The sequence below is a fragment of the Amblyomma maculatum genome, chromosome 3 (genome assembly GCF_055883805.1).
Source record: "Amblyomma maculatum isolate TAMU_Amacu chromosome 3, ASM5588380v1, whole genome shotgun sequence".
NCBI classification, from domain to species: Eukaryota; Metazoa; Arthropoda; class Arachnida; order Ixodida; family Ixodidae; genus Amblyomma; species Amblyomma maculatum.
In genome coordinates this window covers 222,407,690-222,479,778 of record NC_139346.1, presented here as the reverse complement: position 1 = coordinate 222,479,778, position 72,089 = coordinate 222,407,690, and the positions used below count along the sequence as shown (strand labels likewise).

Below are 72,089 nucleotides of genomic sequence, written 5' to 3'. Positions count from 1 at the left end.
CAGAATAGAGCCGCTCGCTTCATTTCAGGCAATTACAAACCATACTCCAGCATTACAGTAATTAAACAGGACATTTCGCTTCAGCCATTAGAACTTCGTCGACAACTCGCCCTTTTATGCCTCTTTCAGAAATATGTTCATAGCCCGAGACCATGCCCCTTTCCCCTTGAAGCTCCATTGCGCACATCATCGCGGCTACATAATAATCTCAGCTTTCGACGCATTTCTGGCAAAACGCTGGCGTTCAATTCATCTGCACTCCCACGAGCCATTTCACTGTGGAATAGTCTTCCCGACACAATCGCTTCTGAAGTTGACCGGGCGCTGTTTCGAAAAGCGCTGGAAAAGTATAGTAAATAAATAGAACATGTCATTGGGTGTTATTCGTGTTTTTCATTCTTTTTCATGACCTTGACGTATTTTGCTTTTGTATAATCTTGTATCTTGCCGTTGCCTGTAAGTAATTAATTTTGTGTTTCACTGTTCATGTGCCCCCCTTACCCAATGCTCCGCCTTAGGAGCCTGCAAGGTATATTGAATAAATAAATAAATAAATAAACACGTCAACGGTATACCATCAATGCACTCACCTTCTTTGACTTCGTAAGGTGAGTCCCGTCAAGGGACACGCCTTGTGAAGATTGCACCTGAACAATCAAAGTGAAGGATGCGACGCAGAAAAGAAGAAACACCATCGACTCATGTTAAATGATCTCGGCACAGGCCGAAAGCTGTTGGGCACCCCGCGAACAAAGTATTACAAATATCGCAGCACTGACTCACCATCTACCCTATTGCTTAAATATAACATACAGTCCCTTGAATCTCGGCGCAGAATACACAGGCAAAAATTCCTCTTTCTACTAAAAAATAATAAATTATCAATGGCTCCTGATTTGTATCTTAAACCAGCATTGTCTAGGGCAACAAGATATACGCACACCGAATCACTAACACCTTACTTTGCCAGAACTAACATTTTCAAATTTTCTTTTTTCCCGCGCACCATAACCGAATGGAATAACCTGCCATTATCATCCCTTCAGGACTTTGATTCCTTAGAAAAGGCCGTGCATTGATTTGCTGTCTTGCTTGTACTTGTGTAAATTTTATGTTGATGTTGTTGCACCTTATGCTTTTCTGTTTTCTTTTGAAATTGTTGCCCCTCCTGCCAGGACCCTTCACTGGGTCTGCAGTATGATCAAATAAATAATAAATAAATATAGGTAAACTACTACCTATCAGTGCCTCCAGTAGTTGCGATAAGAGAAAATGCTGATTAGGATAAAGCGAAGCGCTTGGGAAAATATGTTAAGAGCAAGAATAAAATAAAAACGCCTCTTTTTTATATGATATTTTAGAGTGACGTAAGCTTCTACCAAACCCCAGCTGATCATTTCCCTTAGTTGTTTTGTTAGTGCTTTGACAGGAGCTCTCATTTCGCGGTCACGGTATACGGACTGCATTGGCTACTGGCAGCCTGACCCTGTCAACTGGCAGCTGGGCCTTGAGAAAAGCCTTAGGCGACCAGTTGCTACTCTGGAGGACGCTTAAGATTCGCCTTCAAGAGTGGAACGCGATAGCGTTATTGCACCTCGTTCGCACCGCCCACTCATTCGCTCGGGATGCTCTTGAGTCGCACAGAGTTCGGCGCGGCAACGAAACGTGCGCCTGAGCAAGCGGAACGAACCAAAAACTCGGTGTCTCGGAGGGAGAAAGCCGGGCAGCGACGCGCCATGAAGGCGGACGCGATCATGGGGCTGACGCCTTGATGGGATCGTCCTCTATCTCGCTTGGGAGCACCACGCAGAAGCATGATTCCTCGGAAGCAGCTCGGCACACATCACAGGGGACGCTTTCCCAGCAGAAGCGCTACGGCGCAGCGATCACGTCACAGGCGTCCGACATCAGACGCTGCACCTAGCAATCGCGCTGTGAGCGGAAAGAGGAGCCGCGTCGCCTAAACACCACTGCTCGAGTGACGCACGCTGGACGTTGGAAGGGGAGCGAGCGAGAAAACTTATTAAACGCAAGGGTATTGGGGCATCCTCGCACCGGTACCCGCGCGGCCCGAAGGGGAGAAGCGGGTGAGTGAAGATAGTGATCTAAAGAAAGGAAAGACGCTAGATTTTACAACCCGTGAGGGTGCACGGCGAAACGTCAGGGGCGAGTGGCGCGCCACGTGTCGGGGCAGCGCCGCGCATTGCGAGGAGGGGTTCTTTTGTGTTTGCCGTTTATGAAGTGCATGCCGGGATTTATCGCTCACGGCCAACGCCGCCGACGACACCGGCTTTTCTGCGACACGAGCTCCTTAACGCTACCGCGTTAAAACATCCTGGCTGAGACCAAAGGGAATGCATTGAAAGCGGACACACGGTCAGTCACTGCGAGTGCCATGACACTCTATTGCCCAGTTGCTCGCATTACTGAGGTGAAGGACCATCCCGGTGTATTTATCTGACAAAATGGAGTAAGCGTGTCTTTCTTGATTCGTGTCGAGATGTTAGTTTACGACCACAAGATTGTTCCTTCTTGTGATAGGTCAAGCACGAGATATGGCTTGAGAGCAAGTAATTAGTGTAGGGTAGTGCAAGAGAAAAACAACAGAAGGGAATGAATGGTTAACCTATGCGTTTGATTCCGACTCGCTAATGACGAAAACATCAACTCTCAATGTCTCCAACACAGTAATGAGCGGTCATTATAATTCGTGTCGTTTATAGAGGTGTGCACGGGTTTGAGCCAGCCCGAAAGAACATACGCGGCCTGGCCATTTTTACCATTTATTTAACCATTTCATTCGTCCTCTCGAACGGAGAAAAAAAAAAGAAGGAGAGGGAGCCCGGACCAGCAAAAGCTTTGCCGGGCTTAAAACCAATTAAAAATAAATAAAAGGGAGCAGAAGCCCGAGATAAAAAAAAAAACTTTTTTCAAAGGCGAAAGAAGGTATTAAAAAAAAACGAGGTACATGTCGCAATGTGGTCCACGCTGGCTTAAGAAGAATAAAAAGAAAAACCCAGAAGGTAGCATCCAGACCTGCAAATGAAACAGAAACAGGAACCAGAACCAGAAAAGAAGGGAACAGCACCAAAACAATAGTCATACAAAATGACAAATAACATACGGAGAGAGAGGCCGACGTACAAAACCCAAACATAAAAAAGGGAGACTGAGGTAGAATAGTAAACAGGACAGGCCCTGCCCGCTGGCCCGAGCCTGGCCAACGGGCCGGGCTCGGGCCGCTTTGAAGCCCTCTGCCTCGGGCCGGGACGCGCCTTCGCCAAATGCAGCACGCACAGCGCGTCAGGGCGCTATTGGCTACGCGGTGCTATGACGCAGTTCAGGCGCAATTCTATTTTCACTTTTAAAGGCGCCCTTAGGGGTCAAGGTACATTTCAAATATGAAATTTAAAAATAATCAAAAGACCGAGGAGATACAACAAAGTGCTGTCAAAAATATTTAGAGCGTGGTGCAACGATGACAGCTAACAGCTGGGTTAAACAAAATGACGCTGCGCACTCGCGAGCGCAAACCTCCGCCGCGCTTGCTTGTGTTGTTTGCGCCGTTAGTATCGTTAAGTAATGAGATCCATAGTGCATGTTCCAGGCTGTTCGAACAGTGTAGGCCCGTGATTGTGTTGCGCCGTGCGTGTCTTAGCTGTTGTTCTTCCAACGCAGACCACTCTCAACAAGGCTGTCGATCGCTCACGCCTGTGCGCCGTTTGGTCTTGCATGATCAGTGTAAGCCCGTGATTGTGCTGCGCCGTGCTTGTGTTAGCTGCCGTTCTTCCAGCGCTGACCACTCTCAACAAAGCTGCCGATCGCTCGCGCCTGTGTGTGTGTCGTTCGGTCAGTACTGCCAGATTGTTTTTAGGTTGCGATTTACAAGATGCTGGCATGCTCCCTTGTCGATAATGGGCGCATCACTATATTGTTTATCCTGCATACCTACGACTGCAGCGTATTGCCACGGCTGTTGTAGCGGCGTACAGTGAAGACTTATGTCACTTTAACGTATTGAGCCCTAGGTAACATCTCGGCTAATTATGGTCATGGGTCACAGGCAGCGAGGCTCTTCATAGTAGATACTGTCACGTAGTGGTGACAAGGCCGTAGACACCAAAAGAAGACACAGGCCTGATGGTACTGAAATTAACTCTTTATTGGGCTGAACTGCGTCCGCAAAAGAACTAAGCAACTCGGCGGCGGCGATAGCAACAAACGTACTCGTCGATCGTCGAGCAAAGAATGCCCGCCACACTCGTCAACGCTCAATTCAAAGGCTGCTCAGAAGAATATAGATAACGTCGCAAACTGTTACTAGCACAACCTGGAACATTGTAGAAACATACGCAAGTGATCGAAATCTTCGAGACAGATCTCGGCGCATCGTTCGCGATAAAGAAAATGTCAACGCGTCGTATCGCTACAACGAGCATGAACAAACACGGGATACAGATACGCGTGCCAGAATCACAGTGATACAGCGGCATGTCGGTGGATATTAAAAAATAACAAATACAGTTCTGAAGGTTTCGCGGCATTATTCCCCCCTTAAAAAACATCGCCTCGATGTTCCAAAATAAACAAAGCAACTTAAATAGAACCATTACAAAGTTTAAACACCACGGATTCTTTAACGCGCGTCTTCAGACGAACAACATGTACGATTCCTGGGCGCGCACATCGCGTTGTGATGCTGTCGTACCGTCAGGAATGATTTCATAGTCCAGTTGTCCGACGCGGCGAAGGATTTTGTATGGCCCAAAGTATCGGCGCAGCAGCTCTTCGCTTAGTCCGCGGCGGCGAATTGGAGTTCAAACCCACACTTGGTCTCCTGGATTCTACTCTGCGTGTCGTCGTCGTAAATTGTATCGTCGCCTGTCGGTGCGCTGTTGGTCTTTAATACGCAGCCGTGCGAGTCGTCGGGCTTCCTCTGCACGCTACAGGTAGGCGGAGACATCAAAGTTGTCCTCGTTGGTTACGTGCGGCAGCATTGCGTCGAGTGTCGTCGTCGGCTCCCTGCCGTACACAAGCTTGAAAGGGGTCGCTCTGGTCGACTCCTGACTGCCGTGTTATACACGAAGATTCCGTACGGGAAGATGGCGTCCCAGGTCTTGTGTTCAGCGTCGACATACATGGCGATCATGTCCGCGATCGTTTTGTTGAGGCGCTCCGTAAGGCCATTGGTCTGGGGATGGTATGCAGTTGTTCGTCGATGGCCTGTATGACTGAATTCCAGGATGGCTTGCGTCAACTCTGCCGTAAACGCGATTCCCCTGACCGTGATGAGCACTTCTAGGGCGCTGTGTCGCAAGAAAATTTGCTCGACAAAAAATTTGGCAGCTTTTGCCGCGGTACCATTGGGCAGAGCTTTTGCTTCGGCTTACTGGGTAAAGTAGTCAGAGGCCACGATGATCCACATGTTACCCATAGACGAAGCTGGAAAGGAGCCGAGGAGATCCATCCCAATTTGTTGAAAGGGCAGGTCTGGGGGCGGAATCGGGTTTAGTAGTCCTGCTGGTCTGATCGGCGGTGTCTTGCGTCGTTGGCACTCACGACATGTCTTCACGTAGTGGGCAACTTCGGCAGGCAGTCGCGGCCATTAGTACTTCTCCTGGATTCGACACAATGTGCGTGCAAACCCGAGATGGCCTGCTGTGGGCTCGTGCTACGCCTACAGAATTTCATGCCGGAGGGTTTTAGGCACAACAAGAAGCTGCGCGGTCCTGTTAGGTGCGACGTTCTTCTTAACGAGGAGGCCATTGCTTAACGCGAACAATGATAAATGTCGCCTGAACACAGCAGGAGGGGAAGCGGACTTTTCTTCTAAGTAATCGGCTAGCGCTTTCAACTCAGGGTCAGCTCGCTGTTGTTATGCGAAACTGCTGGCGCTTACTGGTCCAAAAAGGCGTTTTCGCCGTCTTCTTTCGCCGGCGCATCAACGGGGGCTCGTGACAATTAGTCTGCATCGGAGTGTTTCGGCCTGGCTTGTAGACGACTGTAATGTCGAATTCTTGAAGACATAGGCTCCATCGGGCAAGGCGGCCGGAGGGGTCCTTCAAATTTGCCAGCCAGCAGAGCGCGTGGTGATCGCTTACCACCTTGAATGGTCGGCCGTATATTTACGGGGTGATCTTTGAAGGGACCCAGATGATCGCGAGGCACTCCTTCTCAGTGGTCGAGTAATTCGCTTCGGCTTTCGAGAGGGACCTGCTAGCGTAGGCAATTACTTTCTCCTTTCCGGCATTCTTCTGAATGACAACGGCGCAGAGGCCCTGACTGCTCGCGTCGGTATGTATCTGCTTCTGGGCGTTCTCATCGAAGTGGCCTAGCACAGGAGGAGACATTAGATGGTGCTTAAGTTCCTCGAAGACTTCCGCTTTCGGTGCTTCCCATTGAAATGGCACGTCTGCTTTTGTCATCATCATCATCAGCAGCAGCAGCCTGACTATACCCACTGCAGGGCGAGGGCCTCTCCCATATTTCTCCACTTAATCCGGTTCTGTGTTAGCTGCATCCACTTGACCCCCCCGAACTTCTTAACCTCATCCGCCCACCTAACTTTCTGCCGCCCCCTGCTACGCTTTCCTCATCTTGGTCCAGTTTGTTACCCTAAGCGACCATCGGTTAGCCTCTCTTCGCACTACATGTCCTGCCCATGCCCATTTCTTCTTCTTAATTTCCACAAGAGTGTTGGTAACTTGAGTTATTTCTCTGAACCACTCTTCACGCTTCCTATCTCTCAATGTTACCCCTACCATTTTTCGTTCCATAGCCCTCTGGGTTGTCCTCAACTTAAGTAGAACTCTCTTGGTTAGTCTCCATGTTCAGCCCCATAGGTGAGTACAGGTAAGATGCAACTGTTGTATACCTTCCTCTCGAGCGATACCGGTAAGCTGCTACTCATAATCTGCCAGTGCTTGCCAAATGCGCTCCATCCCAATCTTATTCTTCTTGTTATTTCCTTTTCATGGTCCGGATCTGTGGTTACTACCTTTCCTAAGTAGACATAATCGCCTGCTACTTCCATAACTTCGCTACCTAATGTAAATTGCTGTTCCTTCCCGAGGCGGTTGAACATTACCTTAGTCTTCTGCATATTGATTTTCAAGCCTACCTTTCTACCTTTCCTGTCTAGGTCATCAATCATTATTTGCAGTTCATCCCCCGAGTTGCTTAGCAAGGCAATGTCATCAGGAAATCGCAGATTACTGTGGTATTCTAAATCTACCCTTATCCCTAACTGCTCCCATTCCATTCTGTTTTTGTAAGCTGCGTCAAAGGTTCGGCGAGGCGTGAAAAGTTCTTGACGAATCGTCGGTAATATGGGAACATTCCGAGGAATCGGCGCACAGCTTCCTTGTCACCTGGCTGTGGAAACTGTGCGATCGCAGCTGTTTTCTGTGGGTCGGGGCGGACTCCTTCCTTGCTGACAATATGACCAAGAAACAACATTTTGTTGTCGGTGAAGTGACATTTCTCTGCTTTCAACATTAAACCTGAGGACTTGATTGTGTCAAGTACTGTTCGAAGCCTTCTCATATGGTCATCAAAGTTTGACGAGAACACAACGACGTCGTCCAAGTATACCAAACAAATCTGCCACTTTAGCTCGCCAGGACAGTGTCCATTACCCGTTGAAACGTGGCTGGTGCGGAAAACAAGACAAATGCCATTGCCTTGAATTCGAAGAGGCCGTCCGGTGTTATGAACGCCGTCTTCTCACGGTCTCTTTCGTCGACCTCAATTTGCCAGTACCTTTTCTGGCCCATCGACGAGAAGTGCGTAGCGTTACAGAGCCGGTCCAGAGTGTTGTCGATGCGGGAAGCGGGTAGACGTCCTTCTTAGTTATGCCATTCAAGCGGCGATAATCAAAGCAGAAGCGAAGTGTGCCGTTTTTCTTCTTCACCAAAACGACTGGTGCCGTCTAGGGGCTATTGGACGGCTGGATCACGTCATTCCGCAGCATTTCCTCAACTAGATCGCGTATGGCGTGGCGTTTTCGCGGTGATACACAGTAGGGGCTTTGACGTAGCGGTCGAGCGTTTTCGTCCGTGATGATGCGGTGCTTTGCCAATGGAGTTTGCCGTACCTTCGACGCTGACGAAAAGCACTCGCTGAAGGTTTCAAGAAGAGGGCAAATCTAGTCTTGTCTGCCTCGGGGGAGCGCTGGGTTAATGTCGAAATTGGGCTGCTTGGCTCGGTTGGATGCATCGGCTTCAAGTTGGCTGAAAAGGGCGAAGACTTCTCGGGTGTCCGCTAGCTCGTCAAGGAAAGCAATCGTCATGCCCTTGTTCAGGTGCCGGTATTCATCGGTGAAGTTCGTGACGAGCACATCAGCTTGTCCATGAAGGAAACGGACAATTCCTCTTGCGATGCCAAGTCCTCTATCCAGTAACAACTGAGTGTTTCCTTCGACAACCCCTCCTGTGATTTCGACTTCTGTTGTAACCACAGGGATGACAACGCTTGATAGGGGCGGTACGGTCAATTCTCTGTCGAGGATGTTGAGAGCGACGTAATGCGTCGAAGTTCTCGTAGCAGGTATGGCTTTGTCGGTCGAGAGCTTGATGAGTTTGATTGGAGGTCGATGATCGCCTGATATTCGTTCAGAAAATCCATGCCCAGAATCACATGGTGGGAACAGTGCTGTAGGACGACGAAGCTGGTAGGGTAGGTACGTCCATATACTGTAACCCTTGTGGTGCATCGCCCCGACGGCGTAGTAAGGTTACCGCCAGCGGTGCGGATTAGTGGGACGTCCCAAGTGGTCGTCATTTTCTTGAGCTGGGCGGCAAAATTTCCACTGATGACAGAGTAGACGGCACCGGTGTCCACTAGGGCGGTAACCGTGCGTCCGTCGACAGCTACCTCAAGGTCGCTTGTTCACGTCCTAGTATTGCACGTTGTCTTCGGTGTTCGCTCTCGGCTTCGTCTTGTGCTGAGGGCACACCGTCTAAGCGTCGCTTGGCGGCGATGTCAACTTGAAGTCTGGTCGTGATCTCGTCGACGTTGTCGTCTTGTGGATCGGTGATTTAATGGCTGCGTCGTCGTCACTCATCGTCGGCGATGGAGGATCTTCGTGTTTTCACTGTGAAGCAACCTGACCTCCAAAGGTTGCTGTGTTTAGTCTCCTCTGCGCGGGCTTGGGGACCTTCCGCGCACACTCTCATCATAGTTACGGCCTAGCGACGCAAAGCAGGCCCTGTACGGCGATGGAGACCTGAACTGACAGCTTGATGGCGCAATCTCACCGCTACGCAGATAGTTGTCGATTTCTTGCGGTCGTTCACCAGGGCGTGGTCGTGGAGCGTCGACTTCAAATCTGAAGAGACCGATTCGCCGGTACAGGCAGTGGCGCAGAATGGCTTGTTGTTCGCTGCCCTCCTGGCGTCGCACTTCCTGGGGCTTGGGGGTGGTTGGTAGGCTTGGCGGATGGGTGCTAAGGGGCGGCTTTCAGGAACAAGACGCCAGCGGCGAGGGCTTGGAAAGTCATCACGTCGAGGCGCAGGGTGACGTAGTGCAGCAGCGTAGTCCATCGCTGTTGCCTCTTGTGCTGGAACTGTCGCAGCCGTCGCTTTAGGAACACCCAGCGCCTGCTTGACTTCTTCACAGACGACGTCCGCAAAAATCGCCACCTGGGGTTGTTGCGATGATGGCAGCAATCGGCGGAGTTCCTCTCGCAAGATCTCCCGGATGAGGTCCCGAAGGTTCTCTCCGCTTGCAGATACGCTGGGGTAGTGGCTTGAGTAGCCCGGTTGAAGTGGTCGCTCGTAGAGGCACATCCGGGTGTCCAACGTCTTCTCAATGGTCGATGCTTCACTTTCAAATTCGCCCACAGGTTTCGGCGGGTTCCGGATAAGCCCTGCAATAAGCGACTCTTTAACGCCTCGCATTAAAAATTTCACTTTCTCACCTTCGGTAATGTTAGGGTCGGCGCGGCGAAACAGGTGCTTCATCTCCTCTACGTAGACCAGGACGGGCTCGTTTGGGAGTTGAAGTCTTGATTGTAGGAGGGCCGGAGCTCTTTGCTTTCGGCCAGAACTTGCAAAGGCCATCAAGAACTCGATATCTCTCAATCCTTTAAAGAAGTCTCGTGATTTTCGAACCAAACTCGGGCATGTCCTTGAAGAACAAAGTAGACTTGCCTGAGTTTCGCGTCGTCATTCCAGCCGTTGAATTCTGCCACGTGGTCGAAAAGCGCCATCCAGTCTTCCGCATGTTCACTGGGCAGTCCTTGGAAGATGAGGGGCTCTCGGGGCTGCACGAAGACGACTGGTGCTGTTGACTGGGCCATTTCCAAAGTTGATGCCTTCCGGAGTCGAAGAGATCAGGCAGCAGACCGTGTTCGGGTTGTAGGCCTTGGAGTCGGCGGCTGGTTCGGTGACCTGTAGGCTGGTCCCCCAGGGCGACAGGAACAAGGGTGGCACGAAGACGACTGGTGCTGTTGACTGGGCCATTTCCAAAGTTGATGCCTTCCGGAGTCGAAGAGGTCAGGCAGCAGACCGTGTTCGGGTTGTAGGCCTTGGAGTCGGCGGCTGGTTCGGTGACCTGTAGGCTGGTCCCCCAGGGCGACAGGAACAAGGGTGGCGTCTTCGCTTGAAGGATCAAAGGCAGCACCTCCACCAGATGTCACGTAGTGGTGACAATGCCATAGACACCAAAAGAAGACACAGGCTTGATGGTACTGAAATTAACTCTTTATTGGGCTGACTTGAGCTCGCAAAAGAACTAAGCAACTCGGCGGTGGCGATAGCAAAAAACGTACTCGTCGATCGTCGAACCAAGAGTGCCCGTCACCCTCGTCAACGCTCAATTTAAAGGCTGCTAAAACAATCTAGGTAACGTCGTAAACTGCTACTAGCTCAACCTGGAACATTGTAGAAACATACACAAGTGATCGGAATCTTCGAGACAGATCTCGGTGCATCGTTCGCGACAAAGAAAATGATAACGCGTCGTATCGCTACAACGAGCATGAACAAACACGGGATACAGAATTGATACGCATGCCTGAATCACAGTGATAAGGCCGCATGCCTGCGGCTGGTAAAAAACAACAAATACAGTTCTGAAGGTTTCGCGGCAATACATACAACTTACTCCAGCAAAGGGCATCACAAAGCAAGGGAAACAGGTGCTCGACTCTTTGCCTATTTTTGAGAGTGTGCCTGTCGAACATCAGTAGTAGATAAAAACCTCTAACAAACTTTAAATAACACGCAGGTACATCCGCTGCTTGTAGCAACATATGTCATCCTTAAAGTCAATAAAATTGCAGCATTTTTGTCAAGAAGAGAATAAGTAAGAATATGTTTTGCATTTGTACTGAAGATGAATTGATGTAAATGATTATATGCATCTGTTAGGTCAAATGGCAGTGTACGGAGTCGATCACACTTGTCTGGAGCGCTCGAGGGGTCTCCTGCAGGGCAAATTAAGTGAACTATTATGGAGGATTTTTTACATTTGTCCAGGAGCTTGTGTCTGTGCTGTTTTTTTCGGCTGCCTGCGAGCGCAAATATTATCAGTGAAAGCCAGCCAGTAGCCGGTGCCTGAAAACAGGCAAGCAGATATACGGTTGTCCAAGCTCTGGAAATAGGAATTGCTTAGATTTATCCTTCTTTTCATCATCAGTTTTTAGCGATTTTAAATGGGACGTCTGGAATAACCTGCATGTACGTAACCAGCTGCCTGTTATTATCAGCATTTTATCTTCTCCATCAATCATCCATAGTAAGCCATGTCATTGGAAGTTACAGTTAGCAGATTAGCCTCTGTTTAGTTCGGAAAGCAGTCTTGAGAAAATATATTCTGAGGACGTCAGTGTGGACCGAGTAAAGGAATCGTTTACGGATTGTATGCTTTTTGCAGCGCATCTTGACATCCCTCGCACTTCAGCAGTGATACGAAAAAATAAGAAAACATGACATAGGTACTAATGCAGAATGGCAAAAACAACAACAACAAAATAAAGCCTGGGTCTCTTTCGCAGATACTCGACACACGTGAACTTGTTAGTTTTTAAGAATGCAAGATCTAAAGCACGATATATCCACAGAAACGAAGAAAAAACGGCATGGAAAAGTCACATTGCATGGATAACGAGCTCTATGATGTTCAAAAAGATGCGGGAGCAGGTTCATAAAACAAATGACACATTTTCTTCTTTCCCTATTTCCCTTCTAACAACTCTGGGGATGCCAACGAGTATAGAGAACAAGGCGGACATACTGGGAGGACACTTCTGCAGAGTTTACAATTCATTTCACTACAAAGAATCATTTTTGAAATATAAGAAAATGCCTGAAAAGCAACGACTTCCAAGAAGTGGCAGCAACAATGAACATTTTAGCAGCTTAATTACATGACAAGAAATCTCCCTTATAAAAATGGGTTTTGAATTTCAGTTGACGAATCATTAAGGACTTGTTGAGATCACAGAAAGTAAATGGAAATTCAATGTGTTGTGCCCAAACAACACTCACTCAATGGAAATTTTGTGCACAAAAGTCAACATAATTTTTGTTGATGATTGCTCTTGAATTTCTGTTGTTTTCCAGTGAGCACCTAAGCGAGAAATGTGTAGCTATGAACTGTGTTGTTATGATCTGTGCCATTTTGTGTCTTCATGAACTATTCAGACAGGAGAAAAACTACGAGGGACTTTAGCGACTAAAGTAGTGAAAGGCGAAAGCCTGAGGGCCGCATTGTGCTATGCAACCGGCACTAATTGTTGATGAAACTTAATCAATAATCAGCTGATTAACTTATTAGTAATAAGTAATCTGAAATTAAAGTATATACCGTGTTGACCCTTTGCATCCTCGACCATTTACCGTGTTTTGGAGCTGATCGCCCACACGGCAGGGGCGGAGGCTTGCTAACATGGATTTCAACAAATCTAGTTCATCGTGCTAAAGTGGTTCATGATTTTATTGGGCCTGATTGTGAGATACTTGCCGTTGAGTTAATTGTCCCGCAGTGTGTCCCGGTCATAATTGCAACTATCTACTTTCCCACAGGCGTCCGTAGGACAGATTGTTTAGAAGCTTTGCTGACAATTAATTCAAATGTAGTTTTGGCTGGGGACATCAATTCCCATTATGTCATATGGGGTTTCAGAACAGACTATAGTGGGCAGTTACTTTGGTCTTGGTTGCCTAGATATGATATCCAATGTTATAATAGTCGCGCCTATACTTATATGAGAGCAAACTGATTCAGCTATTGATTTAACATTAGCTACAAATGGTATTGGAGTATCATCGTGGTCTACAATAGACTTCGGTACGTCAAGTGACTACTACCCTATCACTTTCAACATTGCATGTAATCCGATTAGGTCAACTGGTACATCGTGTAAACTTGTCAACATTACCCTGTTCAAAAAATGTCTAAGAGAGGCCTTTAGGTTATCTGCCCCTTCTGATAAATCGAATCGCGGTACCGAAGTATTGTCTTCAGTTTTAGACGCAACTCGGCGATCAGAGTTTACAGTTCCGTCTGCCATTAAAAACAACACTCCTTCGAGCTGGTGGAAGGAAGATTGCGAAAAAGCCTATCGCCAGAGGAAAGCCGCATGGAAACGCCTAGCCCATAATCAGTGCCCAAACAACTGGATTAATTACAAATTCTTTGCAGCTTCGTTTAAAAGAACAATGTCTAAGGCTAAGAAAGAATATAATGCGAATCTGAACACCTATTTGTCTAACCTAGTCAACCGGAAATCTCTCTATAGATACATGGAACGTACAAAAGTTTTGCCCTCCTTTCATACCAACCAGTCCACTGTTTTGTCTAAAAAAGTTGAACCAGATCAATTGGAATCAATTGCCCAAGGCCTTGCGGCGCGCTTTCAAGCTTGTACTACCTTTTCTTCAGCACGATTGCAGTTTGGTATAAACTTCACTGAGGTAACTATATCTGAATTAATGTCTGTTGTTAATTGAATGCAATCGGCTGCCCCTGGAGTTGACAGAATATCTATTGCTATGCTGAAAATACTATTCAAAGACTTTGCCTCAGACCTTTGTAGATTGTGAATTGGTCTTTGGAAAAAGCTTGGATTCCAAAATCTTGGCAAACATCGAAAATTATTTTACTACTTAAAGACCAGGGGAAAGGATGTGATCTCGACAACATTCGGCCGATTGCTATCACTTCAAATTTAGTTAAGCTTATAGAACGCATCGCTAATAGAATCAGGACAACCTTAGACTTCAATCAAGCAAAGGATCAAGCAGGGTTTCGGAAACGGTACTCTACTATCGATCATATCCATACCATCAATCAGGTGATAGAAAAATGCTCGGAATATAACAAGCCCTTATACATAGCATTCATTGATTACGAAAAAGCATTTGACTCAGTTGAAACCTCGGCGGTGATGCAGGCATTGCGAAATCAGGGTGTAGACGAGCCGTACGTGAAAGTGCTGGAAGATATATATACAGTGGCTGCACAGCAACCATAGTTCTGCATAAAGAAAGTAACAAAATTCCCATAAAGAAAGGTGTTAGGCAAGGAGACACAATCTTCCCAGTACTATTCACAGCTTGCTTAGAGGAAGTATTCAGAGACTTGGAATGGGAGCAGTTAGGGATAAGAGTAGATGGAGAATACCTCAGTAATCTGCGATTTGCTGATGACATTGCCTTGCTAAGCAACTCGGGAGATGAACTACAAATAATGATTGATGACCTAGACAGGAAAAGTAAAAAGGTAGGCTTGAAAATCAATATGCAGAAGACTAAGGTAATGTTCAACAGCCCCGGGAAGGAACAGCAGTTTACATTAGGTAGCGAAGTACTGGAAGTAGTAGGCGAATATGTCTACTTAGGACAGGTAGTAACCGCAGATCCGGACCATGAAAAGGAAATAACAAGAAGAATAAGATTGGGATGGAGCGCATTTGGTAAGCACTCGCAGATTTTGTCTAGCAGCTTACCGGCATCGCTAAAGAGGAAAGTATATAACAGTTGAATCTTACCTGTACTCACCTATGGCGCTCAAACGTGGAGGCTAACCAAGAGAGTTCTACTTAAGTTGAGGACAACCCAGAGGGCTATGGAACGAAAAATGGTAGGGGTAACATTAAGAGATAGGAAGCGTGCAGAGTGGGTCAGAGAAATAACTCAAGTTACCGACATTCTAGTGGAAATTAAGAAGAAGAAATGGACATGGGCAGGGCATGTATTGCGAAGAGAGGATAACCGATGGTCGCTTAGGGTAACAAACTGGATTCCAAGGGAAGGAAAGCGTAGCAGGGGGCGGCAGAAAGTTAGGTGGGCGGATGAGATTAAGAAGTTCGCAGGGGTCAAGTGGATGCAGCTAGCACAGAACCGGGTTAAGTGGAGAAATATGGGAGAGGCCTTCGCCCTGCAGTGGGTATAGTCAGGCTGATGATGATGATGATGATGATGATGATAAAACGCATAGTCTGCTCTCGTCTCACGGATCATGTTCTATCCTTTCAAGGCTTTAGCGAGGCTCAGATTGGATTCCGACAGGGATGCCCGATTTGGAATGCGCACGTAGATTTGGAGAGTCGTATTAGGGTTGCCATGAGGCAAAATGAGGTTTCAGCTCTAGTTACTTTAAATATTGCCAAGGCGTATGACAGCGTAGAATACAGGATTTTGCTTCATAAGCTAGTTGATCTACATCCTTCATTATACATTTTTGCATTGGTTAGGGAATTTTTAAAGGATAGATCATCCTTCTGCACACAGTATGCATTAAATTTCAACACTTACACCCAGTCAAGAGGTGTACCCCAAAGAGCAGTCCTGTCACCGCTATTGTTTAATATATTTATGCATGACATTCCTATTCACCAGGCCGTCAAAGTTTATGTGTATGCAGACGACATAGCTTTTTTTGCTTCTGCCACAAATATTCAAACCCTATATCAATTGTTGCAAGATTATCTAAATGCCCTGGAGGTCTGGCTGGACAGCCTAAGGCTAGCTTTAAATGTCAACAAATGTGCCGTCCTAGTATTCCCGCAGACATCCCCCGTTAACATTTCCTTGTCTTATCATTCTGTCCTTATCTCGCAGGTTGAATCTATAAAATATTTGGGTGTATTATACGACCCACAGTTAGACTGGAGGCCTCAAATTAGAAGCCTTGTGCTTAAAGGTGAACTTGCCCTTGGCCGGTTGATAAGAAACAGCAATAAGAAATATGATGTGCGTCGGGACACTCTGCTCTTGCTTTATAAGACCTCCGTACGACCAATACTTGAATTCGGCTCCATTCTCTTTTCTGGGGGCCCAAGGTACAAGCTTGAGCCCTTGTTTGTTTTGGAACGATGAGCTCTGCGCGTTTGTTTAGGTCTGCCCAAATCAGTGGCCAATACATTGCTATACTTGGAAGCTCGGATACTAATCTAAATTCGCGGTTTCAGCTTCTAACTGTGCGAACATATTTAAGGTCTTTGGAACCAGTCCCTGGAGTGGCTAACCCCATATTTTCATCGATTCCATCATACTTCTTTGATAATATTTGGCCTAGGTATAAGCTCCCTCAGGTTGTGTTTACTAATTCCTTTGCTGTCGAAACTTTCAGTATCAGTAACCTCTTTAGTACAAGTTGACCACCGGCGGCCTGATACTATAATTTCTTTTGATGACATCCTGCCAGGGAATGCTAAGCATTTGTTTGCCAATGTATTAAATGCCCTTATAGAGGATTACCTAGACAATTTTCCGAGGAGCCATATTGCCATTTTTACTGATGCGTCTCAGCAGGATGAAAATGCAGCTATTGGCATATATTCCCAAGATCTGGACTGGAGTTATTCATTTCGGGTCCCAGACTATACGCCAATTTTCGCTTCTGAGTTTCTGGCCATTGAGGTGGCCTTGACTAAAATCCTAGTAAAATTTCTAAGGTTATTTTTCTCTATGACAGCCTATCCGTGCTGTCATCGCTCGAAAATTCGAAGGACACTCTGCTTTGCCGTTCACTTTATTTTTTCCTTCCTCCTCACATTTCAGATTTTCGTTTTCAATGGGTTTCAGGCCACTGTGGTAGTACATATAATGAAAGCGCAGATTTTTTAGCAAAATCCGCTCTTAGTGGACCTCTTGTTCCATTCATACCTAATACCGTTTACTTAACTTTAGCACGATTTCAAAGTTTCCAACGTCTCCATCACCTCAGTAACGAGACTCTCCTTTCTGCACCAGATTACCAACACCTCAGATGGCCTTGGCGTGGCCGCATGTGTGTTTCAAGGCTATGTGAAGTGTCTATGACTCTCTTGCGCTGCAGATTACCGAAACTAAATCTGTATTTATGTCGTTCGGGGCTATCCGCTACTAACCTCTGTGAGTATTGCAGAGAAATTGAATCCATAGATCATTTTTTTCTCTTCTGCCGGAGGTTCGCATCTTTCCGCAAAATTTACTTAGCAACTCCCCTTTCGAGATTAGGCCTTCCAGTAACCATTCCAGTTCTCCTCTCCTTCGGGGCAAGCGTCAAGGGATATGCCTTAAAACCAGTTTGCGATTTTATTCATGATTACATAATTTCATAGGTAGATTCCTATGCTAGGTACGATTTCATTACCTTTTCTTTCCCTTTTTTATTTTTTCCAAATTCTAGTTAAAGATTCATATTTATCTGAATACTCCAGTCCTTGAACATAAATATTTACAATCTACAATGCACCCTGGCCAATCCCCCGCCGTGGGTATGTGCCATTTTGTCTCAGGTCATCATCATCATCATCACCTCAGAGAGCAGGATGCAGATACCCCGAAGCAGGAGCGAACAGTTGGGACAGAGAGAGAAAGAGAATGCCCTAGTGCTTATCGTAGGGGATTCCAACATGAGTAGGTGCAGTCGAGCTACTAGTCGGAACATTCCCAGTGAACACAATGAACGCAGTGGTGAAAGAGACCAAGAATAGGTTGTCGAAAACTTCCGCAGGTCGCAATATGGTGATAGTAGCAACGGGGCTGAACGATGTCCTCAATGATAAAGCTGCAATAGCGGTGGAAAGCTTAGCTCAGGGAGTTGACGATACCAGGGCGGTAGCTCAGCAAGCGCAGATCGCTGTGTGCATAGTATCGGAGGTGCTGTGAACAAACGGAAAGCTTGAAACAGACATGGTGAAGTTAATCATCACATAAGAAAGTTAAGCCTCGCGAAACATTTTGAAGTAGTTAAAGTAAACAGGGAAGTACATATACCAGGTTTTCGCTAAGCTTTTCAACGAGATGACATCCATTTTGACGGAAGGGTGAGAGCAAATATCGACTGGCGCCTGGCGGGTCGGGCTGTAGCTTTTTTAGGGGGTCCGCGAGGGCTCCGGGCGCAGGGGTCATCATCATCATCATCAGCCTGACTATACCCACTGCAGGGCGAAGGCCTCTCCAATATTTCTCCAATTAACCCGGTTCTGTGATAGCTGCGTCCACTTAACCCCTGCGAGCTTCTTAACCTCATCCGCCCACCTAACTTTCTGCCGCCCCCTGCTACGCTTTCCTTCTCTTAATTCAGTCTGTTACCCTAAGCGACCATCGTTTATCCTCTCTTCGCACTACATGTCCTGCCCATGCCATTACTTCTTCTTAATTTCCACTAGAGTGTCGGTAACTTGAGTTATTTCTCTGACCCACTCTTCACGCTTCCTATCTCTTAATGTTACCCCTACCATTTTTCGTTCGGTAGCCCGCTGCGTTGTCCTCAACTTAAGTAAGACCCTCTTGGTTAACCTCCACGTTTCAGCCCCATAGGTGAGTACAGGTAAGATGCAACTGTTGTATACCTTCCTCTTGAGCGGTACCGGTAAGCTGCCAGTCATAATCTGCGAGTGCTTGCCGAGTGCGCTCCATCCCAATCTTATTCTTCTTGTTATTTCCTTTTCATGGTCAGGATCTGCAGTTACTACCTTTCCTAAGCAGACATATTCGCTTACTACTTCCAGTGCTTCACTACCTAACGTAAACTGGTGTTCCTTCCCGAGGCTGTTGAACATTACCTTAGGCGCAGGGGTAGCTGGAAGTCAAGCAGAAGAAACCGTAATAATGGAGGCTGAGCTCACCAAATAGCAAAAAGGAGGCTCAGAACGAAAAGTACAAAGAAAGATATTTAACACTAGGATGAGCTACATAAAAATACCAAGGGATAGAAGGAGAGCGAAATCTCTAGAAGTAGAACAGCAGTTAAAGGACGACGAAATAGGTGTGTATGCTCTAAGCGAGACTCATCTCCGGGACATAAAAGATCCACCGTTTATTTAAGGCTACGTCTAGGTAGGGTGCAACAGAACGACAACGGAGAAAAAAGGAGGAGGAGTAGGTATGTTAATGCACCAAGGAAGAAATTGGCAAAGAATAAAATCATCTTGCGAAGAATTTATCTTGGTATCAGGAACAATTGACGGCACAAGAACATGAATATGAGTAGTTTATTTAGGGACAGGGGACCAATGCGAGCAGGAAAACAAGGATTTTGGTAATTGTCTCAGTAATAATATATGCCAGTTTGGAGAAAGATACTATAATATTCTATTGGGAAACATGAACGGCCACATCCTCGATCTCGATGGATACACGGATTGTAACGGGAAGATAATGCTAGAATTCTGTGAGCGACATAACCTAATTATTGTGAATAGAGAAACAAAATGTGAGGGAAAAATCACGTGGGAATTCCGGACTAGGCTGACGACCATTGACTAGTGCCTAATGTTGCAGGGAGTTTATTAGCTCGCAAGGATGGAAATAGACGAAGAAGGAGAGTAGTCTCTAGACTGGGAAGTGATCATAAACGTATTAGTCTGCAGATGGGGCCCTTGATGAAGGGAGAAATGGAACTTAGACAAAAACTAAACGTAAAATTAAACGACGATCATACAGCGCAAATCGCAGCAGGCATAGAGGAAGCAACAGAGAAACGTCCTATGGAAGATTGGGAATATGGTCAGGCAGAACTACTCACAAAGATACAAATTAAGGAGTTTAAAGTAGCAAACCGCCGGAACCAAAAGAGGAAGCCACGGAGCTGGTAGAATAAGGAAATCAGGAAAGCCATCGAACAACGACGGGCAGTTTCAAGATATCCTGAAGCTAAGAAAAAAAGCACAGGTATTTCGGGAGGACACAGACCAAAAATAGGAATCGTATCGACAATAGAAACTGAATGCAGGCCCTCGTCCAAAATAAAATAAAACAGTCGACCGATTGCTGGATGGCTGGAATCCTAGATGCCAGTAAAGGAGGGCATAAAACAAAATTCTTCAGCCATAAAAGCTAGCCAGGCACAACGAATCAAGGGAAGCAGGAATAAAGTCAAGCTGACGAGGGCAATTGTTTAAAGGGAGAAAACCTTGTGAACTATACATTAGTTATAGACACCCCGCCGGGGTGGCGCAGTGGTTACGACGCTCGACTACTGTTCCCAAGGACGCGGGATCGAATCCCGGCCTCGGCGGCAGCTTTTCGGTGGAGGCGAAAAGCAAGGCGTTCGTGTGCTGTGCGATGTCAGTGCACGTTAAAGAACCCCAGGTGGTCGAAATTTCCGGAGTCCTCCACTACGGCGTCTCTCATAGCCTGAGTTGCTTTGGGACGTTAAACCCCATAAACCAAACCAAACCATTAGTTATAGCCGAGTCATTTAAGAGCAACGATAGGATAATCTCCGCAGATCAGATAGCAACACAAGATAGCCGGATACAAAGCAGCTTAGAACTGACTACTTTAAACTGGAAGAAGGCGGAAAAAATATTCCTAAAAACAGGTCTACAGGAATAGATGAAATTCCGACCAAGCTGATTAATGAACTTTGTCCAAGAAGTAAGGAAACGTTTTAAGAGCTTTTGAAACAGTCATAACGAATAAGCGAATTCCGGACAGCTGGCGACTAAATAAATTGAATTTGAGTTATAATGGGAAAGAGATGGGATGCAAATAAGATCATACAGGCCGATTACGATAACATCTGTTATACACAGGTTGGTCATTCAGGTGGTAGAATTAAAAATTCAATCATGCATGGGTAGAAAGTAAGTTACTCGGAGCACTTTAGAATGGGTTTAAAAATGCTAGGCGCTTATATGATAGCATCTTCGTCCTTACACAATGCATCAAAATGGCGAGCGGAAAACAAACCTTTGTATTTAGCCTTTCTGAAAATAAACGGGGCGTACGACAACGTAAACAGAAAACTCCTCTAGAACATATTAAAAGAAGAAGGTGTGATGTTTAACTGCTTGTGCGGGAACTTGGCATTCGGGTTGTGCGGTGATCCGGGAGCCAGCGACCTCTCCATAATTCCATAATTTTACCTGCTCGTGTCGCCTTTGTCCGAAAACCGGATGCGAAGAACGGTCGCTGAACGATGCACCGGAATGCGGGGATGACGAGCTAATTACGGCTACACGGACGCTGTTGTGAGAATGGCGAGAGTTCTGAGAACGCGAAGAAAGCACCCGAGGTGACAACGAAAGCGGCAGAGGGACGGCGGGGCAGAAAGGAACAAAGGACGCGCTAGAACAGGTCGACCTATCCTCGTCTCCCGAGGGACGACTGCTTGAAAATACGAAGACGGCTTGCTATACTCCGTTTCATACATCAAGTGCAACACTGGCAAAGCTACAGCTCTTGTTTGCGCTCTCCGCATCCGCGATCAACAATAGTGCCTGCTATTGACGAGAGGAAATAATAGTTATTTTGTCTGCAAGCTTAATACATCTTATATTTGCCATCAGCTTCATAAAGAGCACCCTTTTTAGGGAGAAAGGATCGAATTCGGTGAATTTGTATGTTTTTATCTCGTTTTCGTTCGTGTCGCGTTTTCGCTGTCCCGCAACCTTGCCAGCTGTGCCACTAAATGGTGCTGGTTGTGCCCTCCACGCTGCGCATGTCTTTTTGAGAAAATGGTTCTTCGGATCGCATTTTTTCTATATGATCCGAACTGCAAAGATGTCTAGGCATGCGAAGCAAGTTATTGCAAACGTGTATGCTCGGAATAGAGCCAGTCTCCGCAGGAACCACTCAGCCACAAATCGAGCGCGTAGTGATACGCCTTCTTTATTTTTTCTTGCCGACTACTTGCGTAGCTTTCGCTGCGTTGCACCTGATGTATGAAACGGAGTATAGTCCTGCCGGCGCGTATGCTGAGCTCATCGTGTAAACCGTTATCATCAGCGCCGCCTGCAGCCATGGTCATCATTTCCCACCTCAAGCACCAGATCGCCGCAGTGGCGAACAGACGCAGACTTAAGACCATCGAGTGTGCGGGGACATCCAGCTCTGATTAAATAGGTTACTTGTCCTATTTCGTGGGTGATTACTGCTCTCCACCCCGAAAACAGCCCTATAACCGGGAAATCACGAAGGTATCGGTCGTGAGTTAACCGATTTCCTACAGGAAATGTACTTGGATAAGAAAGTAGAATTTACAGGGGAAGGGATTTAGACGTACGGACGCCGTCAAGGCACGCCAATTTATAAGACTAGGTTGTCGTCTATCACAGATGCTGTTCATACTTTATATAATAAATATTGTCACATGGCGGTGACAAGGTCAAATGCACAAATAAAGAGTCTGTGAGTGCACTCATGCGCCCACAAAAGAAATAGCGATTCGGCGGCGGCGATAGCAACAATCCTGCTCGGCGGTCGTCAAACAAAGAATGCCTGTCGCACACATCAACGCTCAAAATAAAGGCGGCTAAGAACCATCTAGATAACATCGCAAACTGTCACTAGCACACTACACTAGCACAGTTATACCAAGAACAACCTGGAACATCGTAGAATCATACGCGAGTGGCCGAAATCTTCGACAGAGATCTCGGTGCATCTTGCGCGACAAAGAAACTGATATAGGTGCCTCTCGCGACCATCGAGCATTAACCAACAAAGAATACAGAATTGATATGCGTGCCAGAATCACAGTGATAACGCCGCATGCCGGCGGCTGCTAAAAAGCAACAAATACAGTTTTTAAGGTTCTGCAACATTCCTCCACTCTTAAAAAAACAAAATCATCGCCTCGACGTTATTCGTTCTAAAATAAACAAAGCAAAACTTTACAAAGTTCAAACACCACGGATTCTTTAACGCGCGTAATAAGGCTTCAGACGAACAACGTGAACGATTTCTGGGGGCGCACGTCGCCGTTGTTATGCTGTCGTACCGTCGGGAATGACTTCATAGTCGAGTTGTCCGACGCGGCGAAGGATTTTGTATTGCCCAAAGTATCTGCGCAGTAACTTTTCACTTAGTCCACGGCGGTGAATTGGACTCTAAATCCACACTTGGTCTCCTGGATTGTACTCTGCGTGGCGTCGTCGTAAATTGTATCGTCGGCTGTCGGTGCGCTGTTGGTCTTTAATACGCAGCCGTGCGAGACGTCGGGCTTCCTCCGCACGCTGCAGGTAGGCGCCGACGTCAAGGTTGTCTTCGCTGGTTACGTGCGGCAGCATTGCGTCGAGCGTCGTCGTGGGCTCCCTGCCCTATACAAAATTGAACGCGGTCGCTCTGGTCGTCTCCTGGACTGCCGTGTTATACGCGAAAATCGCTTACGGCAAGACGGCGTCCCAGGTGTTTTGTTCGGCGTTCACGTACATAGCAATCATGTCGTCGATCGTTTTGTTGAGGCGCTCCGTAAGTCCTTTGGTCTGGGGATGGTAGGAAGTTGTCCAACGGTGGCTCGTTTGATGGTAGTGAAAGATGGCGTGCGTGAGCTCAGTCGTAAATGCAGTTCCTCCGTCCGTGATGAGCACCTCAAGAGCGCCGTGTCACAAGAGAATTCGTTCGACGAAAAACTTGGCAACCTCTGCTGCGGTACCATAGGGCAGGGCTTTCGCTTCGGCTTAGCGGGTCATGTTATCGGTTGCCACGATGATCCATTTGTTTCCTGCTGATGAAGTTGGGAAGGGGCCGAGGAGGTAAATCCCAATTTGTTGAAAGGGCTTAATAAGCGGCAGTATCAGGCTCAGCAGGCCAGCAGGTCTCGTCGGGGGTGTCTTGCGTCTTTGGCATTCACGGCACGTTCTCACATAATGAGTAACGTCGACAGATAACAGTGGCCAGTAAAATGTTTAGGGGGTCCTGTGCAACGTGCGCGCAAACCGGAGATGCCCTGCTGTCGGCTCATCGTGCAGCGCCCGCAGAATCTCGTTTCTGAGGTTTTTGGGTACAAGAAGAAGCTTCGCGTGTCTGTTGGTTGCGAAGTTCTTCACGACGATGTCATTGTGCAGGGCGAACGACGATAAAAGACGCCGGAACACAGCAGGAGAAGAAGCGATCTTTCCTTCGCGTATTCAGCCAGGTCTTTTAACTCAGGGTCCGAGCGCTGCTGTGGTTCGAAGCTGCTGACACTTGGCGGTCCCAAAAAGGCGTTTTCGTCTTCTTTCGGTAGCGCATCAACGGGGCCCGGGACAAGCAGTCTGCATCGGAGTGCTTGCGGCCGGACGTATAGACGATTTTGATGTCGAATTTTTGAAACGCAGCCTCCATCGAGCTTGGCGTCCGGAGGGATTCTTTAAGTTGGCGAGCTAGCACAGAGCATGGTGATCGCTCACAACCCTGAATGGTCGTCCGTACAAAAAGGGGCGAAATTTTGATGTGGCCCAAATGATGGCAAGACATTGCTTCTCCGTCGTCGAATAAGTGGCTTCAGCTTTCGACAGAGAGCGGCTAGCGTAGGCGATAACGTTTTCTTATACGGCACTCTTGCGAACGAGAACAGCGCCTAGGCCCAAACTGCTTGCGTCAGTGTGAATTTCTGTCTCGGCGTTTTCATCAAAGTGACCCAGTACAGGAGAGTACCGCAGGTGGCATTTCGGCGAAGGCTTCTTCTTGTTGCCCTTCCCATCGAAAAGCTACGTCAATCTTTGTAAGCTGCGTCAACTGTTCGGCGATGTGCGAAAAGTCCCTCAAAAATCGTCGATAGTAAGTGCACAGCCCAAGGAACCTGCGCACGGCTTTCTTCTCGGCGGGTGATGGAAACTGTGTGATCGCAGTGTTTTCTCCGGGTCTGGGCGAACACCATCCTTGCTAACAATGTGACCTAGAAACCGTAGTTCCTCATAGGCGAAATGGCATTTCTCTGCTTTAGGAGTTAGCCCTGGTGACTTGATAGTTTCTTGCACTGTTCGAAGCCTTTTCCAGAATAATTTGCCGCTTCAAGCCCACCAGCACCGTGTCATTATACTTGTTAAAACGTCACTGGCGCGGAGCAGGCCAAATGACATTACCTTGAACTCGAAAAGGTCGTCCGGTGTGATGAATGCGGTCTTCTCGCGATCTCTTTCGTCGACCTATATTTGCCAATAGCCGCTCTTCAGGTCCATCTATGAGAAATACCTCGAATTGCAGAGCCGATCGAGTGTGTCGTCGGTAATGCTGTTTAGGCGGCGGTAATCGACGCAAAAACGAAATGTCCCGTCTTTCTTCACCAGAACCACTGGCGCCACCCAGGAGCTCTTTGATGGTTGGATAACGCCGTCACGAAGCATTTCATCGCCTTGCTCGCGGATGGCTTGCCGTTCTCGAGGCGATACGCGGTAGGTGCTTTGGCGCAGACTGCTGACGTGTTCGTCAGTTATAAAGCGGTGCATGGCAAGTGGTGTTTGTCGCACTTTAGATGATGACGGGAAACACTCACTGTAGGTTCGAAGAAGACTGTGAATCTGGTCATTTCTTCTGTGGGGTAATTCCGGGTTGATGCCAAACGTAGGCTGACGCAATTTTTCAGGTATTGGTCGGCGTTGGCGAATACATTTCGGATGTCCGCTAATTCGTCGAGAAAAGCGATGCTCGTGCCTTTGTTATGGTGCCGATATACTCTAGTGAAGTTCGTGACCAGTACCTGAGCTTGTCCATGACAGAAATGGACGATGCCTCTTACGATTTCAAGTCCTCTATCCGGTAACAACTGAGTGTTTTCTTTGACCACACCTTCCGTGATTTCGACTTCTTTTGTACCCACAGAGACGATGACACTTGATCGGTGGCGGTACGGTCAATTCTCCGCAGAGGACGTTAAGAGCGACGTGATTTGTCGAAGTTCTCGTATCAGGGATGGCTTTGTCCGTCGAGAGCTTGATGAGCTTGGATCAGAGATCGATGATCGCCCGACGTTCGTTCAGAAAATCCGTGTCCAGAATCACGTCGCGGGAACGCTGCCGTAGGACGACGAAGCTGGTAGGATAGGTACGGCCATTTACTGTAACTCTTGCGGTGCATCGCCCCGACGGCGTAGCAAGGCTACCACCAGCGGTGTGGATTAGCGGGCCGTCCCAAGTGGTTGTCACTTTCTTTAGCTGGGCAGCGGAAGCTCCACTGATGAAAGAGTAGTCGGCTCCGGTGTCCACTAGGGTGGTAACCGTGCGACCGTCGACAGCAACAACGAGGTTACTTGTTCGTGCCATCGTATTGCATTATAGATTTGGTGTTCGATCTCTACTTCGCAGTTTGATGAGTTCGGGGCCAGAGCACACTGTTGCCACTTCACTGGGCGTCGGTGTTAGTTTAAATTTTGGTCGCGTGGCCATCGATGCCCTCGTCGTGCGTAGTGGCGGGGTGTTGGTTGATGCATCGTCACTCGTCGGCGGCGGTGGAGGATCTTCAATAATTCGCCCTTTAACAAACTCACCTCCGAAGATTTCTGCCTTTAGTTTCCCTACGCAGGAAGTCGTACATTTTCTGCGGTCGGTAACCAGGACGGGGTCGTGGGGCGTCGACTGCGAAACCACGGAGGCCTATCCACCTGTACAGGCAGTGACGGAGGATGTGTGCAGCCTCACCACAATAAAAAAAGAGTAGTCGGTTGTTGTATGTCCTCCTGGCATCGTATTTCCTGGGGCTTGGAGATCGTTGGTAGACTTGGCGGGCGGAGGTCGCATCGGGGTGCAGGACGACGTAATGCAGCAGCATAGTTCATCGCTGCTGCTTCTTGTCCTGGAGCCGTCGGAGCTGTCGCTTCAGGAACGCCTAGGGCCGGCTAGACTTCTTGACGAACGACATCCGCGAGCGTCGCCACCTGGGGTTGTTGGGATGATGGAAGCAATCGGCGGAGCTTCCCTCGCACGATCTCCAGGGTGAGGTCCTGAAGGTTCTCTCCGCTCGCAGATGCTCTGCTGTAGGGGCTTGCGTAGACCGGCTGGAGTGGTCGATAGTAGAGGTGCATTCTGATGTACATCGTGCTCTCGATGGTCGACGCTTCAGCTTCAAATTCCGCCATGGTTTCTGGCGGATTTATGGAAAGACCTGCAAAAAGAGACTCTTTAAAGCCTCGCATTAAACATTTCACTTCCTCACCTTCGGTCATGTTAGGGTCGGAGCGACGAAAGAGGCGCTTCATCTCCTCAAAGTAAGCCAGGACAGGTTCGTTATGGAGTTGAAGTCTTGATTGAAGGAGTGCCTTGGCTTTTTTCTTTCTGAAGACACTTGCAAAGGCCATCAAAAACTCCGCTTTGAACGTCTCCCAATCTTTCAAAGAAGTCTCGTGATTTTCGAATCAAACTTGGGCATGTGCTTTAAAGGCCCACTGTCCACCCTCCGGTCGAAAATATTTTCTTCCCCGGTGACTGTGGGACTTCGCCCCTAGAACGCAAGGCCGCAAAATGTTTTTGAAAAGAGTAACTAATAACGCAGTTACAGCCACCGCAATCACCCGATTCTGTCATGCCTCTCTCCTTCCGTTCCCTCGCAAAGGTTTTTCACTCTCCTGCCCGAGGTCGTCTAGCCTCCGCAATACAAATTCCCCTTCCTCCTCCGCGTTTGGCGGGAGGTGGGGCGTGGCTCTCCGCGAGCGCGAAAAAAAAAATAAAAACGGTTGAGGGAGCGCGCGCCGCTGGATTCAGTCTGGCCGTGGCGAGGGAAAAGCGCGCTGCGAGCGGTAGACACCCATCCTTCTCCCGTCAGTCAGCGAGACGGACCAATGGACATCGTTCCCGATACGTACGTCATTATCGTGGCCCGTCGGGCCAGCGCAGGAAGCGGGGAGACTGGCTTCCCAAAGGAGAGCATGAGAGAGCTTTGAATTGTATTTTCGATGCTTTGCGGCGCGCGTGTCACTGTAGCATTTTGCACAGACTATCTCCGGTACCTGATCGAAACACTGGGCTCCTTTGTTTAAAAGGGCCTTCCCTGGACAGTGGCCCTTTAAGAGCAACCTGCCCGAGTTTCGCAGCATCGTTCAAGCCGTTGATTTCTGCCACGCGGTCGAAAAGGTGCATTCAGTCTTCCGTATCGTCAGTAGGCAGTCCTTGAAAGGTGGGGGGCTACCTGGGGCTACAAGGAGACAACCGGTGCTGTTGACTAGAGCATTTCCAAAGTTGATGCCATCCGGGCTAGAACTGGGTCAGGCAGCAGATCGTCTTTGGGTTGGAGCCCTTGAAGTAGGCGCTGACTCGGTGACCTGTAGGCTGGTCCCCCAGGGCGACAGGAACAAGACTGAGGTCTTCGCTTGAAGGATCAATGGCAGCGCCTCCACCAGATGTCACGTATTGGTGACAAGGTCGATGACACAAATGAAGAGTCTGTGAGTGCACTAAAACTCTTTATTGGGCTGACTTGCGCCCACAAAATAACTAAGCGATTCAGCCATAGAGAAAGAATTAGGTAACAAAGCGGACACTCGGCGAAATCTGGCCCCAGGAAATGATGTATGACTGATAACGCTAGTAACAACACCACGAAATGGATGGCGCCACCAGCATTTGTCGCGCGGCTAGTGCGGCGGCGCGCGAGTGCCGCCGGCGCTAACCGAAGCCACGGCCGGTAGAGAAGCGCGCTCTCCCTCGAGACCGGCCGTGCCGAAGCAGACTCCGGAAGGGCAGGGCCCTCTACGCGGGCTGCTTGTTTGTTCGTGAGGACGGACTGCGTACTTTTACGTCTTTGTATGCCTTCGAAGTGGTATTACTGCAGTTTATTAGGAGTACAAGGTCAGGAACGTTATTTTGCCGAAAAACGCTGCATTCCAAGCAGTTTAACCTGACCGCGCCGGATGGTTTCTTGAATTGCGCAGATCGTGAACAGGCGCCGGTGAGTACGTCATGGGTCGGCCAGTTCGTGACACCCCGGCAGCGTCCTGCAAAGGTAAGGTGATAAATGTTTTCTGTTTGCAAACTACGCTGCATTTCCAGCAGTTTAGCTCAGCACTCTGACTGGCGCGGTTATGAAGGGAAGGCCTATATGTGCTCGGTTATGGTGCAACAAGGGCTTGCCGGTTGATAAGAGCGAACCCCTCGCCTTACGCTGTTTGCTGGGTTTGCCTTGTGGTTACGTTTGCGTGTTTTCTCGTTGCGTTTTACGTGTTGGGGCGTTTTTTGTGGCCTTCACCAGTGCACAATCTCTTTTCGGTGATATGAGTTGGCTGGGTAAAATCTGAACATCGAAAGAGTAGGCTAATGTGTTAAAGAGTAGTCAAGGCCCATCCCATGGTCGCGTTATTTGGTGCCAAACGGGGACAAAAACCCATTGCTAGTGACACCAATCGCTGGCAAGGACATTTTCAAATGGGGTTGTAAATATTGGAACTACTGAGTAAAAAACAAAAACAAAATAATATTTTACGTCAAAGCGAGCTCATGTCCATACTTCTTAACAAGTTATGATCCCCTTGGAATCCATGTTCGCTTTAGAAAGCAAGCGAGAAGCAAAACATGCAGCCTGCATGGTTACTTTTGCCAAAGACGGGGCCACAGCCACGCGCCCTGAGAACCTAACTGACCCCTTAATGTCCTATACGAAACACAGGGATAGGGTGTCCCGAGTGTCCACCCTCTTGAGATTATTACAAGCTATGGCAAGCGTTGGGAACGCTACTGTTGTGGCGCGTGGAGTGAGATGGATAGCGACGGAAATTGAATTCTGCAAGTTAAATTCCCTTTTGTATTGTTTAACGTCACAAAGCAACTCAGGCTATATGAGGGAAGGCTCCGGAAATTTAGACCACCTGGGGCCTTTAGCGTGCAGTATCATAGCACAGCACGCAAACACCTCGCTTTTCGCCTCCAGGATTAGCGGCTGCTACAAACAGGTGCAAGTGTAAGTTGGAAAAGAGAGGAGGAGGAGGCCAGGGGAGCAGGCACCGTGGGCGTTGTGAGGTGGTATATATTCAGTGTCCAGCTTCCAACTCAGCAGCTGTTAGGTGAAAGGTGACAAGGAAATCAAAACCGAGACCCTTGTATCCCGATTCAACACCGCAACATCTAGGCCCAGGGGCATTCGGATGGCTTGGTTGTTAAAGCGGGGATTTATAACTGTGTCGGGTGGTCTTGCACGTAATGTGGATGCCTACTAATAACTTTATGTAGTACGTTTGAGATCCCGAGTGATGTAAATAAGCAAAACTTAAGACATTATTGGTTAGGCGATTAGAAAAAAGGTGCATCAATGCGAGCGAAAATCAGATGGACAGCCGCAGACAGGAACAATTACAGCGTTCATATCATGCCCTTAAAAGCGTGGTGGAAAAATGAGCCATATATTCGCGGTTAAATATGTTTGCGCAGGAGAGTAACGGGCATGCCTTCCACGCACCGCTGGAAGCGTGGTTTTGCAATACGGCGACGGCGCCAGCAGGTTTCGTGGTTTTGTTAAATGACAGTAAAGGTGAGCAAGGATTCACTGGAACTTGAAGGATGGTTATAGAGGCCAGTATTCAGTAGGCTCAATATATAGAAACATCCATGTCTACCTCAGCATATCGCAAAACTGAAATAGTCAGGGAGCTGCGTTCAAATTTTGCCTTAGCGTGTATCGTAATCGTACGTTTTTACGCCGCTCAGTTTAGATAACGATTAGTTAGATTTGACAAGTTAGCACTTCATGTGCCACCTTTTTTCACTGGCTCCTGTTTTAACTCGCCCTGTTTTAATCGTGCTTTTTAATTTAAAAAAGAAACAGTCGGGAACCACGCGAGAGAACATCGCAAGTTTGCGTAGCCAGCTCCTTTGTTTCTTTTGTTAATTTTAATTTATACTTTGCAGCATCAGGACATGCTATAGAATCACCTTATGCCACTTAATCCTGGGTAATTGAAATACAGTTGATAGTATTGAACAATTATTAACAAGCTACTCAAGAAATACATTGCATGCTAATATTGCCTGCCTCTTATATACTGTGTACGGGCTATGTACTACGTTTACGCAGTAGCACCGTTCTAGAGACAGAGAGGGAGAGACACGTAAGAAAGGAAAGAAAGATTGGGAGCGCTCTATATGCTTGGAAGAGGATAGAGATAGGAAAAAGGAGAAAATAAAGAGGGACTCCAGCCTCTAAAGAAGATGTTTTTTTTTTTTTCTTAAGCATAATCCTTGTTCGAGCTTTAATAACGAATGGAGTCATGCAGAGACAGAGCCTTAGATGAGTCACAGAAAAGCAATATTCGTCCAGGTGAAAGTTAAAGAAGAAACCTATTAGTTTACAGTATATTTCTTGTCCTCCTAAGAAATATTGCATCCATGCCGTTTCGGGGCGACTCGGAAAGCTGCTTCATCATGCAGCTTTCATGTGGTGTTCAGCCGGTCAGTGAGCAGTGGCGGGGATATAGTACCAACAAAAGTTTTCAAGCCATTGATGAGAGTGCTCGCGGACTTTGACCCACTTACGCATGAAGCCCTTTATAATTCATCAGCGCAACCGAACGCCGTCGGCCTTTGCGTTGCACGCCAGTCCACTTCTTTGATTTGTGAGTGCATTTGTGAATGCGCTTCTACATAAAAAGGGTCAATCTTGAAAAAAGAAAAAAGAAAGAACCGCAGCAATGCTCTTAAGAAAAAGAAAACAAAAACTAAATCGCATCTTTATTGATTATCTGTGGCTCTTCTCGGTCATGCGCAGTATTAACGGGTGCGCTAAGAAATGAGAAAGGCATATAAGAGGTCGTTATATGCACAAAAAAGGGGCAAATGACTGCACTAAACCCTCGACAATTCGCCTAAGTAGGGCACTTTGTATATGAGGGAGCGAAAACATGAGCCAACGGCACGGAGTATAGTTCCCTGCACCGCTCAAGTGAAAGTGGACCCAATTTCTACTCTTCGTGATCTTCGTCAGTAAATATAGTACACGATGTACCTCGCGGGAACATGCGAGGTCTGCAGCGCACCGCCTGACTCCCTAGCAATTGTTGCCTCAACCCTTATCGCAATATTGCTGATAACATATAGTTCCTCCTTTTGTCTTGCATGTTATAATATTGTGCATTCCAGTAATTCTCGATGAAATCCACGATGCTTCCTTCTGCACACCGCGACAGATAGGTTTCAACCAGATTATCTTGTTGAAACAGCCCTGTTCGACCCTAACACAGCAATCACGATGACAATTGTGAGGGGTGTTCAATACGTTTCGTCTTCAATACCATAGCTTTCCAGGTCATGATTTTAATAAATTCCTTTGAAAAAAGCATATAAAGTGGGATATCTTTCTTTTTCATGATTTTATGTGAAAAGCGGGCCACCAAGATGCAAAAATATATATAATAATAATTGGTTCACAGGAAGGGAAAGGCGCAGTATCTGTCACACCTTCTTTGTGGACACCTGAACCGCGCCGTAAGGGAAGGAAGGAAGGGGGAGTGAAAGAAGAAAGAGAGAAAGGGGAGCTGTAGAGGAGAGCTAAGGAGTAATTTCGACCACCTGCGGATCTTTAACGTGCACTGACATCGCACAGCATACGGACGCCACTTTGTTTTACCTCCATCGAAACGGTGGTGGTGGTGGTGGTGACAAACGTTTATTGATTTAAAAGGGGTGGATGTATGCATGGGCCGGATCTTTGAATATCCAGCCCTTACAGATACTAGGTGGGGTCCTTAGTGCGGGACCCCAGTGGCGTCGGCCGCTGCCCGGGCGCGCTCGACCAAGGCCTTTTGGGCCTGCAGGTCATAGTAGCCGAGCAGGGTCGCCTCCCAGTCCTCCCGAGTGGGGTTGGGGTGAGGAGGAATAGCTGGGTTGGATGGGCGAGCCCACACCATGTGGTAGATGTGCTAGACGGACAACTGCCCGTGAAGGAGGGATTAAAATGTTTTAGTGCGGCCGGGAACAGCAGAGTGTTGGTATACAAACGGAGTAGAAGCCACTCCTCCATCTTAGATAGACCTTTACTCGGGCGAGGGTAAAGGCTATGACAAGATTGATAATAAAGAACAATGTCTTTAAAAGAATACGCGGGTTCGAATTCGAGAACCTGACCTAGGGGGTGGAGATGGGAAGCACGGAAAGAGAGCGCGCGGGCGGCGGCGTCGGCTGCCTCATTCCCCTCGAGACCCATATGAGCAGGAGCCCATACTCTTTTCCGGTAAGCGGGGTCCCCGGTACAGGTGCAATTTTGAAGTAGTCGGTAGGCTAAGTATAGCGCCCAGCCTTGCTCGACGTTCCGACAGGCCCCTCGCGAGTCGTAGATAATTGTTTTAGAATCAGTGTGGGTAGCTGCCAGCGCAATGGCGACCTCCTCCGCGTGGGTTATGTGACGAGCGCGAAATGTAAGCCCGTTAACAGTTTTGGACTGGTGGACCACTGCGGCCGTGTACCATCCCCCATGGGGGGGGGGGGCGGAGGCGTCCACGTAGTAAATGCCGGGTTTCGACCCATAATGGCGGCCCAGGGCTTCCTCCCGCGCCAGGCGCCGGCCATTGTGGTCTTCACGTGTCATGCTTTTAGGAAGAGGGCGTACGTGGAGGGCGCATCTCCACTCGAAATGGGGGCGTACACGATCTTCCATAAGGGTGGTATGTTGGATTTTATAGCCGAGCAAGGAGGCGGCGACCAGACAGTGTCTTAGAAAAACGTGTGTATTGGTTGGTTAAGTGAGCCTCTCGGATCTCCCGGAACGTATTCACCATGCCCAGGCCCAGTAGACGCTGGTTGCAGGTGTTCACGGGGAGATCGAGGGCTCTCTTAAAAATTTTGCGCAGGATGACGTCGATTGCATTCTCGTCTTGTTTTCGAAGGTGGAAATAAGGAGTCGAATACAAGATTCGACTCGTCACGAATGCATGCACCAGCCGCAAGACGTCTTTGCACCGCAACCCCCCACGTTTGTTTGAAACCCGGCGGACCATGCGGCCCACCTGGTCCCCCACCTTACGGAGTTTCGCTAAGGTAGTCTCCGACCGTCTATATTGATGAATGAAGAGCCCCAATACCCAGGCCTTTGTGCGTTCAGGAATTGATCCTGTCTCTAAAAAGAGCTCAATTTTGGCCGTACACTTTGGTGAGGGGCGTACGTGTACAAATTCAGATTTTTGAGGGGAGCATTGAAGGCTGCAGCGGCGAGCATAACGGTCCACTATGGTGGCTGCTTGCTGCAGGTTGGCCTCAATATCTCCAAGAGAACCTTGCGTGGCCCACAGGGTAATGTCATCGGCATACAGCGCATGCTGCACACCAGCGACAGCACCTAACTGGGCCGGCAGGTGCCAGATTGAATAAGAGAGGAGACAGCACTGTACCCTGTGGTGTTCCTCTGGTTCCAAGTTGAAACGGGCCATGTTCGGTGTCCTGGATTTTAATGTAGGATTGTCAATCTGTCAAAAATTGCCGAATGTATCTGAACGCGTTGCGTCCGCAACCGGTTTGTGAACGATGAGTATTACCTCATGAGTAACGTTGTCGAAGGCTCCTTTCAAGTCTAAGGCGAGTATGACCCTGTCGTTGTGAGGGCATTCGACCATGTGAAGAACGTCCCGATTAGGTTGTAGCAAAACATCCTGTGCGGACCTGTACTGACGAAGTCCGAACATGGAGTCTGCGAAGATGTGTTGATTTTCCATGAACTCGGACAACCTGTCACGCACCATTGTCTCCATTAGTTTGCCCGCACACGAGGTTAGAGAGATGGGGCGAAGGTTGTCCGTGTTGATAGCCTTGCTAGCTTTTGGAATCGATGGGGAGTGGCGCGTCCCCCAGCCAAATTGAATTGATGTAATCCAATAAGGACTGGTAGGCCGGGTCGGGCAAGTTAGCTAGTAATTTGACTAATTTTGTCCGACCCGGGGCTGTGTCACGTTTCATTTTCGCCAGGGCCGCCCGCAGATCGTGGAGCGGGAACAGCTGATCCAGCTCAGCGTTCTCCGAACCAGCATAAGAGTGCGCCGGTCCGCGGGGGTCCTGGGTAGTGCACAAGTATTGGTCCCGCAACTTGTGCGCTAGCTGAGTTGTGTTGCCCTAAAAGCTGTGTATGGCACGTTGTAGATGTTTCTGAGTTTATGTGTGTGTCTGCGTTGGGTCGATAAGAGCGCGGAAGAGCCGCCAGGTCTTCCTGCTGGACATTTCTCGCGCCGCCGTGTTGCAACGATCCACCCAGTTGGCGTCTGCGAGCTGGGCCGCATACTCGGCCGCCTGCTGGGTGAGCTCGGAAATTCGAGCCTTAAGTTTACGTTTATGCTTTTGTCGGCGCCACCGGCGGACAAGGCAATGCCGCGTTCCCAGAGGTGGAGGAGGTGGTTATCCACGTCTGATACCGCCTCGGAAAGCTGAATTTTGGTTGCAGTGGAGCGAAAGCTAGAAACCAATTGTTCGGACCATCACTGGTAGTAGCCTTTCTCGAGTATAGATGTAGCTGTGTTGTAATTTTTCCTAAATTTGGACCAGTCTGGGAGTCGAGCCTGTGTTGTGGGTTTTGCTAATGGTCTGGTCCGAATTGTAGTGTTTAGTATACAGTGGTCGCTACCGAGGGTTTCCTCAGTGTTGACCCAGTCAGCAAACTGAATGTTGCGGGTAAAGGTTAAATCCGGACACGTATCCCGAGTCACGGAGTTACCTATACGTGTTGGGTGGATGGGGTCTGTGTGAAGAGTGAGGTCCAACGTAGACGCAAGCTCCGCCAACTTGCGTCCCCGTTTCTCTTCACGGCGGTACCCCAGAACTCGACTGGGGGCGTTAAAATCACCAACAATCAAGAGGGGGTCCCTAACCGCAGCTTTCAGAGCACGGCTGAAAAGGTCCGATAATGATACATTCGGCAATTTGGGTGGGCAGTAGACATTTAGAATGTGGAGTGGTGGGTCCTGCTTGCGGAGGGGGAGGAGAGTCATCATTACATGGGAATAGCCAAGTTGGAGGTTCACTGTGGTACTGCAGCACCCTGACACTCACTTGGAACCTACCGATTCAGCTGCTCTCGATGACGTCACGACGGCTACAGCTATAAATTCGTCGACAGCGACCGGCCTCCCGCATTGGCAGCAGCAGTGGCGGAGATAGAACATTGCTGAACACCGTTTCCTGTATCTTGCAGGTTGGTTGCTGTTTTGTCTACTTGCTATCCTTTACTTTCCCCTTTGAAACTTATCCCGACACTGCTGCTGCCACAAGCATATTTCACTCGTCCTTTCTGCTTGCTATTGTGCGAACTGATATTCCACTAGGTGAATTATCTCGGCCGCGTGTGCAGGGCGAACATCTGCTCGCAAATATCACTGAAATGTCGAAAGAGCTCGTTAAGCTGTTCGAAGAGTTAAAGCGAGAATTAAAGCAAGAATTCAAAGAATTAAAACAAGGGTTCGAGCGAGACCTCAGGAAAGATATACGAGAAATAAAGAATAGCTTAGCATTCATAAATGAAAGCTGCGAGAAAATGAAAACATCGGTGAGCATTGTTGAAAAGGAAAATGCAGACCTCAAGAAATGCGTGACCAGTCTGCAAGAGGAACGTGATGCTTTGCGCTTGCTGTTAAAGCAGCATGACATTCGAATCCTGCAAAACGAACAGCACTCCAGATGCTTTAATATTGAGGTGACAGCTGCACCTCAATCTGAAAAGGAGGATGTTCTAAAACTAACCAAGAAGCTCGGCACATCCATTGGCGTTCCTCTTGATGATGCTGACGTTGAGGCATGCCATCGAGGTCGAACAGCTGGCAATTCTACTTCACCAAACATTGTCGTACAATTCGCACATAGAGCTAAACGCGACCTTTTTCTTGAAAAGGCTAAGAAGCAAAGACTTACATCAGAAACATTGGAAGTCGAGCCAAAGGTCTCGATCTTTGTAAATGAGAACCTTTCTCCCGCAATGAAACGATTATTTGGAGCGGCAAATGCGCGAAAGAAAGAACTTGGCTGGAAGTATGTGTGGACGCGGCAAGGAAAAATTTACACCCGGATAGCAGATGGTACGCCCATCGTCTTTGTTGAGCACATCGATGACCTGTCCAAGATCGCTTAGACGAATTTTTAAATTGTCCCTTTTTGACCAAACTTTTTGTACATGGTTCTTCGGCCATCTGAAGTTAAATCTACTGCAATAGGAAAATACCCGGCATTATCTCTGATCCACCAAAATGTTCGATCAATAGCTAGCAAGGAGGATGAACTAGCTCTCTTGCTTGACACATTCCGCATATCGTTTTCTGTTATGCTCACAGAAACTTGGTACACCAAGGATTCGCGGGTATTCATTCTACCTGGCTATCGGTCTTTTTGTCGAAGTCGTCTGGACAGGCGAGGGGGCGGCGTCTCTATCTTAATGAAAGACAACATTATCTATGAAGAAGTGGCTCAATTCTGTGCAGTCACTGCAGACTATGAAGTGCTTACCTTGCGCACGCAAAGCAATGTCTACTGTGTCTTGTGCCGACCGCCCTCCGGCGATTTCGACAACTTTCTTTATTTCCTTGAAAATTTATTCGGCTACGTGATGGACAATAGGATAGATCTTTACTTAGGAGGAGATATAAATGTAAACATGCTCGTGCCAACACACTCCCAAAAGAAGCTATCCAACACCATAGACGCGAACGGTTTTTGGAACGCAATAACAGAGCCAACTCGTGTAACTCCAGATAGTTCCTCATTATTGGATGTATTTATCACAAATATTAATGCAGATCTTGTGAAAGCAAGCGCTGTATGCACTGGCCTTAGTGACCATTTCGGAACACTATTGCTAGTTAGGAAACCCCATCAAGTTACTACAGAAGTGAAGCAAACAAAATATATACGAACAATGAATGAAGGCAAACTTCAGTCTTTTCGTCGTGATATTGGTAACGAAGCATGGAACTCTGTTTATGAAGCAGGAAATAGTGACGCCGCGCATGATAATTTCATTGACGTGTTCAAAACTCTCTATGACGCAAATTTTCCGTTAACACCAATAAAAAAAAACCAATCAAGCCCGAAAACGTTGGCTAACGGGAGAAATACTGAGCATAATTAAACATAAAAATGCCTTGTATGCCAAATTTGCAAAAGATAAGAATTTAGAAATATTTGCTGAATTTAAGGCTTACCGGAACAGGCTTACTGTGGCAGCAATTCAGCAACTCGCTGAACGGCACCCTCAGCACAGCCAGAACGTGGCAGATCCTCAAGGCCCTGATGGACCCGAGCAAAAACAAATCCGAAGGCAGCAAGTCGATACAGAGGCTGGTGCACCAATACGAAGGCACGGACGAACAACTACTCGAAGAGGTCCGGATCAAGTGCTACGGCAAAGATCAGGTCGAGAGCTACCGAGAAGAATACCATGGCGAGGAGAACCCGGCCATGGACCGACCCATCACGAGAGAGGTCGTTGAGGCGATAAGATCGGCCACGAGGAACACGGCGGCGGGGGCGGACAAGATCCGGAACTCGCTAATAAGGAACCTTAGTGACGAGGCGATAGATCAGCTTACGACCTACCTCAACAAGCTCTGGCAAGAGGGAAGAGTGCCGGCGGAGTGGAAACACGCCGTCGTAATGATGATTCCGAAGCCAGGCAAAAAGCTGCAGATCGAGAACCTCAGGCCGATATCTCTAACGTCGTGCCTGGGCAAGCTGTACGAGAAAGTGATCACGAAAAGAATGGTCGCACCTGGAAAACGAACAATGGTACCCGGACAGCATGTACGGGTTCAGAGCCAACCTCTCTACGCAAGACGTGCTGCTCCAACTCAAGGAGGAAGTGCTCGAGGCGATGCCGAAGGCGGGCGAAAACGTCGTCATGGCCCTCGACATAAAGGGGGCTTTCGACAACGTAAGCCACGCGGCCATCATGGAAGGCATCAACAACACCAACTACGGGAAGAGAACGCACGATTACGTCAGAGCTTTCCTGAGGGACAGAACGGCGACCGTGGGGCTGGGCGAGCTGAGAAGCGACGTCTTTCCCACGCCGTGCAAAGGCACACCCCAAGGATCCGTCATATCGCCCGTCCTCTTCAACGTGGCAATGATTGGACTTGCAAGACGGCTCAAGGAGATCCAGGGCATCCAACACGCGATGTAGGCCGATGACATCACGATATGGGTCACCCAAGGATCACTCGGGGAGAAGCAAGAAAAACTACAGGAAGCGGCAACTTGCGTAGACACTTACACCAGAGAGAGGGGCCTAAGATGCTCGACGGAGAAGTCGGAACTCCTCAGGCTCGGCAAGCATCCCACCCAAGCGACACTGGAGGTCGATCTCGAGGGACAGAACATCCCGGAAAAGAACATAAAGATCCTGGGCATGTGGTTGCAAGGAAGCCAGAAATGCAGCCACACCATCAGCCTGCTGAGTAAGGCGGCAGAGCAGGTGGGCCGTATGATCAACAGAGTCTCCCAAAAGAGATATGGAATGAGAGAAGAAGACACTCTCAAGCTAGTTAACAGCCTAATTGTCAGCCGAGTCACGTACTCCCTGCAGTACCACGCGACGACCAAGGCGGAAAGAGAGCAAGCCGACATCATTCTCAGGAAGGCGTACAGGACTGCTCTGCACCTACCCAAGCACACGTCGAACGAAAAGTTGCTCCAGCTAGGCATCAGCAACACCTTCAGTGAGCTCGCCGAAGCTCTGCTGGGAACGCAAATCACGAGACTCAGAGGCACCCCCACGGGACGAACGCTCCTAAGAAGGTTGGGTCGGGACACGAGCGGACTGGTAGACAGATACGCGGACGTACCGGACCACCTTAGGAAAACCATTAACGTGGGACCATTGCCGAAAAACATGGACCCCAATCTTCACGAAAACAGACGAAAAGCGAGGGCCGAGTACGTTGAGAGAACGCTAGCCCAGTTAGACAACACCGTATACACGGACGCTGCCGTATATCCGCGCGAGAGAGAACGCGTAGCCGCGACGGTAGTGTTAAACAAGGAAGGAAACATGATCACGTGTGCCACGGCAAAGGTCGCCGGCACAGCGGAGGCTGAAAAAATTGCCGTTGCGCTGGCGGCAGCAGAAGGCTACAGAACGGGCCGATCTCTCAACATACTGACGGACTCAAAGGAGACGTGCAGGAACTACACGAGGGGCAGGATCAGCAGAACAGCCCTTAAAATACTCAGCGGGGCAACCTCCGCCGAGGAGAAACCCAGGCATAACCTAATCTGGATCCCGGGCCACACGGGCATAGGGGGAACGAAAGGGCAGACAGCCTAGCTCGAGGTAACGCATTCCGAGCAGGGCAGTCAAATGCTCCGAAGCTCCGCCTACAGGCTTGCGAGGGGGGATACGCAGAGATCTTGCACTTGCATAGGGGAGCTAGAATTAGATATCCACCACCACACAAAGCCCTAACAAAGGAGGAAGCGACCGGCTGGCGCAGATTACAGACCAACTCCTTTCCTAACCTACACATACTTAATAAAATGTTCCCGACACAATACAGAGCCACCTGCCCTTGGTGCGATGCCACACCTACACTTTATCATATCACGTGGGAATGCGTACGCAACAAAGCATTCCTCCAACACGAAGACCCGAGTGCGGAGCAACGGGAAAGTCGGCTCACCAGCGGCGAGCTCGCGACCCAAAGGGCCTTAGTGCAGCACGCGACTGATGCAGCACGACTCAGTGGAGCCTTGGAATAGGACCCACCCTTGCTGACGAGAAGCCTCAAGTCGCCAGCGCAAGAGAAGACGACGGAGACTTTACAACCGCGAAACCCTTGAAATATCCAATAAAGTTTTCACTCACTCACTCTAGATTACGTGCAGCAAGAAATGCATATTTTGTTAACATGTTTTCTGATGACAGCGCTAAACGCTCTGATGTGCTTTGGCGAAAGCTTAATTCCCTACTGCGTCCTGGCACTCAAGAAAGTATACCTGATAAATTTATGCATGGAGGAGAGGAACATAATGGTAGCCCACTGGCTGACGCCTTAAATATGGTTTTCGTACGGCAGGCTGACCACTGCGACGGTTCTGGAAGTGAGAGGGCATATGACGCGGACACGTATCTACCTCAGTTTGTGGGCAGCCAATCGCTTTCTTCTCCGTCCTACTGATTGCGCCGAGGTGTCCTTTTGTATTCAGTCCATCAAAAACAGTAAAACTGGGGATGCATGTGGTGTGCAGCTCCTTCCCGTAAAGCACGTACTTGATTTAATCTGTCCCGTTTACACTTTTATATATAATTTAATTTTGTCTACAGGTGTATTTCCTAGGGCAATACAGATTGCACGAGTGGTTCCAGTACATAAATCTGGAGCCCGAAACGTGTTCTCCAATTACCGTCCAATGTCGGTGTTGCCGGTATTTTCCAAAGGCATAGAAAAAATATTGCACATTATAATTATTGGAAAACTTTAAAAGAGCGCAAACACACACGACCACTAAGGACAAGAGACGAGACACAGTGCTCGTGTGTGTTTGCGCTCTTTTAAAGTTTTCCAAAAATGAACCAACTCGCCCAAAAAGAAGTGTTAATGACATTATAATTACATCATAGGTTTCTCGACAAAACTTTCTCTTAGGCTATCAGCATGGTTTTAGGAAGCATCGATCAATAGAAACAGCCCTTTTAACGCAAAAAGAAATTATCATAGAAGCATTTAGTAAGAAACATGTAGTACTAGGGATCTACATAGATTTTTTCAAAAGCATTTCACCTGGTAAATCATACCATCCTTCTTTCAAAATTATACAGATATGTGGTCCGCGGAACACCCCACGCGCTACTGAAGTCGTGCCTTACAAATCGAAAGCAGTACGTAGAAATAAATAATGCTAAATCTTCTTTGCAAACTATTTACACTGGCGTTCCGTAGGGAAGCATACTCGGGCCGCTTTTATTTCTCATTTAATGATATGGCACACTATACACAGGGCGTAATTTTTAACTCCTACGCAGATGACACCACTATCTTCTTGTCCGGGATCACGGAAATCGACATTTAACAACGAGCAAATAGCGCTTTAATTGACTTGGATCGCTGGGTGAAAGCAAATTGCTTGAAAATTAACACGAGCAAAACAAAAGCTGTGTGTTACTCACCGAAAGGAAAACATTTATCAGGTCGCATAAACATACGACTAGGAACCGAACAAATTGAACTTGTAGATTCGGTCAAAGTACTTGGAGTGGTATTTTCGAGCCACCTGACTTGGAATGAACATATTGACCATATTCAATCGAAAGTGTCATCAGCTGTTGGCGTCATGGCTCGAATAAGATATCTTCTACCTCCCAAAATCAAGCTGCTTTATTATATAATGCTCTCGTGTTATCCCTTTTCCGGTACTGTAGCCTAGTTTGGTGTACCACAGGAATAACCAATTTATCAAAACTGCATGTATTACAAAAAAGAGCCGTCCGGTATATCGCTGGTGTAACCTATTTTCATCCCACCAAAGAGCTTTTTTCCAAGTATGATATACTTTAGGTGTTCCAGTTATTTCATTACAGACTTATATTGGCTTATAAGTCTCACATAAAATCAAATAGCAGTTGTATAATTTCACTTGCAGACATAAAAGAAAATCCTGGAAGCAGACAAACTCGACATAAAGAAAAATACCTTGTTCCAGTACCTCGCACATACGCATATACACAGTCACTGCATTATACTGTACCCAAATTGTTGAATAAGCTACATTTTGCCGGACTTGATCCAGTTTGCGTGTCGAACCACGATGTCAGCCTCTAACTATCGCCCAATTTCTATCGTGTCATGTATATCACAAATCTTAGAAAAACATATCTCATCTACTATGTCAGCATTTTTGCTGAGGCATAATTTGCTCAGCCCGCATCAATACGGATTTGTTGCTGGTTCTGGTACCCAAACATTATTAGAAAACATGTCGTATTCTATTCATTCTAATTTTGATACAAATGAAGTGGCATTTGGTCTTTTTCTTGATGTTAAGAAGGCGTTTAATTCTGTACACCACGACATTCTATGTGAAAAGTTGTATTGCTATGGGTTTCGTGGTCCTTTTCAAATGTTACTAAGAAATTATTTATCTCAGCGATCACAAATGGTGGAACTTGGAACTGGGCAAAGCAGTATTATAGACTTACATAGTGGTGTTCCTCAGGGATCCATCTTATCACCTCTCTTATTTAATCTCTATGTTAATGACCTTCCCAGTGTTATAACTTCATCACAGATTTATCAATATGCTGATGACACCCTCCTCATCTCAGCTAATGCAGATTTTTCGTGCGCACTCCGACAACTTCAAGAGGATGCCACCAAGCTATATGATTGGTTTAAATGTAACTTGTGGTTTCTACGTGGTCATAAGCCACCAACCACCGCGGGTTCGAGCGTCGCGCGAGCCGAAACCCCGATCAGCCGTTACCACGCGCACCCTGAAACACCGCAGCGCGCATTCAACCTCCACCGGGAGGAGAGCACTTCGCTGCAAAGACACCAACCTCCAAGTTCACGAAGGAGACGTTTATTGAAACGCCATCCTCCAGCGGCACATACACACACACACACACGCACACACATACAAAATATACAAAACGCACAAGTGACACGGGGTGCGCCGCAAGCACGCAAGGGCGTGCTGTGATCTCTCTCTCGCAGTGACCAGAGGGTTCCTTTGAGAGAGATTGGGCAACCACCGCAAGGTACGCCTGTCGCGGATCGTTGGATCACGATCGACAGGCTCGAGCTGCGCTCTCAGGTACGACCCGGAGGAGACGAACTCGAGTACACACTGGTCTGCGCGGACAAAGGCCGGCAGACAAGAACAGTTGCGTACGCACCTTACGATGTCTCGGAGGAGTCTCTCCCTCAGCTCCGCTCGGACCGTCGCGCGAGCGCGGCTGTCGAAGCGGTGCCGTGTTCCCGCCAAAAGGCGCCAATGGGAACAGCCACTGGGACGCCAGGGCGGAGCTGTGGCCCGAACGACAGTGACAAGTCGTCCGAGCCCCTCTCCGCCGCCTCCGGCGGGAGAAAGGGAACGGGGAGAACAACTGGGAAGCGGGCGGCGGCCGCGCAAAGGGCAGCCGCAGCAAGCCCGAATCCCACATCCTCCTCTCCTTAATTGCCCTCCTACCCATCAGCGACAGCAAGCGGCCGGTCCCCATGCATACATAAAAAAAAAATAAGAAAAGAATACATCCACACACACTACGCCTCAGTTCCAGCCAAGAACAACTTTATCCGATTAAATATTTGCCTACATTTTCAAAAACTACGCGGACGGACTTAATAAGAAAACAAACTAAACGAGGACAGAAGCACGCTAACAGAAACACAAACTCCACGCAAAACATCCATATTCCACTCACAAAATGTCTTCAAGTTCCAATACGAGTTCCTCTGGGCTGCTCGAAGAACTCGATGGTGCCACGGTTGGAGCACACGGTCCCGGTGTCACCCTTTCAGGATTCGGTGCCGGCGTTGCAGCACCCAACAGTGCAGCAAACGTAGAACTGGTCTCTGCCCGTCTGCGGCAGAGCTCCGCCAGCTCTTCGTCTCGCAGCCCCTCCGCCGCCGGCAACAGCACCCGGCCTACATTCCCGGAAATGTGCTCCCGCCTTTTGATTTCCTCCAGGTGTAGTTGCCCCTTATAGTGCGCCGGGAAATACACTGCCACCCGGCACACGTGGCAGAATCCGAGTCCCTCGGGCTCTGGCAGCTGCGCCCCCGCCACCGCTCTGTCATGGTCCGCAACTGTGTTGCCGCGGAAAATCGACGGCACTTTGTGTGGAGGCACTCCGCCCTTCACCCGCCGCTGATTCCTCCACGGCGCGTCGCTGAAGAACGACAGCGGTGGCGTCTGGCCCTCTTGACACGTCCATGTCGCCACATCACGCCTTTCGCGCCTCTGGGGCATCCGGGGCATCCGGGCAGGAAGAAACGTTCCGGCCGGTGGCATCGGACGTACCTGGCGACGATGATGCGTCCTCGCCTTCTGCTGGGTGCGCTTCCATCGTTGATCCACCACTTGAGCATTCGGCCCGTTATTCCTCTGTGTCGGTGCCATGCCGACCGTGGATTAGTATTCCTCGTCCTCGGACGCAGCGCTCTCACTACACGACTGTCGCTGCCCTTCTGCGGCGCACCGGTGCTCAACACGCGGACCCCTTCCTCAAGCACCACTCGCAGCACACATGGCACTTACCACCGGCTCCGCCTTTCATCCTGGGTGGGCACCCGCGCCGCCACACGCGCGCACACACACAGACACACACAGCCGAGAAGCCGGCCTGGGCGACAAATTCCTCCCGAAGCGCCGCGGCAGCCTTGGGTCAAAGCGGCGTGGTTCATGCTCCTCGTCCCCAAACGACCCCAGATGCTCCCGCGGAAGGAAGAGTGAGGGGAAGAGCAAAAAAACCAAGTAAAAACGAAAGAGGAAAAAAAAAAAAAAAAAACACGCACCAAAAGAAAGGAAACGAGAAAAAAAAATGAAAAAGAACGTGCTGTACAAGAGGAGACGCGCTCACTGTGCAAGACTGGGAACAACCGAGATATACACGAAATTCAAATTACATATATACACGCGTAGATTTCAGAATGAAAACATGAACGAACAAAAAAAAACTGCTGTAGGTCGCAACAACGTAACAACAAAAGAACACACACCAGGCTGGAACTGAGCGAGCAAAAAAAATGAGGGGGGGGGGGGAACCACCTTGCGTCCGGGTAGAACCCGACGAGAAAGCTCGCCAGCTGAGGCTGTTTACCTTCGGAAACGGAAATTGTCCGCCGTCCGGCATCAAATCACAACAGGTGACCGTTGCCTCAGATTGTACCGGTGCGGGGCACGCTTGCGTTCCGCCGCATCGGGTGTGCCTCGTCGCTTGCCTGTGGTGACAATGGGCACCGACGCAAGCTCGTCAGACCGCGACACATAGGCCTTCAGGTCTGCAATGTGGGCACGGCTGGTTTTCCCCGTAGAGGAATCCTCCAGCAGGTACGCGAGTGGCGACCAGACTTTGACCACTCGGTACGGACCAAGCCACTTAGGAGCAAGCGCGGCTGAGAACCCCTTGCTCGCGTCACTAAGAGCGTGGTTGCGCTTCAGGACAAGATCGCCCACCTGAAATGTCAGGCTGCGGTGCTTGCGGTCGTACTGAACCTTCTGCTGGGCTCTGGCCGTCGCCAAACTCTGTCTTGCTCTGCTGAGAGCCCGACAAAGCCGGTCCCGAAGCGTTGACGCATAAGCAGAGCGGTCTGCTCGCGCCTTCTCATCCTCGAGCTGCTGACTCTGAACGACGCTGGACATCGGATTCGCCAGCTCCCTTCCGAAATTGAGGAAGGCGGGAGAGAAACCAGTTGAGCGGTTCTCAGCTGTTCGAATGGCGAACGCGAACTCACTCAAATGGTCTGCCCAGTCTTTTTGACACTCGGCAAAGGCCGTAAGCATTGGCTTGAGCGTTCTGTTGATCCGCTCGGTCAGATTAGACTGGGGATGGTAGGGTGAAGTGGTGTAGTGCTCGATTCCGAGGGAACGGCAGGTATTACCGAACACCCGAGCAGTGAAGTAGGACGCATTGTCCGTGATCAGCCGTTCCGGAAAGCCGAAGCGACAGAACACTTTCTGGAGTTTATCCAGCACCGCTCGCGCTGACACTTTTCGAAGAGGGTACAACTCGACCCACTTGGAAAAATGATCAACGACTACCATCAAGTAAATGAACCCCTGCTTGCTTCTGGGGAAAGGCCCCATCAAATCGCAGGTGGCCATCTGCCACGGACGCACACTGTCAATTGGTTTCATCAGGCCCGGTGGCTTGCCACCCCTTGACTTCACCGTTTGACAGACATGGCAGGCGCGGCAATAGCGGAAAATGTCGCGCTTCATGCCGGGCCACGTCACCGATTGACTCAGTTTTGTGAAAACTTTGGAGCCACTCAGGTGACCGGCAAGTGGCTCGTCGTGAGAGAATCGCAACAGAGCGCCTCTCAGACTTTTGGGGATAACCACTTTAAATGGGTCAATGGACTCATCATCTGTGGCTATGTACTTCAGCAGGAGCCCGTCACGGTCCAGCAAGAATGAGTCCCCGGGGTTCGCCGCGACACACGCTGGCTCTTGCCCCGCTGCGCCCGCTACAGTACAAGTAGCGTCCCGGCGCTCCGTCTCCCTGAGACCGTCGCTAACCTCGCGACAAAAGGAGTCACTTTGCTGGGCCGTCAGTAGCTCTTTACGGCTGAACACGATTCCAGTCATCCCAGAGGGGAGCCTGTTTTCGTCCCCGCGCAGGTTAGCCGCCAAAACTTCGCTCGCTAGCCTCGGCGCATCTGGGGTGCTCACAAAGAGCCTCCCCCGTCGCCCGCTTCGCGAAGTGCTGCTTGCCTGGGTGGCGGAATTGGTAGGCCCGTTTGCAGGCGTCCCCCTCCTGCCGCTCTGCGGCTCGTCCGCTGTTTCGCCCCCTCCGCTTGCCGGCGCAAAGGCACCGCTGGCGAGTGGGGCACGGGATAGCGCGTCAGCTACCACGTTCGTGCTCCCCTTGCGATACTGCACCGAGAAGTCGTAATGCTGTATCAGGAGAGCCCAGCGCGCCAGCCGTCCCGCAGGCTCCCGGAGCCGCATCAGCCAGCTGAGCGCGCTGTGGTCTGCCTGCACCACGAAATGCGTTCCATCAAGGTAGACGTCAAACTTGCGCAGTGCAAACACGATGGCGAGGCATTCCTTCTCGGTAACGGAATAATTCCTTTCCGCGGGCAGCAAAGACCGACTTGCAAAGGCAAGAGGTTGCAGCACGCCATCGAATTCCTGTAGGAGAACGGCTCCTAATCCCAGATCGCTCGCGTCAGTCTGGACTACGAACTGTCTGGTCAGGTCGGGTAGCCTGAGCTGCGCTGTTTCTGCGATGGCACTAGACAGGCGGCGAAAGGATTGCTCTTGCTCAGGCCCCCATCGCCACGCAGCAGTCTTTCCCAAGAGCTTGGTCAAGGGCGCCTGCACGCGGGCACAGGACGGGATAAATGACCTATAAAAATTTGTCATTCCCAGAAAACGGCGCAGGCCGCGTACGTCCTTGGGCACAGGAAACTCGAGTATGGCTCGAAGTTTTTCCTGATCCGGCTCAATGGAGCCTTCGCCCAGCGTAAACCCAAGCAACTGAACTCGGGTTCGCGCTATTTGGGCTTTTGCAGGATTCAAAGTCATCCCGGCAGCCCGTACCCTCTCGAGCACGTCGGCAATGTGGCTTAAGTGCTCATCAAAGGTTCGTGAATAAATCACGATGTCGTCCAGGTAGCACATGGCATGGGACCATTTCGCTCCGCCTAGGACGTGGTCCATCAGCCTCTGAAAAGTCGCAGGACCATTGCAGAGGCCAAAGGGCATGCGAGTGAACTCAAACAGCCCTCTGTGGCACGTGAACGCGGTCTTAGGCCGGTCAGTGTCATCCATCTGGACCTGTAGGTAACCTTTGGAGGCATCTAGCGTGGTAAAATACCGCGCACTGCCTAGGCTTCCTACGATTGAGCTGATCGTTGGGAGCGGATAGGCATCCTTGCGAGTCAGCGCATTCAGACGGCGATAATCCACACACAAGCGATGGCTGCCATCCTTTTTGGGCACCAACACCACCGGAGACGCCCAGGCGCTGGACGAGCGACGGATAATGTCCGACGATAGCATCTCATCCAACAACCCATCAATCACCTGCCTCTTCGCAAGGCTGACGGGTCTGGGATTGCACTTCAACGGAAGCGCTTCTCCGGTGTTGATCGCGTGGCTCACTAAAGTGGTACAGCCAGGTTTATCGGTGAAGAGCTCCTCGTACTGACGCAAAAGTGCTGTCAACCGAGCCTTCTGTGTCTCATCCAAAGTTACCGCAGAGGCGGCCAGTGGATGGGGTGCGTCGTCGTACCGCGCCGCTCGCTCCCACATGGGGGTGTGAACGGCATAACGCTCGACACAAGGGCAGGGCCCCGATCGCTGAGCGTGGCACTCTCCGAACGTCTCGACTGCACAGGCAGATACCGACGCCGGGGGGCTAATGAACGGCTTCAGCTGGGAAAACGGTCCTTCGCGATAGCCGCCATTCGCAATGTCCACCACGATCCCGGTTTTCAGGAGAAAGTCCCTTCCGAGAATCATGGGCACACTGAGCCCAGGGAGATGAATGAAACGCGTGCGTCTCGCTCGCTCTCCCCATCTGACAGTCAGCCTCGCGGCGCCAGCCGAATGGGCCACGCCTTTCGCGAGGTTAAATGTCGAACGGCAATCCCGCAAGCGCACAGAGTGCTTTTGCAAGTGGGACAACACCTGTTCACTGAAAAAGGAGGCGCTGGCTCCTGTATCCAGTAACGCCGGAAATTCGCGGCCAGAAAGGGTGACCGAAATAAACGGCGCGGGCGCACCACCGAGGCAGCTTACCCTGTACGCAGAGGGAATTAGCAAAGCTTGGGCCGGCTGTCTCTTTACAACCGACCCCCGTCGCCGTTTTCCTGCCTCGCAGAAGGCCTGGCTACGGGGCATTCTCTTGCTAAGTGTCCCCTCTCTTGACAACGGAAACAACGCACACCCCCGCGAGCTTGGCCGCGTGACAAAGGCGCGTCTCCCTGCCTGGGTCCGCTCGCTGCCCCACCGAACAAGGGCCGGTTTTTGCGAGCTTCTCCCTCCGCTGTGCTTTGGGTCGCATGGCGACCTTCGGCACGCGAGTAAGAAAACTGTGCAGCGCAGGCTGCTCGTCTTTCGTACGAGTAAGGATCCAGAGCTCTTTCGCTCAGCTCCCAAGCGTCGTTTCGCCCGCCAACGGCTGCAAAGGCAGTTTGTGCGGGTTCGCGCCGGTGAGGAAGGGTCATGGCCCCTCTCCATGCGCAGCGTGGCTCAAGGGCCTCGCTTGCCGGCGGTGGCGGGCGATAGGCACGCGCGGCGAGGATGTCGCCTTGAATGCGCTTTGCCTCGGCGGCCAGCTCCTCTAGATCTCGGAATCGGCCGCCGCGCAGGTATGCCGAAAAAGTTGGATGTGCCTGCCTGATCACTCTTTCGACGCGTTCCTCGTTTGAGGCTGTTGGCTCAGCGATTGAGAAAAGGTCTTCCATCGCCCGCACAAACTCCTGGAGCGACTCGTCCGGGGCCTGTGTGCGGAGCTCCAGCTCTCGCCGCATCCTACGCTCATAGTCAGCGGGCAGGAATTCGCGCATGAATGCTGCACGGAACTCCTCGACAGTCGCTGCTCGGTGGCCGGAAAGCCGGTACCACCTAGCTGCCGTGTCAGTCAGCGCTGCGGGGATGATGCGTGCAAGCACAACCTCATCCGGGAAACCCATAGCTCTCTGGTAATGGGCGAGGGAATCAATGAAATCCCGGGCACTGATAGGATCATCATAGCCGCGGTACGTCGGCATGGGCAACATGACCGCGGGGTGAGACAACTTCGGCGCGGCCGAAAGCGCCTCAACCGCCCCTGTTAGCGACTGAATCATCTGGGCAGCGCTTGTGAGCAGCGCCTGCGTCCTTCCCTCAGAGGAGGTTTGGGCGGGTTGCATGAACAAAGAAGGCAAACGGTCCTCCAGTTCGATGAGCGGCGCGGTCTCCGCAGGGAGTCCGGCCGGCGCCTCACCGTTCACTGAGCAAAACTGACTGCTAGCGGGGCACGGCTGCTGTTGCGCGTAGCTGCCGGTAGCGACGGCATCGCGCGAACTGCTTCCGCCATGGGCGGAAAACTGATACAGCGGAGGTATCTGTGTAGCGGTCCCACCACAGGGTGGTCCGGAGAAAGCTCCAATGGGAGCCGAGGGATCAACGTTACTCGCGGCATTGCCGTATAGCCCAATGGGGCCGGCGGCCAGCCACTGTGTTTGGCTGTTCAGAGGAACAGCATCCAACGGATCAAAAGACGCTACGACTGCGTAAGGAGCCGACATATATCGCGTTTCAGGTTCGCTGCCGTGTGCCCCGCAGGGGGCGGCAGACATGGTGCAAGAGCTTGATCGTCAAGGCGACCGGCTCGGCCGATATGCAGTCCAACTCAAAGAGCCAGGACAATTCACGTTGGGCGCCAGTTGTGGTTTCTACGTGGTCATAAGCCACCAACCACCGCGGGTTCGAGCGTCGCGCGAGCCGAAACCCCGATCAGCCGTTACCACGCGCACCCTGAAACACCGCAGCGCGCATTCAACCTCCACCGGGAGGAGAGCACTTCGCTGCAAAGACACCAACCTCCAAGTTCACGAAGGAGACGTTTATTGAAACGCCATCCTCCAGCGGCACATACACACACACACACGCACACACATACAAAATATACAAAACGCACAAGTGACACGGGGTGCGCCGCAAGCACGCAAGGGCGTGCTGTGATCTCTCTCTCGCAGTGACCAGAGGGTTCCTTTGAGAGAGATTGGGCAACCACCGCAAGGTACGCCTGTCGCGGATCGTTGGATCACGATCGACAGGCTCGAGCTGCGCTCTCAGGTACGACCCGGAGCAGACGAACTCGAGTACACACTGGTCTGCGCGGACAAAGGCCGGCAGACAAGAACAGTTGCGTACGCACCTTACGATGTCTCGGAGGAGTCTCTCCCTCAGCTCCGCTCGGACCGTCGCGCGAGCGCGGCTGTCGAAGCGGTGCCGTGTTCCCGCCAAAAGGCGCCAATGGGAACAGCCACTGGGACGCCAGGGCGGAGCTGTGGCCCGAACGACAGTGACAAGTCGTCCGAGCCCCTCTCCGCCGCCTCCGGCGGGAGAAAGGGAACGGGGAGAACAACTGGGAAGCGGGCGGCGGCCGCGCAAAGGGCAGCCGCAGCAAGCCCGAATCCCACAAACTTGATTGAAATAAATCCCCAAAAAAACTCAACTAGTGTGCTTTCGCAATGCACACAAACCAATCCCTAAAAACGCAGCGGTTGTTTTGCACAGCTCCAGGTGCACTGCATGTTATTGCTGCCCCATTACATGTGTTCCGACCGTGAAATATCTTGGCATTTACATGGACAGCGATTTATCCTGGAACACACATATGGCGCACCTCAGTAGGAAGCTTAGAGGCGTCGCATGCTTGCTCTATGCTCTAAGGGCCTACCTGCCGTTTGCCATAAGACGTTTAATTGCACAGTCCTTGGGATATTCTTTGCTGAGATATGGCATGTGCTGTTTCTTTAACTGTTCTGAAACATGGAAAAATAGGATAAACCGTATTCTCAAGAATATGGCGAAGAGTGTAATCTATTCAACCCCCCATAAACTGCAAAGTGTATTCCTTTCTTCAGGTCTGCCATCCTTTGACACTGTTTTCAAACAAATCACTGTACTGAGATATTTCTGGAACACCGAATTTAGGTTGCCTAATGTTAAACCTATTCCACTACGGAACATTCCTAGATATTTCGTGCCTACAGTGTGAACTCATTTTGGTATGTCTGTGAGGTCATTTTATATCCCATGTATATTCAATGAGCTGCCTGATGACGTTTTCAACTTGAACACTCGCATGCAGTTACGGGGTGCTATTGCCGAGCTTGAGCAGCTCTAGTTCATGCTGTTTTCGTCCAAAAAAAAAAATAATTCTGTGATTTGGTAACAGAGGTTGTTGCTGCTGCCGGACGGCGCCCTACAAGCCCAATTGCGGCTTTGGCGTGTCCGCGTCCTGTATTGTTTCTTTGAAGTGAATAAAGTATTATTATTATTATTATTACTGTCGAGGAGAGCTGTCATGAATTTGTATATTTTTTTTGCATCTTTGTGTACCATTGTTTTCTGTATCAGCAGTGCTTTCCCACTTCTTTCCTTGTATCTTTGTGCTGTATTTTATAACGTTCCTTCGTTCGTACAGAAGGAACAGTACAACGTTTTACCCGTTTATTTGTATAAACGTGTTTAGCTATAAACATGTGTGTTAATTTTTTCTCCTGTCTGCTGCTCTGCCAACCTTGTAAGGGGGCCAGGACCCCGTCAAGCTGTTTTTACAGCTTTTAGTTCTGGCCCCTCCTTTTCTTGCTAAAAGGAAATAAACTTGAACTTGAACTTGAAGTCGACCATATTTGCTGTGTAATTTTGATGAACGCATAGACAAGACGAGGGGTTATGCTGAAACGTCGTATAGTTTGTTAGGGTGGCGCCTCTTCCTGGCTCCTGAAGGGCCACCACGGCGGGCATATGCTCGAAAGTTGAGCGGAAAAGCCGAAGGTCGGCCCGCTTAGTGCGAGACCGTAGCCCGCGGCAGTTCCATTGAGTTAGTGATGGGGGAGGCCAATTTAGATAAGGGGGAACGCCTACACCGAGGTTGTCCCGCCATGTTCAGGTTTTGGGGTTAGAGGAGGGAAGGTAGGTGCCCCGGAGCCATCAACCCGGGGCTGAAATTCAGCTCTTGGGAGGGGGCAGCTATCTTCCTCATTTTCGATGTCAATTTCTCGACGTGAAAATTTTGAGAGTAGCGGCCCGGCGAGACGTGCGGGGGAGATTCGCGACATGTTGAGCGATCATTTTAGGAAGGGCCTCCATGGCTTTGGCAATGATACGCTCCATTGCCGTCCCGATAAGGGTTTCGAATTTGGCGTTAAGGCGGGCCTCAAGAATGGCCACGGAGGAGTCCGAGGTCACTGGTGCCGCCGCATCGCTCTTCATTGCTTCTTCTTGGGGGGCAGGTTGTGGGGGAGGAGCAGCTTTAGTTTCAAAGGCTTCAATTTTGGCAAGTAGCACCTCGTTTTGGACCCGGAGAGAAGCTACCAGGTTATGAAGCTCGGCGTCGGCCGCCGAGCGAGCGTGAGGAGAAGGGGGGTGGGAGTAGGAGGCAACCCTACCCGATCCGCTCACCTGTTTTTCTTTTTTGACCGCATTTGCCCAGGCACCGCTTTCGCCTTGCTTGAGTTGGGAGTGGGCTTGCTTCCCCGATCCGCCATGTGGGGGCGGTGGTGGCGCTTGGTCGCCCTTGATGTCACGCTCGCTTGAAGGCGCTTGCTTCTTGGAATTGGTGGCGTCACCGCCTGTGACGTGATCCTGTTGACGTGGCTTCTTGCCCGTTGCGCCAGTTTTGCCGCCCTTTTGGGCAATCGTATTGGTGTCGAGGCGGTACTTGGCGGTACAGTCTCTGGAGTTTGTGGCATGGCCGCCACCACGAACAGCACATTTCAGCTTACACTCATGAGGGGCCCGCACTCCCTCGACGGAAGGAGCCTGTAGTCCACACAGGCCGCACTTATCTTGCAATGGATTTGGGCATGTGTCTGCCCTGCGGCCCACGGTGCCACACACACCGCAAGCTGGGATGGTGCGCAGGTAGGGCTGCACTTGGACAATTTCTGAGTTGTAGGTCACCGTCCATGGCTTCACTTTTCCGGCAAAAGTAAGACGAGCCTTATTGGAGGTTCCAAATTTGCGAATTTCCAAGATAGTGCTATGCCTCCACTGGAAACCATCTTTCAGGGTTTCCGCTGTTTCGTGATTTGCCGCAGTGATGACGCCGTAGTAAATTTCTTCGCCATTTTGCTTGAGATGGCCTCGCAGTGGCACATCTCTCTGAGCAGATTTGATCGCGGAATCACCGAGCAGACGGTCCGCCACGTATTCGTTTTTGGTGCTCGCAATGAGTAGATTTTGCTCGCGGGAAACAACGAAGCTGAGTTCGGACGCCATTTGCACGCCGAGATAGGCACGCAAGGCTAAGCCCAGCTCACCACATTGGAAGACAGTCCAGATGGCCACAGCGGCTCGGGGCTTGATGATCACGACGAAATCGTCGGGGCTGAATTTGTGGGGAGGTCTGGGCCTCCACGATGACTTGGGTTGGCGATCCTTGGCCGCGTGCGAGACGCGGTCGGGCTGAGGTGGGGTTGACTTGCCGGATGTCAACCTGGCGTCTGCCGTCATCTTGGCTTTCCGGCGCTGAGAGCGGCTCTCAACGAGACGGAGGAGATTTGAGTCCCGGAGCTGGTCCGATTGTGCCGAATTGGGTTTCCCGGCTTGAGGAACCGTCGACCAGGTCATGGCGTCCGGGTCGTAGCCGCGTTGAGGCAGGGCGTTCGCCATGTTGATGCAGAGAGTGGCTTCCTCGCCGCCGGACGCCGGCGCAGCCGTTAGGCTTAGCGGCGGCGCCACCGAGCGCGAGTGAACGTCCGCTCTAAAGTGGTGAAAAATTTGCCCACCGGGATTGAAGTGGTGTCCCTGCGTGCCGGGCAACTTGCTGCGTTCGATGGATGCCAAATTTGCGGGGTTTGATGAATTGGTACGTGGCTCTTGTCAAAAACTGACGGAGCCGAGGTGCCACGCGTGCATACGTGCGCGACGCAAGGTAGCGTGCCCATCGAAACGCAGCCGCCGTGGTCGGGTTCGAACCCGGGAACTCCGGCAGAGTAGTCGGGCGTCTTACCACTGTACCATGCCGGTAGGGCCACCAAGATGCAAAATTTTCATTTTCTGTTACAACTCCGGACATCGGAACTAGTACAATCTTGAAGGTGAAACTTTTGATGAAAATTTGTACATGCCCGCCCTTCATCATCATCATCATCATCATCAGCCTGATTATACCCACTGCAGGGCGAAGGCCTCTCCCATATTTCTCCACTTAACCCGCCCTTCGTGCAGGCCAAAACACGTATGCAATAGCGCTGTTGGGCCAATTTCCCCCTACCCTACTAAAATCAATAGATCATTAGCAAAGTAGTGAGTGACGTGGATACTAGTACTGCGTTGTGCTATACGATTGTGGCTGTCTGTTATTAGTTTATTTACCAATTAACTCACATATCCTTCAAACTGTTCCAATTTGGTGGATTTAGTAAAATGATGGCGAAGTGCTAAGGAATAAAGCGTTTAATTTTAAGGCTAAAATATACAATAATACAAATACAAATAATAAAGCTAAACAGACAGTCGCTAAAATGAGTAATCGTTATCGGACATAATGGAGATAGTTCAGTAACAGAATCGCAGCAGCATTAGTGCTTCGTACACTATCGATTACATGCAATGCGGTGGCTTCGATCAAGTAACTTCAACAAAAATTGATACAAGCACAAAGGAACGTGAGAGGGTCTGAATTGACTATTTAGCTTCATCGCCTGCTTCTGTTTCCTTTATTTATTTTTATATGAGGTATACCTCAAAGGCCCACTAGGGGCATTGCATGAGGGGTTAGTTGTTACAGGATTTATTTATTTTCCTAAACTACAAAACTAGCATGCAATATTCACCATTTCAGCGTCTGTAATAGCTATTGCTAGGTGCATCGTGTTAAAATTAGCAAATATTTTTTTACTGTGGTCAAACTTAATTGTGCTTCACCTCTACATCTCAAAAATTACAGTGGTTGCAGCTTTGAAAACCGGAGCTATTCGACTTCATAAATTTCGAATGCGTTCATCTTTTCGGATACTAATGCAACCATGCTTCTAGCAGTTTGTAATGTAATTTAATACTGAAACATTAAATAATGCAAGAAAAAGAATGTGAGAAAAAGAAATGAAAAAGACCTAAGCAGGATTCAGCGTAAGTTATGTAAGCCGGTTTTGACGATTTTGCCTGCATTGGTTATTGTAAATGTAATGTCGTTATAGTTATGGAGCTGAAATATTGTTTGGCGTAAAAATCCTGGCTCAGATGGGGAAGCTCTGTAAACATTTCGAATACCTTTGCAGAAAAGCTCCTTACCATGCTCAGCGAACTTCCTGCTTTGCCAGACCTCTGGCAAAGCAGGAATGCATGGGAACTAGAGCTAGCTCAAGTTCCAGTGCATTAAAAGCCGAGATCTAAGTTAAATACGCGTAAAGCACTTGCGGCTGTAAATGAATATTCTTTTGGCAGATTGGGAAATCCTAGGCTCTCTAAATTTCCAGGGGACGCAAAGTTGCTTTACAGTGACAACGGCAGTGTCATTGTCTATTTCGAGGCAGCCGTCATCAAACGCGCCATAAACGAACTGTAAGAAACGATTGAAAAAGTAATATAGCGGACGACAGATTCCCCTCTGCAGAGGTCACAGGTAATTACGTGCTTTCTAGGAATTTCGGGATTTCATCTGCATCATAAAACTGCAGTAGTGAAGTTTGTTTGGAGTTAGAGAAACTATCAACTTTCCTACTTGGAAACACATGACTGTTGTTAAGCGGTTAAGCGTGACGCTGCGCGTACATCAAGGAGATGGCCTTTTCAAGCTGTCGCATGCATGGGCCAGTTTTTATCAATATCAGATCACAATAGGGATATTTAGTTGCTGCTTCCTACAAAATGATGTGAATTGTTGCTACACTTGAACGCATGCACTTTAGAAGATCGATAAAAGAGGTAAACTCGTCCACCGCGAAAAAAAAAAAAAAGTGAGATCGGTGCCTGCGCTTTCAAGATAAACAAAATATATTAATGCCAGAAACATTCTGTAGCAAAAGAAAGCCAAGGAGAGGAGCCATTTATTACTCTTCACATATATGTACAAGACTCACCACCCAAGGTGTGTGCGCAAGCTGAAAATTGAATATGGGAAACCCTGTCACTTCTGACACACTCATTACGCATACGAGAACTTTACTTGGACAAATGTGAAACGGACTTCTTCACAAAACAGTCAAGGTCCCCGAAGCCTCTTGAAAGTGCAGTCGGCACTTTCATCAGGTCGATCAAAATACAAAGGGAGATGCAGCGATCATTAACACTTTATTGTCTTGCATAAATTTTAAAACAAATTCAGAAATATTTTGCTCCTTACTTCATGGAGACATGTACCCATCAAGAGAAGTCGTTTTCCTGCATTGCGGGGTTAGCTTTGAAAGTTTGGGAAGAAAAGAAAAAAAATAGAGCTCACATGTTGTTTTTCTGACATAGGAGACAACTGGAAAGCATTATTTGGGTAGGCGGTCGCTTAACACTGATTTCTTTTTTTTTTTTTTTTTGCAGTGACTGGCTTGCGCGAACAGGCTTTTGGAAGCCAGTTTCAACGCACAACTGCTCCTTCATTTCCGGTTGTCAAGATAAAGGGCACCGAAGATTAGGCTGCATTATTTTTGCTCGCTCGCTTGGCTGCGTTTGTTTCTTTAGTTTAACCTCTGCTGATTGTTTTCTTGTGGTTTTATTCACTGGGTATGGCTGTGCGAGCGCCTTTCCAACATAACTGAGGTTGCGTACAAATATGCGCGGAGAATGTCTGCAAGCACATGCAGTACATTTGAATGTATTTTTTGGCCTGGAGCGATTTGTTCAAAACATAGACACTAGGAATGGGCTTCGCAACAGACTCGTTTCGTCCACAGTTTTCCTGTGCGCACGGGCTGCTTTTAAAGTTCCATCACGTTTAACTTTCTGTCTAGACTGGCGCTTGTTGGCATAAGAGAGCTAAATATTTGTTTGCCCAAACTTCAGAGACGAGTTCAATCTATAGCCTCATCCCTACATGAGCAATAGCAAGTCAGATAGATGTAAATCTGATAAAAACTGGTTTAAATTAAATGCTGCACGGATCTCCTTTCCTTTCGAAGCATTGATCCACACTTCACGCAGTGTTCAGAGAAATCACGACAAATGTCAAGAATTAAAGCGAAAGAGGATGAAAAAAAAGCAAGGGAGTATAACAAAATTGAGGGGGAGGGGGGGGGGGGGGCATACATAGAAATTGTATAACGCTTCAAAACACACGTGCTTCTTGAGGGTATATAGGTTTATGTGCAACCCTTTCTTTTTCATTTTAATTTCAGAAGCCGGGAGACTGCTGGTTGCCGTAAAAAGTCCAACTTCTGTGCAGCCGCAGCGAAATAGAAGTATGGAAAGCAGGGAAAAAAAATGCCGAAGAAACGCGCGGCTGCTATATAATCAGACCTAGTTACGTTATGATCACGTTAAGATAAATAGGTCAGAAGTGCTAAGAAGGTGTGAAGGAGCGCAATTTTTGGTGTCAGAAAACGTTCAACACGTTGGCTACGTGTTGTGCTTTGAGGTTTTTATAATAAGCCAGAAACTGACTACAACCTTCTTTCACTCTACGCCACGGGGCTCAAAAGTGTTTTGTGTGTGGCTCGTTTGTTAGTTGGTTCGGGCGCGAAGCACTGGCTGCAACTTGAGAGACGCAGCGTCTTACAATATCGACTGACTCACAGAATATCGAGCCAATTAGCTGAGCACAGCATTTGCTGACGCTCTCGAAGGACCCACGATATTTGCACCTTACTAGCGGAATAGAATAGGGGAGAAATTACAAGAGTATTAACTGCTTCAACGTTGATAGTGGTAAAGATATACTTACTAGCCGACCTGCGGCTTGAGAATGAAACCGGAGGTGGAATCCGAATCGAGGTCGGGGACAGGACGTGTAAGCCTTTCACACTTGGGTAGCCCATGGCATGCAAACACACTTTGTTCGCAAGAATGGGCATTACTCAGCTTGTTTTCTTGCAATGCGATCACATCTTGAGCGACCACCATCAACAAGGCCCCTGTGTGTCGTTCTCACCGTGCTTCGCCACTAATCGAGGGCCTCAGGAACGCGGTCAGGGCGACGAGGATTGGTCGCAAGGGGGCATGAATGGGGATACACGCGAGTAAGTCAAATGTTTTCGATCGTTGTCGCTACGTTCCGTAGCGTTAAGCGAGGTTCACGTTTCAGCGGGCGAAGCGGATATCGCAAATTTACCGTCGACCCAGTGACCCGTTTGCGTCGTCGCACGTCGCGCGCGTCCGTGGGTTCTCAGGCGTTGCGCATACTAAGATGCCTCCCTTGCCTCCTTCGGTTCGTCCCCAGAGTTTCCCTACGGCTACTGCGATGAAGCCCTAGCCGTGCCTCGGACCCCGGAAAAGCGCGGTAAGCCAAGCCACTTACGACGAGGTCGATGGAAAATCCCGCTTGACCCAACGCTGTTTTAAGGCTACAGTTATTTTTTGCGAAGCTGTCGAAAGCTCTCCGGATACGGCAGTCGGAAAAGGTCTCGCTGTACTCATGCATGCGAGGTTATCACCTCCACGTGGTTTTTCATTTTTGTAGTTGTTTTTTCTTTGTAAGAACAGAACCCCCCCCTCCCCCCCCCTTTTTTTTTCCGGCTATGTCACTCACACCAATACTGGTTTCTTGCTTCAGTGCTTGCCATCAGCGCGGGGCTGGTAACGGCTTATGCTTATTAGAAACGACCCTTTCCTTGCTTTTCTGTTGTCAATCTCGGATACATATGCCAAACGAGTCCGTCGTGATGTGTGTTGAGGACATGACGAAACTATTTCGACGTGCGGATCCCAACATGTCTGAAGAAAGAAAGCTGCGGCACCTGATGCGTGGGGTTAAAAAAACTGCTTTTTGCTGGTCTTGTGCGTAGCCCACCAACTACAGTTACCTCATTTTAAACAGAGGCGGTCACAATGGAAAAGATGCTACACCAGTGCTCGGCTGTCTATGACAGTCCAATCCTCGCTGGCGCCGAGCCTCTTGCAGCTTTTGTAAGCAACACCGACCACCTCCGAGATCTTATTCGTGCAATATATGCATATAGCAGTCTTTTTTGTGAAGTCTACAACTGTTGAATTGGCACTTTTTCTCTCAAGCCAATAGTCATAAAATAGGTAATTCGGCTTTACTAACTAATTAACATAGTGAACGAAAAAAAATCCTACAGATTAGCACAACCGACTCTGAACAGATCTTAAGTGATCTGACTGCGCTATGGCCCACCGCATTTTCGGAAACCTTGGTTACATTTAGCTGGTGTGCCAGTTATATATAGGGGGGTTCGTTTACGGGTAAAACCCAAATTTACCCGGTTTTTCCACGCCAAACATGTGCCTAGATAATCCTGTAAAACCTGAGTTTTCCAGGTTTTTGGAGCAACTGCTCACAGAACGTGTTGAAGGCTCGTATGAAAGTTTCAAAGCAGATGCTACTTGAGAGACACTTTCTGATAAAGAGGTTCTTTATTCGAAGGCAGTCTTAATGCGATATGTACTCAAGCCATGTCCAGAAAACGTTTGAAAGCGGAAAACTTCTAATGCCAAGCTTCGATCACCTCGTAAACGTCAAGCTACCGCAGACTGTCAACGAGTTTTCCACGATGATCGGTAAAAGTGATCGAGCAAAGGGGATTTTGTCTATGTCACTTTTAAGATCAGTTCCACATTAGTAAAACCTTGTGAAGATTTGGGCACGAAAATGTCCACAAAATGGGGCTGCATTCGGAAACCGAACGTCTCGGACAAAGAAGAAAAATTACGAGACACTTTGGCGAATAAACTGGTGAAAGGCGAAAGCCCGAATGCCATATTCTGCTACGAATTTGTTGCGAATGTGGCGGTGAATGACGTTTCGACTAAAGAAGGTGACTAGTGTTTCACATTCCTTCCTTCCTTTATGGTATGATACATGTGTACGCGGAGAATTGTCACAGATACGGCGCCTTTTCTATCCTGTAAATCAAATTCAAACGACGCTGATGCCTCCTGTACTAACGCCTCCTAGACATCTTGTCTGCTTCTGTTTGATGTGTGGCGCGGCGTTTGAGGAAGCGGCAAATGACAGGGCGCACAGACGCCTGGATCGGACGCCCGGTTAGGTCAGAGCTTCGTATATGCATGAATCGCCTTGTGACGCCATGACCTGTCGTGACGGTACATCGCGCGCCCCTTGTCGAACACAAGCAGCATTTCATTGAACACATTAAAGTTCACCGGTGTTCTATAATTGGTTCACAGGGAGGGAAAGGCGCAGTATCTGTCACACTTGCTCTGTGGACGCCTGAACCGCGCCGTAAGGGAAAGGATGAGGGTGGGAGTGAAAGGGAAAAGAGAGAAAGGGGAGCCACAGTGGAGGGCTACGGAGTAATTTCGACCACCTGGGGATCTTTAACGTGTGCTGACATCGCACAGCACACGGACGCCACTTCGACAAAGCCGGAGCCGGAACCGAAAGGGAGGACGTGGACCAAGGTGGTTCAGCTCGGAGCGGACCGGGAGCCAGGCCCGGGATGAGGCGAGCCCGTCCAGAAGCCGGTCGCGGAGCCAGAGCCGTGGCCAGAGTCGGACCAGAGACGAGTCCTACCCACCCCTGGTAAAGCAAAGCGGAGACCCGGGACAACAAAAGCAACAACAGAAGAAAGGTGGAGTGAAGGTGAGCTGGGGAGCAGGCCCTCCCAAATCACTTTTTCCGCACACGGGACAACAAAATCAAACAAACAATGAAAAGAAACTCGCTGAGGAGAATAGGGCACTTAAAAAGGAGCTCGAACTCTGCTGCGAGGAAACGCGGAAACTTAAAAAAAGAATAGATGACCTCATAAAGGAAATGCAGCTCCAGAGACAGGGTTCGCCCCCGCGAATAATGAACCCGGCCCCGCAAGCGCCAGAACAGCCCTTGGAGCAGCACACACAACAACCACAAATCTTAGATAGCAAATTTTATGAGTATGATGCAAAACCAACTGATGCAATTGCAGCAGAAAGTAGCGCTACAAGATCAAAATTTCCGAACATACGTTAAAAGCCAAAACACACAAAAACCACAAACGACGCCAGAGACAGGCTTTTTAATGAAAGAAGATTCGGGGCAGAAAACCAAAGTGGAAAAAGCAGTGACGCAACATGGCAGGACAGAACCAATTAGGTATATGGCAGTGGAACTGTAGGGGATACCTGCGCAAGCAGGGACTCCTCCAGCAGTTCATCAATACCAGACACACACCTCCAGACATCATCATGCTACAGGAGACTAACACCACACCCACCCTGAAGGGATACAAATGTCAGGAAAACGGACACGTCGCTACCCTCATCAGCAATAAGCTGGTCACCATAGCACACAAAGAGATTGAGGGCACACAGATAGAATATAGATAGTTCGGCAGCAGTGCACGCACGTTGCGGTGGACTGATCAACGTATTTTTTCACAGGCCTTTGTCGAACCACATTTGGAAGCCCTACCACCGTAATCAGCCCTGCCCTAATCTACCGCTACATCACCGGCGAATACGTCCAAGCCTGCGCAGTTGGAGCCCACCCGAGCGACGACTGGCTATAAAAGCCCACCGCTGTGGAATTTCTGTTCAGTTCGGCAGCAGTGCACGCACGTTGCGGTGGACTGATCAACGTATTTTTTCACAGGTGAGCACAAACAATCATTGATTAGCTCTTTTAACTAGTAGAATGCGTTGCACTGCTGCCGAACACAGCGAAAGATTTCTTTCATTGTGAAGTGTTTTATTTTCTGTCGCATTTTTTCTGCACCTGTCAAGCATGGGAGGCAAAGCTGAAATAGAGAAGTTGCTAGCAGATTTTCGCAGAGAGATACGTGCAGACATCAGGGAACTTAAGGAGAGCATACGTTTTTGCAGCGACACCTGTGATGAGGTGAAGGAAATAGGAAGTGACATTAAGGCCCTCAGATCAGAAATACAGGCACTCACTGCGCAAAATGAAAGGCTGAAAGCCGAAAACCAAAGGCTTGAAAATCGCCTTAATGAGCTTGAGCAGTATAATCGAGGCAATAATTTGGAAATCAAGGGTGTCCCAGAAGAACACGACTCGACTGCCATTGTAAAAAAAATCGGTGAACTGGTGGGCGAGACCATACACGACGCAGACATAGATATTTGCCACAGAGTGCCGACAATGAATGGAAGTGATAAGAACATTGTCGTCCGTTTTGTAAGTCGCGCAAAGAGGAATGCACTGCTTGCCAAGACTAAGAAAAAGAAAATTGCCACAGATGACCTTGACATTTCCACAGATGACTCTGACGAGTCAAGTAGTCCGATTTATGTTAACGAGCATTTGACAAGGGAGAACAAACAACTTCTTGGCGCTACTGTTGCAAGGAAAAAGCAAGCTAAATGGAAGTTTGTCTGGACAAGCGGGGGCAAAATCTTTGCGCGCAAGGATGAATCGTCCAATATCATTCATGTTGCTACGAAGAATGACATTGCCCTTATTCACTGACTGTACCCGCAGTTAAATCAACTCCCCTGGTTAATTCATGCTGCACGTGTCAATGGATGACTCTACAGAATGTGTTTCACTTGTTGAAAGGGTCAGCCTTTTTAAACCATGCTTTTCTCTGTTTTATTTGAATTTGAGAAGCATACGGAACAAACAGGATGACTTGATTACTTATCTGGATGAACTAGAGGTGAATTTTGACGCATTGTTGTTTTGTGAGACCTGGTTAGATAGAACCGATTCTTCCCCTCAAATTTGTAATTACTCGTGCATGAGGTTGGATCGAAACGGAAAAGGTGGCGGTGTCGCCATTTACTTGCGGCACCAGTACGCAAGTGATGTAATTGATGACATTACGGATTCAAATCCTGACGTTGAGTTCTTAGGGATTGATACAAATAAATTTATACTTGTCGTGGTGTACAGACCGCCAACCGGTTATAAGCGACGTTTTTTGGAAAAGTTTGAGGAGGTGCTTGAATACTGTAAATCTTGTCAAAAGCCATTCTTTATCATGGGTGATATCAACATCAATACAATTTCTGATGACACTCATTCACGTGATTTTAATAATCTTATTGCATCGCACGGTTGCGTAAATACTGTAACCGAACCAACTCGAATTACTCCCAGCTGCTCTACATCCATTGATGTTTGTGTAACAAACCATGTTGCCTCAGAGTTCATTTCTGGCACGCTTTCGTCCGACATTAGTGATCATCTACCCCTTTTTTACGTCACGCATCCCCTATCGCAAAAGACAAATAATGACAATTATTTCCAGCATAGAAATATCAATGAGCTGTCACTCAACACATTTAAAGCTCTAATTCAACAGGTGGATTGGTGTCCAGTATACTTAGAGATTGAAGCAAATAAAGCATACGAAGCGTTCTTAAATATATTCATGAATTGCTATGACTCTGCGTTTCCTCTACAAAGAGCAAAAAAGCGCAAAAAGAAAATAAAGAAACCATGGATAGATAACGCATTATTTAAACGAATAACAGCTAAGAATAAAATGTTCCACAGATTTCTTGCTACTAAAGACGTAAACCTATTTGCGGAGTACAAGAAATTTCGAAACAAATTAAACGCTGATATAAAGAAATCGAAGTTAAAATATTATGAAGAAATGTTTTCGAAAATAAAAAGTAATCCTGCAAAAATATGGAAACAGGTAAACGCCCTCGTCGGCAAAAACCTAAATTCCCCCCCATTGCAACAAATGTTTTTAAACAGCAATGTATACAGCGGCAAACAGTTAGCAGATGAAATGAATAAGTACTTTATCAATACAGCAATGTGCCCCCAACACCCAGCCGACAACAGAAGCAATGTATGTTCACAAATTAAGTCTATAGTACTAAGTGCTGTTACGCCAGCGGAAACTGAAAAGCTAATACAGCAGTTAAAGCCAAATGCGGCAAGTGGTTATGATGACATACAAGCCTCGACCGTGAAGTATGTTTCGTCTGAAATTAGCCCTGTATTGTCACATTTAATAAATGTATCTATTTCAACTGGCATATTTCCAGATCAGCTTAAAATAGCTAAAGTTGTACCTATACACAAAGGAGGAACGCGAAATGAGTTCACAAATTACAGACCAATTTCAGTCTTACCGGTATTTTCAAAGGTATACGAAAAGGCTATAAATAATCGTTTGACTGGGTTCATCCAGAAACACAAGATAATCTCACCCTTTCAGTTCGGGTTTCAAAAGAACAAGACGCCCGAAGAGGCCCTGCTTAAAGTAAAATCATTAATTATAAAAAATATTGAAACAAGAATGTACACTCTGGGAATCTTTCTTGATTTAAGAAAGGCCTTCGATTCAGTTAACCATGAAACTTTGCTTTATAAGCTCCACAGGTATGGAATACGAGGCGTTGCATCAGACCTTATTAAAAGCTATTTATCAGACAGACACCAATTCGTAAATCTCAATGGAGAGCGCTCGGAAAATCTAGAAATAAAACTTGGAGTACCCCAAGGTTCCATACTAGGTCCCACACTATTTTTGTTGTATATAAATGATATAACTGAGGTTAAACACACACCTGAAATAACCATCTTTGCTGATGACACTAGTATATTTTTCACGGGCAAAAATGTCCAGGGGATCGAAAAGGAAGCCAATCTTTACCTATCCCAGCTGTCTATCTGGCTCGAGAACAATAGTTTACAGCTGAACACGCACAAAACAAAGTTTATACTATTCAAACCAGTTAACAAAGTTTCTAAAGAAAACATTACACTTAAATACAGAATGGAATATATTGATCAGGTGTCTACACAAAAATTTTTAGGTGTCTGGTTTAACGAAGATTTATCCTGGACTCCGCATATTAATCACCTTCTAACCGATCTTTCCCGTGCCGTAGGTTGTATTAGCCGTATAGCTCCTCTTATCCCTCTCTGGCTTAAAAAAACTTTGTATTACACATTATTTTACTCGCGTCTACTTTATGCAATATTAGTCTGGGGTACCACGACGAAAGGAAATTACGATAGGCTGCTTGTACTGCAGAAGCGCATTCTACGTCTATTTGAAAACTACAAATGTAAAATAAGTGACTTGCCAACCCAGCCACTCTTCCTAAAATATGATTTATTACCAGCCAACAAGGTATATTACTTTAAACTGATGCAAATCATCCATAAAAGAAAGCTGTACACAAGGTACACAGATATATCTCCGCATTATAGCTTTCGAACCCTTGTACATAAAACAAAAAAAGCCAGAACCAATTATGGCAAACAGGATATTGAATATCAAGCAGTAAAATTACTAAACCTTCATGAACACAGGATTGATCTTACGTTACCATTTAATTCCTTCAAATCAGCATATAAAGCATTCCTAAAGACCACGGAATATATTTATTGAATATAGGTGCACCCATCTGAATCCAAATGATCAGTTTTCGTTTTTCTTGATTTTTTTTTTCCTTACAGTCTATGTCGTCATGATATTTCCAGTCAAATACAGATCCATATTTTTATTGCATTTTTGTTCTCATCTTCGCGCTGTCGCATATTCTCTTATGTGTTTGTTTCGCTCCAAGGTGGTGTTATACTGTAAACTGCATTGTGTGTTCCTATGTAACTTGTATATCTATTTTTTGTTTTTTTAATTTGCTGTATTGTTAATTAGGACATTTCCCTTTGTATGCGTCGTAACGTGTTGCCTGTTGCGAGCTGCACATGGGAGACGAGGCCTTGTCAGGTTACACACCTTTTGCCTCGTCTTCCACTTTCACTTGAAAGGAAAATAAAGTGAACTGAACTGAACTGAACTGAACATATAATAACAGAAATTATACCCAAAAAGAAGCACAAGGCAAAGAGAACCTTCGTAGTTAACCTTTACAGCCCCCCCCAAAACAAAAGTGTGGCGATTTCAGCAAGCTCTTTTCGGAAGCAAATAAACTAGCCAAGACGAACACCTTAGTAATCGCGGGTGACATCAACACAAGAAGCGCGAGCTGGAGATACCAAAAAACAGAGAGAAAGGGGAAACAGATATGCGTGGCGGCGGAAAGCATAAACTGTGACCTCCTAACGGACGAAAATCAACCGACTAGGCAAGGTAACAGTGTGAGTCCAGATGCCTGCCCTGACCTCACCTATATTAAGGGAACAAAGCAGGCCGAGTGGGAAAATCTGCTGGAAGACCTAGGCAGTGACCACTACATACTAAGAACGACAATTGAAGCAGCCAACGTAAAGAAGAAGATCGGAACGGCCCACCTTACCAACTGGGACGCCTTCCGCAAACACTGCGAACAACTAAAAGGGGAAATCATTTCCGTGGAGGAGTGGGGCCAACAACTGAAACAAATACAAGAACTCTATACGAAAGAAATAGAACAGAACAAGTACCGGAGGTGGACAAGCGGCTGCTCGGGCTATGGGAGGCAAGACGCGGGCTCACCAAACGCTGGAAAAAGCAAAAGCTAAATAAAAAACTCAAAAAGAGGATCGCGGAAATAACGACAAAGGCAGAGGAGTGCGCAACACAACTGGCCAGGCAGGGATGGCAGCAGTTCAGCAGCTCACTGAACGGCCCGCTCAGCACGGCCAACACGTGGCGCATACTAAAGGCCCTCATGGACCCAACCAAGACAAAAACAGAAAGTGGCAAGGCAATTCAGAAATTGGTCCACCAGTACGACGGAACAGACGAAGAACTGCTAGAAGCAGTCCGCATCAAATGCTACGGAAAGGAGAACCTCCAGGGCTACGACGGGGAGTACCAAGGGGCGGACAATCCTGCAATGGACAGTCCGATCACGAGAGAGGAAGTCCAGGCGGCGATAAGAGCGACAACACGAAATACAGCAGCCGGCGCAGACAAGATCAAGAACGCCTTGATTCACAACCTCAGCGACGAGGCAATCGACCAGCTCACGGTGTACCTCAACATGCTGTGGGCAGAGGGGATGGTCCCGAAGGAGTGGAAGCACGCTGTCGTGGTTATGATACCCAAGCCCGGCAAGAAGCTTCAGATAGAGAACCTGAGACCCATTTCCCTCACGTCGTGCCTTGACAAATTGTACGAGAGAATCGTCACCAGGCGAATCCAACAATATCTAGAGGCCGAGGAGCAGTACCCGCACAGCATGTTCGGCTTCCGGGCGAACCTGTCAAAGCAAGACGTCCTACTGCAGATCAAGGAAGAAATCATAGACACGGCACCCAGAACTGGCGAAAACATTATCATGGCCCTGGACATCAAAGGGGCCTTCGACAATGTTAGCCACGAAGCCATCATGGAAGGCCTAAACAACGCCAATTGCGGAAGGACAACCCACGACTACGTAAGATCCTTCCTATCAGAACGCACAGCGACAGTGGGGTTGGGAGACCTGCGAAGCGACACCTTCACCACCCCACGAAAGGGCACGCAGCAAGGATCCGTAATCTCACCAGTGCTCTTCAACATTGCGATGATCGGACTGACCAGAAAACTCAGCAAGATCGATGGCATCCAGCACGCTATGTACGCCGACGACATTACGGTCTGGACGAATCGAGGCTCGCTAGGACAAAAGCAAGAGAGACTGCAGGAAGCAGAAACATGTGTAGAAGAGTACGTGAGAGAAAGAGGCCTAACCTGTGCCGCGGAGAAGTCGGAACTTCTTAGGGTAGGGTCCAACCCCACCAAGGTGGACCTGACAGTAAGGTTAGAAGGCCAAAATATACCGGAAAGGGACATGATACGCATCCTAGGCATGTGGATCCTAGGAAGCAGAAGATGTACCCACACAATCAGTATACTCAAGACGTCAACAGAACAAGTAAGCCGCATGATAAAGAGGGTATCGCAGAACAGAAGCGGGATGAAGGAAAGCGACACGATCAAGCTCGTCAAAAGCCTGATAGTCAGCAGGGTCACGTACTCGTTGCCATACCACCGCATGACCAAGAAAGACAAAGAACAGACGGAGGCGCTGCTAAGAATAGCGTACAAGACGGCACTCCACCTACCAAAAAACACATCAAATAAAAAGCTGCTACAAATGGGCCTAAACAACACATTCGACGAACTAACGGACGCCCAGCAAAGTGCGCAAATAGTCAGGCTCCAACAGACAGTCACCGGCCACAAGCTCCTAGAGAGATTAGCACACGATGTAGAAGGGATCGTAGATAGGACAGCCACCATTCCAGACGAGGTACGTCAAACACTGAATGTCAGCCCCCTGACGAGAAACATGGATCCCAACCTCCACGGCGCTAGAAGGCAGGCCAGGGCAGACTATGTGCAGCGGAACCTAGCCACAATGGAAAATACAGTATACACAGACGCGGCCCTATACCCATGGGACCGCAGGACCAGAAAGTTCAGAGTCGCGGCAGCAGTGGTAGACCACATGGGGGAATCAATCAGCAGTGCGACGTTAAGAAACTGTACGGTAACGGAGGGGGAGGAGGCTGCCGTAGCTCGAGCGGCGGCCGAAGTATACCGCAGGAACAAGTCTCTCATAATCCTAACAGACTCCAAAGCAGCATGCAGGAACTACACACGGGGCAAAATAAGCAAGGAAGCGCTGAGCATCCTCCTCGAAGCAAGGCTTCCAAATAAGACCTTAAGACACAGGATTTTCTGGATACCGGCACACACCGGGATAGAGGGTAACTCGAGGGTAGACAGCCTAGTTCGCGAGATCACGAACCGAGCAGGGCAGTCAGAAGCCCTGGAGGACCCCATAACGGTGGAACCAACGTATACAGAAATACTAAACTGCCACAGAGGGCGGAGATTCAAATACCCACCACAACACACATCATTAACACAGCACGAGGCGGTCTGCTGGCGGAGACTGCAAGCAGGGACATTCCACAATCTATACATACTACACAAGATGTTCCCTACACAATACAGGAACACATGTCCGTGGTACGGGGCAACCCCCGCACTATACCACATCACATGGGAATGCGAACGAAACAGAGCATTCCACAAACTAAATAACCCGAGTGCGGGACAATGGGAGGGTCTGCTGACCAGCAGCGAGCTCGCGGCCTAAAGGGCACTGGTGCGGCACGCCTGCGAAGCAGCAAGACTCAGCGGTGCCCTGGAATAGGGGCGCCGACCTTGTGAAGAGGCTGAAGATATGAAGACATAGGCCCGCCGCTAAAACCAGAAACTTTTTAGAGCAATAAATGTTTTCTCTCTGTCTCTCTCTCGCCTCCATCGAAACGCAGCCGCCGTGGTCGGGTTCGAACCCGGGAACTCCGGACAGTAGTTGGGCGTCATACCACTGCACCACCCCGGCGGGGCTCACAGGCGTTCCATAATTCGTTTTCAGGAATGGAAAGGCGCAGTATCTGTCACTCGCGGAATCTCGCTATCATTCTCACTGTAGACAAAAAGAATTATGAAGAGCTTTTCACGATCTGGGGCGTGGCTGCAGAACCTCCCAAATGGCTCTCAAGGGTAGAAGAGCCTTTGTTGTCGCTGCGGGGGTTTTAAAGCGATGAGGCCAGTCTGACACTGGCTGAGCATGACATTCATTCATGTACACCCATGAGCAAAAGTGGTATACTCCATGCGAACCGCGACGATTGTATTTTTTTCTGTAGAAACAAATTAACCGCACAAAGTTACTTTAACAAGATGGTAAGTATATCAAGAAGGGTACAGCCTTTATCAAAAGTTTACAGCCCAGGGGGTCTCCATCTGAGCGATACTATGTAGCTCATAATGCATTCCCAGGTTTCCATACTTGCTGAAGGCAAGAAGATTGTTGTCCTACCCTCTCCAATGGCTAGCACTTCCACGGTTATTACAGAACTCATATTATACGGCTTAAAAGGAAACCCTCTGGGCTGTGAATTTTTGATACAGGCTGTACGTAATGCATATCTCAAAAATAACTGCTTCTATGTCGAAAAATTCTGGCGGGGCAGTTTTCTCGCAGCGCGTGGACTATACCACTTTTGCTCACGACTGTACGTTGCCTTGTGTTTATTTTTTCATGCATTAATGGGATTTTCCTTTTGTGTTATGTCGTGTGCCAAAGCCAGGCAATAAAGAAAAAAAAACCGGGGTGTGGCGCAGTGGTCTATGGACTATTGGAGCGACACAGCTGTGCGCTATCCCAGGCTAGATATTGCTGTATTAACATTATTGTGTCGAGCTAATGGCAGCTGTGACGTTGAGCGAACGTTCTCTCAGCTAAGATACCTACAGAGACCAGACAGGTTTCGAATGGAAACTGACATTTTGCGCATGCAGATGATTATCTATGTTAATAAGGGCGTGTAAGCGTCGATGACCAGCTCATGTGAATAAAATGTCTCTTGTCCAAAAACTGACCGTTGTACATCACTGAGAGTATTAATTACGACAAAAATGCCGAATGCTTTATTGAGAGCAAAACCAAAACATAAACCAAATCGTTACCCACCGGTTAGGAGAAATCGAAAAAATTATTAGTTTGTAAATTTAACCTGATAAAACACAAATTTCAGAGTGTTTACATGAAAAACTTGATTTCTCCCCTATTATCAAGTCGTAGAATGACGCTCAATACTTACCTACCGAATTTGAAAAAATATAAAACCCGAAAACGAATAACCCTACATATATATATATATATATATATATATATATATATATATATATAT

At 48.6% G+C, this 72,089-nt stretch overlaps 1 protein-coding gene and 1 long non-coding RNA gene across 2 annotated transcripts; one reads left to right on the top strand and one right to left on the bottom strand.

The window, feature by feature from the left end:
* The first annotated feature begins 25,335 nt into the window (after positions 1-25,335).
* On the top strand, positions 25,336-62,821 carry LOC146197779 (uncharacterized). The gene is made up of 3 exons (XR_014706231.1): positions 25,336-25,537; positions 29,005-29,075; positions 61,883-62,821. It is a non-coding gene; the product is annotated as an uncharacterized LOC146197779 (long non-coding RNA).
* LOC146197780 (uncharacterized) lies at positions 49,456-50,658 on the bottom strand. The gene has a single exon (XM_084596518.1). It carries the CDS (start codon positions 50,602-50,604, stop codon positions 49,534-49,536), a length of 1,071 nt encoding a protein of 356 aa, XP_084452644.1. The 5' UTR covers positions 50,605-50,658; the 3' UTR covers positions 49,456-49,533.
* Positions 62,822-72,089: the final 9,268 nt, after the last annotated feature.

What these genes read in the sequence shown, in the direction of transcription:
- LOC146197780 (XM_084596518.1), bottom strand. Translation starts at nt 50,604, where the DNA reads ATGCAACCCGCCCAAACCTCCTCTGAGGGAAGGACGCAGGCGCTGCTC.